Genomic DNA, 72089 nt, shown 5'->3' with positions numbered 1-72089 from the left:
CCAAGACCTGGCTCCACCCAACAGCTTGTAGGCTCTAGTGCCAGGATGGCTCAGGCCAGACAACTAACTGGGTGGGAACACATCTCCAAGCATCAGCAGACAGGTTGCCTAAAGACTTCTTGAGCCCACAGCTGTCTCTAAACCCACCCTTTGACATGGCCCTGTCCACCAGAGGACAAGCACAGGCCTCTCCCACCAAGAAGCCTGCACAAGCCTCTAGGCTAGCCTCACCCATGAGGGGGCAGACACCAGAAGCAAGAAAACTACAGTCCCGCAGGCTGCAGATGGTATCCACAAATGCAGGCCAGACACTACCCTGGGACCAGCTGGACACTGGCTCTTGGATGACAAGAGGGTAGTGCACTACTGGGATGCATATTACATCTCCTACAGCGGACCACTTCTCCAGAGTCAAGAGACATAACTAACCTGTCACATATATAAAAATACAAATAGCAATTTAGACAAAATGGGTGATGGAAATATGTTTCGGATGAAGGAACAAGACAAAACGCCAGAAAAAGAACTAAGTGACGTGGAATTAGGCAATCTACCCAAGCAGGAGTTCAGAGTAATGATCGTAAAGATGATCAAAGAACTTGGGGTGAGAATGGATGCACAGAGCAAGAAATTAGAAGTTTGTTTGTTTGTTTGTTTTTTAACAAAGAATTAGAAAATATAAAGAACAACCAAACATAATTGAAGACTGCAATAACTGAAATGAAAAATACTCTAGAAAGAATCAATAGGAGACTAAATGAGACAGAGAAATCAGTGAGCTGGAGGACAGAGTAGTGGAAATCACTTCCATCAAACAGAAAAAAAGAATGAAAAGAAATGAGGACAGTTTAAGAGACATCAGGTGTACTGATATTCACATTATAGGGGTTCCAGAAGAAGAAGAGACAGAGAAAGGGCCTGAGAAAATATTTGAAGAGATAATAGCTGAAAACTTCCCTAACCTGGGAAAGAAAATATTCACCCAAGTCCAGGAAGCATACAGAGTCCTGTACAGGATTAACCCACAGAAGAACACACCAAGACACATGGTAATGAACCTCTTCAAATTTTCACCTGGAGCAGAGACTAAAACCTGTACATCAAAGATTCATCTCCACCTACTTTTCTCATGGACATGTTCCTGAGAAGCATCTACCCAGACTGGGGCTATGTTTATACTATACTTAGAGGATGTCTTTGAGCTGATTTTCTCCCCAAACATTGTGAGCTAATATGATGTGTGAATTTTTTTATGGACTGGAATGATTAAGAAGTAGTTGTGCTTCTCTGTCACCTTCTCTTTCCCTTTCCATTGCTGCCTAGAAACTACCTGTTGAAAGTAGCAGAACCCCATTGTGCAAGTACCTGGATCCTTGAATGATGTAGAATGTCATCTGGCACTCCCCAACATCTTGCAGTTGTGTAAAGGGGGAGATAAAGTTTTATTGTATTAAATCTATGGAGATCTTTGGATATGTCTGACTTACCATAACATACAACTTCAGACCTTTTTGTGAAAACATCCACAAATTCATGAATTTGAGTCTAAGGATCCCCTCTCTAGGCAGTAGAGTTGATGTTGATATTTCTATCTCAATTGACCAAAATAACAGAACCAATAGCTCTTTGATTAATTATTGAATCACTCTTCAAATGTATAAGCCAACAAAATCTATGCAATCTTAGATATTTGGGCAGTTAAATGGAGCAATCCTGATTTCTCTCAATTTTTTTCCTAGGAAATAGTGAACTCATATTTTGTCTAAACAAGGGCAGTGTTAAGTAGCAGAAACTGAGTGTTGCTTTTAGAAGAACAAATATGTTTTTTGAAGCAGGAAATTGAAATAGTAGAAATATGTTAGTTTATTGAGAAATCATCTGAATTGACAAGAAGTGCAGTGAGCATAAAGCAGCAGACCTTACAGTGGTTTATCAGCTTCTGCTTTCCCCAGTATATTCCTACTGGTTATAGAAAGATGGTGTAAGTGCCTTTTTAAAATAATGAGAAAAATGCAAATGAATATCATTTTCAAAATAAACGAATGCAAAATATAAGCTATGAGAATGTATTTTTTGTAGATTTATTGAGTTTTTATGTTTGGGTATACAATCAGGTATATAAAATTTTTTTCTGAAGTTGGGAGAATGGCATAGGACTCATAGTTCCATTTGTCATGTTGTTTTTCCTCTTTTTAATGTAGAAAAGTTCATTTAATTAAACTTTGTCAATTTTCTTTGGGTGTCCCAAATTTACTGGACGATTATTATTCTGAAAAACAATGAAGGGCTCTATGTTTGCTTTATAGTTCTGGGTTTTCTACAAACTACTTTCTAGAATGGAAAGAAACAAATAGATGAGAACAAAATAAAACTCATTTTGTCCATAATTCTTTTGTTCACAGACTCTGCTCCTAGGAATAGAGGCTCTCCTATGTTCCATCTGCTTAATGCATTCATGTGTCCTTTTCACTACCATTTTGAGTGTATATCTCTATACTCATCATGTGACAATTACTCTGTTTGCTAATTTTGAATTTTGCATGGTTGGCAAAATTTTTACAGTAACTGTCTGTGTATATGGCTGCTTTTCATATCTCAAAGACAGAAAGTTAAGAATATGTCTGCAAATCAAATAGAATGTTTTGTTTATTTAGACACAGTCTTAATGGGTGATATTTTGAAAAAGCCAATACATTTATACAAATAAAATATTACCAGGCAAGGAATAGAGAGTTCGCTTTGCTACAGTTTGTATTATTATAGAACTTACGATTGGTGAAGATACCAAAAACAAACTAAGGCAAAATAACATAAAGTATACTAGAAAAAAATAAAGTGATGAAGCAAACAGCCATCACATTGATCAGATATGGAAACTGATGTATATCTAGTGGTGTATTTCTATAAAATTTTTTAAAAATCATTATTTTTTAATTTTAAATATTATTATTTAAAGTCAGTTCAGTTATATTTCACAACCAATGCTATTGTCTTATTTTATTATTATTATCATTATCATTATTACCAGCGTATGTTTATTTATAAAGACACAAGAAATAGTCCCTGGGAAATTGCAATTCTGTTTTATTGACATGGAAAGCAATGCTATATTTAAAACCCAATTTTTAATGCTAAAAAGAAAGTGAAAATTTAAGTTTGATTTGCTTTTATTAAACTTAATTGAATATTTCAAAAAACCTCATTAACTCATCTATTATTTTGTTTGGCCTAAAAGTAAGCTCTATATCTTGTGGTCAATAATTTCTCAAGCACTTTGACTGAATGATTGGCTGATTCATTTATGTATTGAAGTCTACAATGTAGTTTTTGATCTAGACTTCTGTTTAGAGAAAATACAGAAGAAAGAACAAGTCAACACCTTCAAAACTCAATGAGGCAATTACAGAATATGAGACATTCTGTAAGACAATTGTATGATCCCTGAAAGAAGTCAGTCAGTTTTAAAAGTGGGAACTGTTATATAGTAAGAAACCAAAAAAAAAAATATATTTTTGAGTATCCTGATTAGATAATGCTGGAAAAGAAAAGAAAAACTTTACCAAAGATACTTGGGACATGATTACAAAAGATATTTCGGAATATTTACATATCAATTCTACAATAGAGGGCATTAGGGAATTATTGTTTATATTCTTCATTTTGATAATGTTATTTTGTTTATGTAAAATAATATTTTTATTTTTCAAAGACATATGGTGAATTATTCAGGAAAGCAGTGCTGTGTCCACAACTTACTTTGAAGTGTCTCAGCAAAATACACACACACACACACACACACACACACAAAATGGAAGAAATGATAGCAAGGTATGAAGTATTTTATTGCTGAAACTAGAAAGTGGAAATGTGGGTATATTATTCTACTATCCTTTTTTTTCTGTATTTTAAAAAATTTTCATAAAAGCTTGAAAAAGGATAAAGCAACTGCTTAAGAGTTGAAACTGGAAAAGACTCTGTATCAAGTAAGTCAGGTAGCATATACCCAATTTACACTCAGAGTGTTTGCAGCAGCCTTTGTTAAAGTTTTAAGATCAGTTCAGAAGCTCTACGCTAGTAAAATCATACGTGGACCTTCCAGGCTGCCTCCTTGCACACTGTCCAATGATGAGCTAATCCATGCAACTGCCATTAACCTTTCTAAAGGTCAAGAGCTCCCCAGACCCTTATATTTTTAATGGTTGGTCCCATTTTTGGGTTTAGATAAAACTATCAGAAGACATAGCTTTATGAACTTTTTAGAACATGAACATAGTAACTCTTAAATCTCCCTTAATTGGGGATATCTTATTTACATCCTCATCACTTTCCTCTCTGTCTATGGATCTCTAGATGCATTCTACAACAGAAGTAAAATACTTTAGTGTAGGGAAATATAAATGTGATGGAAGGTTTCTTTTCTTTTTTCTTTGCAAAGTTATTGTTTATATGCTCTCTGAAGAGATTTATATCTCTATGTTGTTAGGTAAGTTCTATATAGTGCAAGTGTTAGAAAGAAGATTGAAGATCAGGCAAGGTATTGAAAAGTAATCAACACTGAAGATGTAAAATCTAAAATAACAGTGAACTAAAGAGAAAATCATTATTGTCTCTTATGAAATTAATTATAAAGAAATAAAATATACATTTAAATACAAATATATTAAAAGTACAACTTCATTGGTTAATGGTCAGGGATGGATATTACTAGTATTTTTTTATGCTTATGATAAAAACAAAAATAAATACAAAAGTATGTAATATATGAAGTAATAAATGGAAAAGTAAATAAAACACATCCTCCAATAGCCGTAACTACCAAAATAATCATGCCACTCAGTTATGGATAAATTCCAAGATTTAATTTGTTTTTCTTTGCAATATTTCAAAGCCTGACTGTAATCAAATAGCTAATTGAGTTTAAAGACAATTTTTCTTCATTTTTTACATTATGTCATCAATACTAAATGATTCAATTAATATTTTAAAATCCTTGCCTCATGTAAAATATATAGGAAGGAGAGTGTGAGCTTAACCCATTTTCTATTAGAGGATTTTGTTGGAAAAACGTCACTTATTTTCAGTCACATTTTCAAAATGGAAATTGGTTCCTGTCCCTAATCTGACTTAATGGAAAGGAAGATCAAGTTCTTGACGTATCTGATAGGATATCAACACAATTTTCTGGAACACTTGCCACTTGATGATAACACTGTCAGAACTGAACTAATGAGAAAGGGATGCTTTGATTAAATGCCTTGTTGAATGTTAATTATGAAGTTAGGAAAATAGTTTATATTCTGACATGAAGTTCCTAGTAGGATAAAATGGATTCATAAAGGGTCAGGAAGTTGAGCTAAAACAAAGTACCATTTCTGATATGTTGGCCAAATAAATACCTTCAGGCTGACCTTGAAAATTCATGTAACTTGCTGGTATCAAAGATAGTGTCCATTTAGATTCCAAACTCTAATGCTCAGAAGGATAAGTTTTAGTAACGCTGGTTCCATATTCTAAGAATAAGAGTTGCAAGTTAGTGTGGAGTTAGAGTTAAGCAATTAAGATGAAAAATCTAGCAAAGATGTTACATAAGAAATACATAATGTGATACTGTGATATATGTTTAACTTGGGTACACAAATATATGTTAGGCATCTTCAAATATTTGAAACTCTATCATGTAGAAGAGAGACCTGGCCTATTCACTGTTTAAATTTGCAAACAGTACTGGTATTGCAAATGCAGCTGTCCAACCATGGAAAGAATAGTGCCTGCTATTCTATGTTAGATTCTATGTTAGGACAGCCTCCACTAAGTGGGTCTATGATATCTTTGAATTTGATTTTCTATGATTTGCTGAAGTTAATAATCATGTTTTCTGTAAGTTACAACAATATTAACATAAATTATTAAAGTACGTCAGAAGAAGTAAGTGAGTTGACTGTTAGCTTCAAGAGACTATTATATAATTACCAGAAAATTTGCATTTTGTTCCATTCAGAAATTTCTCTTTGACCGATTACAACCATTTTATCTTTTAAAAAGTAATCCAGTTTCCTACCAGTTGCAGGATGATAAAGTAAGAAATAATAATAAGACCATTTTTTAATTTCATAATCATTCAGGGAAAACAATAAGATTGTATCTATGGAAAAGATGAGGCAATTTTCTAGTTAATTTAATTTGCAAACCACTTTTACTTGACATTTCAGGTAACCTAGGAAGAAACTATTTTATTTTCAATTTTACTTGTAGAAACACAAAGTCACTTGAATATTGCACTCCTGCTTTGCAACTGAAGCTTTAATCAACTTGGATAATTTGATAATATTGTGCCTACAAAGGAACATTGTTGCATACAAGCCTGTAAATGTTTTATGCTTGTTACTATTGATAATGTCTGAAATCTGAAGGACTATGCAGTAATCCCCATATAATATCGTCATGTACACCTACTGCAGCAGTTTCATTTACATATTTGAAAAATACTAATTATTTTCATTGAATGTACTTAATTAACTCTATCCCACTGCAGAAATCTCATCTAGAGGAGATGATGAAACAGTTAACTGCAATCTGGGAGAGCATGTGCCTTAAACAGGTGCAACCTCCTGTATCTACTTTGTGACTCTGTTTATGAATAAACATAAATTTTAGGTTATCATGTTTAGTCTTGTTCTATACACAAATGATAATTTATGGGTGTTTCCATCCACGCCTTTGGTTACTGGATTAAGGTTATTAGAAAATAAGTAAAATTAAATCACATTACATAACCTATAAGGGGTATTTATAGGTATTTTAATTTAAGCAAATTTCCTATCAGTGTCTGCTTTTAACTTAGAGTGAAAATAATCAAATTGGTCTACTTTAAAGTCATAGCTGGTGAATTGTTATTGCTCAATACATTTGACAAATGCCTCTAAATTCTTTGCAGTAGAGAACATTAGAAGAAATTGAAATCATTCTTCTAAAGGCAGTTGGAAGTATTTTGAATGCTTTTCAACATCTATAAACCTTATCAATTTTATAGTATATTTAATATTTTGACCTTATAACGTGTGTCTTCTAGAGCAGGGCATATCAACAACATTATGTACTTTTGTGCATAAGTGAAAAAAAGAAATAAAATTCTACATAATATATTTTGTAAGGTTATGAATAAGTAACTTACCTACTGGCCCTCCAATGGTTTCAGAAATTACAATATTTCTTGGTTCCTCTCTATGAAATTTTAAAAATAAGCAAATAACTAAAGCAAAGGCAAAACAAATGAAAACAAAAGCAAAGCAAACCAACACACGCACACAATTATAAAATAAGTACAGCAAAGTCCAATAAAATCTTAGTATTTTCTCTGAAGATAAATTAAAATATTTTTGAAATTTTAGATTACTTCCAAATTATTTGTATTGATACCACTGCTTTGTAACTCCATGGCCTGTATTAGCTTGAGAAATGAGAAATAGAATTATAAAATAGCTCCCAAGTTTCCCTGCCTTTTGGTGTCCATGCCACACAAATCTCTAGGAGGGTAAATATGGGGGATTTTATTTCCATGATTAGATTATGTTATGTGAAGCAGTTGACTTAAAAGAAGATGATCAAGGTGGGCCTAACTTAATCACAAGCCCTTTAAAGAGCAGGAAGTTTTCTCTGGTGGGTAGAAGCAGTAAAGGAAGTCAGAGATTCAATGCATGAGAAGGATTCAATATACCATTGCTGGCTGGAGATGTAGGGGTCACGTGAGAAGGAATGTGGGTGCCCTCTAGGAGCTGAGAGCAACCCCAGGCCAACAGCCATTAATTAAATGGAGGGCTCAGTCCTATAACTGCAAAGAACTGAATTTGCTTAACATCAAGAATGAGGTTGGGAGCAGATTTTCCTCCAGAGCATCTATATGAGAATTCAGCCTGGCCAACACCTTGATCTGAACCTGAGATGCTAAACATTGAACCCAGTGGAGCCCATTATACTTTTGACCTAAAGAACTGTGAGCCCAAATACAGATTTTATAAAAAAGGCTGAAGTTTGTGCCAGCACAAAAGAAAATAATAGCTATAAAAATCACAATTAAAAAAAAAGCTAATACAGCTAATACTATAATACTTCAGAGTATCTGATGCTATAGGCCAAGGTATTAGTTTTCCAATTTATTTTAACAGCATTATTCACTTTTGAGATGAAAACTGATATGTACTCTCAATACCTATAATAAACAAATGTGCACCACTATAATAGAATTGAGACAAGCCTGTCTGGATTAAGGCAGGTTCTGTTCAATATTAATTTAACAAAATATTAATTTCACTAATATTACATCACAAGTCATACTTTATTCCATATTCTTAATACTTACCTGGTATTTATACAGCACTCCCAAAAGTTCAGATGATAAATGTTATTAGAAAACAACAGGATAAAGAATAATTAGCATTTAGGGAGACCACTTTTGTTGAGATAGTTAGGGAAGGCCTGGGTGGGAATGTAATATTTAAGCTGAAATCTAAATGTCAAGATGAAGCATACCAGGTAAACTGGTGATAGAGCATTACAGATAATCTTCCACTCATCACTATGAGATGCCTACTACAAATTCTCATTGCTTAAAGTAAGTTGGAAAACCATTGGCTTAAGACAATAAGTCATTATAGGAAATAGTTATAAACTATGTGTTTTTTTCCCAGAACCCAACAAAATTAAGGTCACAGAATGATTAATCATTGACTATTAAGTTAACCTCATGAACCCATGAATACTGTCACTCTCTCAGTGTCATTGACTCAGCTGGAAAGGAGTGTAAAGGACAGTTTACAACCAGAAGCATAGTTACTTCCAGCATTTAATATTCCATGGCTCCATATGGAGCATGAGCAAGTAGGGCTATACTGAGGAACTATAAATTGGGTGATACAGAAAAAATGCCAGCTCTGATAGGACTAATCTTACACACAAAAAAGGAGTAATATCTTGTGGAACACACCATAAAAATGTATTTTTCTATGCCCCCTATTCCACTTGAGAAAAAAGTAGATCATGCTTATCATTGTGAGATTTAGTGTAATTTAATCGGTTTTGAGGAGACTTGGGGACGAGGCTCATTTCCTATTCACTTAGCCACTTCAATCTAGGTATGACCCATTTCATTCTAGAGGAGAAATCTTTTTCCCTTTAGCAAATTCCATAACATACGCTAACAGGGAGGAAAAGAAGGATCCAATGTAATTCCCCCTTTGACTTTCCTTTGCAGAGTTTACTCTCTGTGGCTGTTTGTACAAATGCATATCACATAATTTTTTATTATAATTACTGGTTTATACAACTGAATCCCTCCCGCACATGACTGTGCATGTTGCCAAGGCAAAGAGAATATCAGTTGGATATGTTCCAGGATCCAGGATAGCAATTTAACAATACATGTTTGTTAAATGAATAAACCTAATTTGCTCTGTAATGTTATTAGCTGATGAGAGTTCCTTATGTTAATGCTTTCAGAGCAATGGGGGTTGACATAAAGTTGGCCCTTAATACAAGTGGGTAGACTGAATGAAGATAATGTAGACAAATATGAATCTTTTGGGGTTTTTTTCCCTATCGAGTAGGTATAATAAATATAAATATTTCTTTCTATGTGTGTAAGTAGGGAAGAATGATATGAGAAATTATGAGTAAGCCAGAAATGAGAACAGGAAATACTCATCATTGGGTATTTGACTCACAAAAATACTATACACACAATTATGTATACATGTCTATACATAAATAAACGTGTCTCTGTGTATATGTGTAGCAAGGAGTACAATATTTTGTTTTTAGTCCCAAAGGATATGCACTGTGCTGCATTTAATTTAGTTCTTAATGGAGCCTATTATAATTAATCTCTGATTAGAGCTGGGGTGGAGCAATTCAGGAATAGAGAACTATTTGAAGTTTATTTAGAACAATGTAAATGCAGACATATTGGAAAGTGGTCAGGGATTTTTTTTTTTTTTTGTCTTACTTTTAGGCAAAACAGGGCAGATCTCAGAGCCCTCACTGGGAAAGAAAAAAGAGGAAGCTGAATGCTTTCTAAAGGTCAGATGTAAATCATAAACTCTGAAATGTTGGCTGTCAAAGCACTGATTCTCTCTAAAAATAAGGCATTGTGCATTTCTTTCTTGTTTTTCATTTTCATTTGAAGTGGCTCTGATTTTTACTATTTGCCAAATGTTAGCCTCTCAAAACTGTAGTGCTTGATAGCCTCTCAAAGGGAATGTCTTATAGAATAATCCACTGATATTAATGCCGAGGGAAAAGTAATGCCCATGTCAAAACTATAGAGCAGAATACAATTAAGTGAGACAGCCTGTATATTATAAAATGAGAAATAGATTCTTTCATTATTTTAAACCTTCTCTATCTCAAGGCAGGATTTATTAGCCACTCTTTTATTTTCTGTGAGATCTACAAAGTGTCATGGATCAATGAGAAAACAGACATTGGCTTCTGTGTCATTGATTTTGCCCACATGTTAGTATTCCAAAATTCCCATTGCTAATAAATTGTTCTTTGTTTTAAATTAAAAAACGAGAAATCAGGGCATCTCATGTAATTTGTACACATTCGGATTTTTCTCATAGAAGTATTTTTTAGAATCTCAATAATGTTATACACACATACTAGAAAATGTAGAACATATAGAAAAGTGTGACATATAGAAAAGCCAGACAACAGGTGAATAAGCATCAATACACAGACGTGGGCAAGAAATATTCTATTTCTTTAGGTATTGGAAAGCAACATCTAGCTCCACAACTGAGCACACCGATGGAAAACTTTCCACTGACTTACTTTATCTTCTTGTCCCATAGAGTTATTTGTATCTGTGATTCCTATTATTCACAGGTTTCTATAAAAGAAGTATCCTTCATGACAATAATGTATAATGTACAATAATGTCTCAAACCAATCTATATATAAAGCTATGGTTTTCAATGTGGGTTGGGGAATTTGCCTTGCTAGGGAACATATTGCAATGTCTGGAGACATTATTGTTTGTACACTGTGAGAGGATTGGTGGATGATTATATTAGAATCTAGCAGATAGAAGCCAGAGATGCTGCTGAATATTATACAAAGTATGAGAAAGCCCCCACAAGGAATATTCCAGCTCAAACAACAATTATGCTGATATTGAAAATGCTTGATGTGGATGATACATATAGTGATTAACTCTTAAATAATAAAGTAGATTCCTATAAAGGAGATCAAAGGATAATGGTAGATTTTATATAATTGGTGGCCATTGTCAAATTTCTCTCAAGAAAGGCTTTTCCAACAGATGCTGTTTTAATTTCTTATTTATTTAATACAAATATTCATAAATAAATAAATACAAGATAGACTGTGAACGAATTTGAGAAAAAAAATCCTGGATACATAATCTTGCCTTGATGTACTTCTGAGGTCAAGAATCTCTTTGAAGTATAAACTTCTCCTGTATCTTCTTTACAGTGTTGAGGACACACCTCAAGTTCAATAAATATTTAATCACGATAATGGGACATTTTGAGGTTGCCTACTAGAAAAACATTGTAGTAAGCAGTTCAGTGTTAATTAGCATTCGTGGACATTAACAATGCTTGGGGACTACACAGAAGCTGAGAAGTTATGACATATTTTTTAAAGTAATTTCAAAATAAGTAAAAGACTTCTCTTTCCTTTAGTTTTTATTTACTTTCCTCTTAAAAAATACTGTATTTTTTTCCCCTTAATGATGAGGTTCTGAATGTTCTGAAACTAGATTCAGGAATTAACCAGAGATAAAATTTCAAGAATATCTAGTTTATACAAATAAGGAAATTGAGGGCTAGAGAGAGCATTTTCAGCTTGACCCAAACTCTGATGTGGACTCAAATGACTCAAATGAAATCAAATTGACTGAGGTGTATGCCAGTGTAGAGGCCATTGGATGCAGCAATAGCCTAGTACAGGGACTCAGAGAGCAAACAGAGTGAGGAGGGTGTAGGGAAGTGGGGAGGGAAGTGGGGAGAGCAGTGGCATTGCATGGTATTCTGAAGCCAAAAGAGGTTAAAGAGAATGGGTCTCAGGGAAGCGAGTAGGGTTAAGGCATCCATGGAATTGTGACACAATGGTGGTGGTGGCCTGGTGTCATGTGTCATGGGCTGAAGTGGGATGAGATGGGTACTATGCCTGGGGCATTGTAATAGCTTCCTGGCTGAGAATTGCAGTTCAGTCAGAGCTGGGGGCATACATATTTGAGTGAGTAGCAGTAGTAGCAGCAATCCAGCATAATGTGTCATGGTGGATGTGGAATGTGGGAGCTTGAGCAGGTACAGAGGGCTCACCTCTGGTGAAGCAAATGATAGATGGTCAGAAGGTCACAGTGATGGTAGATTGTTTACATATAGGGGGATAATCACATAAGTAAATATACTAAGGAAAACAGAGGCCAATTTTCTGGCTGTCTTGAAAGGAATTTGCAAAGGGAGAAAATTACAATGAATCCTGTATGGAAGATTGAAATAGAAAGCATCAGTGTTCAAAGTTTGTAGTATATATAGATCTATATTAAAATTCAGATGCATGTGTGTGAATGCATGTTTACTGTGAGAGCTTTAGGGTAACAACACCTCAGTAGCTGTGAACGAACATATCACCCAGAAATCAGTTTCTAAATTTGATGTTCCACTGAAATTAAAGAAACTATTTGAAGATATGGTAAATTCCAGGGCTGGGGTACAAAATATACAAGATGATCCATGAATACCATGTCATGCCTAAGAGTAAGGAAATGCTGAAGGAATGATGGCTACAGGTGAAAAAGACACCTGACCAACTTGAAGACTTATTCACTGGCCAAATTGGAGACAATCTTAGATGCTATTAAATAATAATAATAACTGATTATAAACCATTGAATAAAATAGGAATCCACATGTTCATGATGATAAAAATATATAAATGAATAAAAGAAAAGACATGGAGAGATAAATTTCTTTTCTTAGAGTAAAATGCCACTTAATAAAAGTGGAAAAATGATTGAGTTATGATCAGATTTTGACAATTATGAAAGTAATAACTAATTCAGCCAGGTAATTTCAATGAATGCTAAAATAAGCGGGTGGAAATTTGATCAGATATTGGATATTTATATAGTCATAAAACACCTCCCCACAAAACAGTTGTTAATTATAATAGTAAAAAATGTAATTTTTTAAAGGAGAAACATTGAAAGGGTTTTTTAATTAAATAATCAAAGTTAACATGGGAAAAAACAAATGGAACTTGGGATAAATCAAAATTATACACCACGTGGCAAAATACAGTGTTGCTAGCTCGAATATCATCATGCAGAAACATTAGAAAAACTAGTTTAGGGATGTTCTACAAAATAATTGGTCTACAATTCTTAAAACAATATCAGTCCTGAAAAATCAAAGGAAGATTAAGGTGTTCCAAACTGAAATAGAGCAAAAGGATATGACAACTAAATGTGACACATTTTGGAATAGATTATTTTGTTATAATGGAGATTATTGAGATAATGGGTAAACTTGAAATAATTATGTGAATTATCTGATAATTTTAGTTTCATTATATTGATGATACATTGTAGTTATATAAGAGATATTCTTGATAATATGGCATCATGTTGGCTACTTATATTCAAATAGTTCATGGCAAATAATTAATTACCTTGCAACTTTTTTGTAGGTTTGAAATTATTTCAATATATACAAAAAATAATATTTACTTTTAAACTAAATTTTAAATTTCTTCAGTGTATTATGCTAAGAAAAGAAATGTGACTGTCAGAAATAATGCCTTTTGTTATTATCTTCTTTCACTTCATAATGTGCATTTAAGGCTCCTTACTGTCTTTTCATGGCTTGACAGCTCATTTCTTTTTAGTCTTGAATAATATTTTGTTGTCTGGATGTACCACAGTCTATTTATCTATTCACTTACTGAAGGACATCTTGGTTACTTCCAAGTTTGGGCAATAGTTAGTAAAGCTGCTATGAACATTCATATGCAGATTTTTGTGTGGATATAAATTTTTAGCTACTTTGGGTAAATACCAAGGAGCACAATTGCAGGATCATATACTAAGATATGTTCGTAAGAAACTGCCATTCTGTTTTCCAAGTTGGCTGTACCAGTTTGCTTTTTCACCAGTTCCACATCTTGTCAGAATTTGGTGTTGTCAGTTTTCTGAATTTTAGCTATTATAATGGGTGTGTTATGGTATATCATTGTATTTCTTGTTTTAAAGAACATAATCGACACTCAACATACCATAAGTGATGTACAATGTTTTCTAAGGAAAAACAGAATCCAAGTCAAAAGTGATTAATCGTAAATGTAAAAACATAGTGTCATAAAGAGACACTAGTTATAGACTTAATATTTTTAACCAAAATATATGAATTCTTTTTTAATAATAGATGAATAAAATAGAGGATTTAAACACAAATGTATATGTTGTAATCATGCTGAAAAAATGGGATGGATCCCTACCCAAAATTTGTTTCAGATATTGAGACTAATTGTTAAGTAATTAAAAAGGGCAACTCTCATTGAACTCCATTCTATGTGATGGTGACAAAGCCTTCTATAAAGTAGATGAACTCAACTGCCATTGACTCACTTCATTCTAAGGGGCTCCCAAGTAACCAGTGGGTTTGGAAGAAGGCTGACCCACTCCAGGACCAAGGTATCTGGCAAGGGAGTAAGGATACGAGAAGCCTCTCCCTTTTACAAGTGGGCTATACCAGAGGGTTTATCTTTCACTCCATCTTATAGCAAGTAAATCTTGGTAGTCTTACTGAATCTGTGGGGTGCTGCTTTCATGATCAAAGGAATATTAGGCAGCGGGGTACAGAGAGTCACAGGTTCAGGGCCTGTGAGATACAGGAGAACCTTCTTATTTGGTTAGCAATTGCTGCATTAATGGTGTATATAGCACAGGGCTGAGGAGGGCAGTTTCTCGTATCAGAAGTCAGTAGGCAACTTATGGCCCTCATGGATTGTCTAGAGATTCCAGGAATCATGAGAGGATGTTGCTAAAGCACCTACAGATAGCAGTCTCTGGGACCATTAATGGAATGCTTTTTGTATTGCAATTTGGACAGATTCTAGAGACTTTTGTTGGAAGGAGACCCATTTAGAATGGGCCACTTTGCAAGTAACAGTGCAAATAGGCTAAAGTCAAATTCATAAATGAGAAATATGTTGCCTCTCAAGACAGAAAGAGTTTAAAACAAGTTGTGGATGCTGAAAGAGTCAATAGAGAGTCAATGCTATTTCTTGGCAGTGTTGGGGTACAGCTCTCAGTTTACCAACTAATTTCCAGAAATTTAACTGAGGTGGTGGGGTCTTGCATTATGTGTAGGGCAGTGGCTTATCCTCTTTCTGTGAGCTCCTTTGTCAGTATTTGTTGGTTTATGATTGAATGGGGGTCAGTAATTTCAGTAATATTGTCTAAGGAGGTTTTAATGGGTAATACCACAGCATTAATATTGCTAAAATGTACCAATTGACAACATTCATGGTCCTAATTAATCCTGGGGATCAAATTACAGTTATAAATTGGGATTCCACTAAGTTTTTCTGTGGTTTGAAATTTTCTTACTGCTTTCACAAATTTTAAGTATAAAACTAAAAGTGTTGTTAACCTAATCACACTCAGAAAAATAAGTCCTAATTTGATTTTCTTTTGATTTATCCCCATGAGATTTAGTTTCAATTCCAAGGCTGATGACACCACACATATAACCAAGAAGATACAGGAAAGTTTGTAACTTACATAATGGAGGGTTTCTGGGGAGAGCAAGGCAGGTTTCCAAAGATGGGCAAAACTGACTTGAGAGAACAGGGAAGGGAGGCTGACTTGGAGCTTTAATGGTGCTTACTGGGTGGAGCTCATGAAGATTTTCACATAAGCTGGGACTTGAAGTTTGAATCTCTTGCCAGTGTCAAAGGGGGGAGCATCCAGGCTTTCTTGTCAGCTTGCCTAGATGTGGGACAAAAGGGGTAAGAAAGAGTGGTTTGGATAAAAACTGTCAGCAGTCAAATATCAAAAAATGGAGTCTAGCTGTTTAATACAGTATAATTAATTTCCTGCTTAATACATTCTTTTAGAATACAGTTCATAATTTTTGTTATGAATTCATTGTATCTCAAGAATAATATAATAAGTTAATTGTAAGGTTATAGCAAAAAGCAGAGCTCTCTGAACCATTTGGAAGAAACTCCTAATTTTATACTGAGAAAAAGGCCCCTGGGGTTTACTGTTTTTTTCAAAGGGCAAATTCAGTGAATATTTCACAAAGAGTTCTGGTCAACATATTTAGGCAGGAGACTAGATGCTTTTGTCAAACGTAATTCTTGCCCTCAGGTTCTTGTAGTCTAGTAGAGGAGACAGACCAAAAATAAAACAAAACGAGTTCCAACAGAAAGATATGTAAGGAAGTCACATACACATTATATTTGAGCAAAGAAGAGAGAATTCTGTATTAGCACACATGGTCAGGATATGTTTCACAGGGAAGAAAACATCTAGGAGGTAACTTTCATAATAAGTAGAAGATTTTGAGCCAAGATTTCTACCTTTGGTAGAGGAGCCATTACATATAAATAGTCCTTCACCCTCAATATGAGAGAAAGCAGGGGGTAATAAAATATATCTCGGGCACACGATTTATAAGAAAAAAAAACACAAAATATTGTCACTCTACTCACTTTTCCTAGTATAACAAAGTATATGTTTATTTTCTTGTATTTGCATAGTAGATATCCTAAATTTAATATAATTTAAGATTTTTAAATGGTGTATGTATGTTTCTGTGCACAAGAGTTTAAACACTTAAGAAAAAAATTTTATCTGATTCATAAACCAGCAAAATATTCATAAAGTCAAAAAGATGTTGAATTTATTTGTTTTGCCCATAGGGGGAGTACACAGTGAGATTTCAATCTGAAATCATGAGCTATCTCTACTAATTCCTGCCAAGTTATTGAGAAAAAGTTCTCAATGTTAAAATTTTACCAGGTCTCTTTCTACATTTTTCTTTGTTAATCAATTCACTAATCAAACAATGATAATAGCAGGTATAGAAATTAATTCAAAGACATTTATTTATCACTTTGTATGTGCACAATAATGTACTACAAAGTGAAAACAAATGGAAGAACAAGACATGGTGGTCCCTTTTTCTTATGAAACTTCCATAGCATACAAAACCAAAAAATCTTACAAAGGTATACAAAGAAACAAAATAAAAGTTATGTTTCATTATGAATCAAAATAGACCCAAATCAGTACTTTAGTTTTCTAAGTAAAACTAACATTATTTTAGGGTTTTTTAGTTTTTTAGATCTATACTTAAAATTTATGAAATGATAAAATTTCCAACCACGGAAAACTTAATTGAGGGATATATTATTTTTAATCCAAAAGAGAATTTTCAGAGCAAAACTACCAATTCAGTTAGCTATAAGTCAATTACTTATTCCTCAGTAAGGATTTTCTAAGCACTCCCTCATCTACCTTGGCACATTTTTTTTCCAGACTGCATGTCTGTACTTCAGTATGCAGCCAGGAAAGGGAGTTAATGTTTTCTATGGCTCCATTAAAAAAAAAAAAAAAAAAAAACAATACCCCAAAATTTATTGGCTTAAAACAAACGTTTATTATCCCACAGTTTTTGTGGGTTTGGAATCCAGGTGTCCCTTACCGGGTGTACAGTGCTTAAGTCTCTATTGAAATTATAGGCAATTTGTTGGCTGGGATATTAGTCATCTCAGGACTCAACTGGGGATAAAAAATATGCTTCCAAGCTCCTTCACATATTTGTTGGCAAACATCAGAAGATCTGCTTCCAAACTCATTAACTTCACGTTTCCACAGGGCTGTCTCACAGCATGGCAGCCAGTTTCCTGCAGTCAGTGATCCAAGAGAGAGTGAGATAGTGGCCAAAAAGGAAGTCACAGTCTTTTTATAGCCTAACCTCAGAAGTAGCATCCTTTTACATCCCCCATATTCTGTTCATCAGAAGCAAGTCAATAGGTCAAATGTATGTTGGAATTCCATCTTCTAGATCAGGTTTAGCTGTGGAGGAGGTTACTTGGTGATTGTTCCTTAAGTACAGCTCCTCATGTGAAATCTCATTTTAAATGTATATCAGAGATAATAAATAGACAATTATCAACTCCATAAATACCCAATCTTGGGTCAAATGGCATAAGACAACTATTATAGATAATCCTGTACAAAAGGAGTTAAATGGAACTGTTTTGAGGATGCCTAAGGTTTGATTTAATCAGGTATGGTAAGACACACAAAAATGGAAATGACTGTCATAGAGAAATAAGTTAATACACACAGTTGCCTAGAAACAGGGGGCACAGCACATGACACCAGAAAGCACTGGAGCCAGTCAAAAGGCAGAGGGAACAAGGGTACTAGTGAGCTATAGCTTTAATTGTGGTTTCTGTGGGAAGGAGGGGGTAGAGTAGGGCAAGTAGACTTAGTGGTTAGTTTGAATAATTTCAGTGGGCTCTAGTTGTATGGGCTGTGTTTAGTTGTGTGGTGTCTGGCCTGGAGTAACTAGGGCAGGGGTTAGTTGCCCGGAGTATAAAAGTCTATAATGGGGGCTTCCCTGGTGGCGCAGTGGTTGGGAGTCCGCCTGCCAATGCAGGGGATCCGGGTTCGTGCCCCGGTCTGGGAGGATCCCACAGGCCGTGGAGCGGCTGGGCCCGTGGGCCATGGCCGCTGAGCCTGCTCATCTGGAGCCTGTGCTCCGCAGTGGGAGAGGCCACAGCGGTGGGAGGCCCACCTAACACACACACACACACACACACACACAAGTCTATAATGGAAATGCTAGGGTTGTGAGCTCTGGATCTGTTGGTTTGCATTTGAATGGTACATTTAAGAATGTTATTCATCCACCTCTCTACAAATGACCCAGTTTTGTTCCTTTTTAGGGCTGGCTAATATTCCATTGTCTATATACAGAGTGAAGTATGCCAGAAAGAGAAAAACAAATATCATATATTAATGCATGTATGTGGAATCTAGAAAAATGATACAGATGAACCTAGTTCCAGGGCAGGAATAGAGACGTAGACATAGAGAATGGATGTGTGGACACATGGAGGGAAAGGGAGGGTGGGATGAACTGGGAGATTATGTTTGACGTAAGTACACTACCATGTGTAAAATAAATAGCTAGTGGGAACCTGCGGTATAGCACAGAGAGCTCAGCTGGGTGCTCTGTGATGACCTAGATGAGTGGGATGTGGGGGATGGGAGGGAGGCCCAAGAGAGGGAATATATGTATACACTTATAGCTGATTCACTTCGTTGTACAGAAGAAACTAACACAACATTGTAAAGCAATTATACTCCAATTAAAAAAAAATGTTCATTGTCTCTAGTAATTGACTAACCCAGGGGGAATAATTGGCAGTCCCCCAAGATGAGCGCAAGGGCCCAGATGTCAAAGCATCAGAATTAAACAAAAAAATTAAAAGACACGGTTAATTTAAGGAAAAGTGGGGTCATTGATCCACAGCAATTCTGAAATCCAGTTTGGTGATCATAGGAACTAATTTGATTAATTATATGCCTGAGAATAATACTTCATGGCACTCAGCTTTGCCCTCCGTGGTCTTGGTTTTGACCTTTGAGTCAACTTTCCTTTTTCATGAAAATAAACATGTTTGCAGCTGAACAATTCTCTTGGCCTCAATTCTGCCAGTAGTACTCAGGGGTCCAAATGCTTCTCAATTGGTATCACCTCTATGCCCCTTAGTCAAAGCATGTGATGCTTCTGCATTAGACAAAAGCCACACCCCTAACTCTCTGAAAGAGAAGCACTCCTCTCTTTTGGGATCCTGCTGGGAGAGCCTAGGAACAATATCCTTAAGCTTCCTGATTCTCATTTGTTTGATAAGAGGATCTTGGAGGCACACATTTTTAATCTTTTTAAGGGTCTTTTGTGTGACTGAATATTTGAGACACCACCTTTGATCTTTCTGAGGTCTTAAAATATTTTACAGTCATGCCTTTGGCTTCATCTTTTGACCAAGTTTTCCTGGCAGTGGACTAGATTCTATGTTTGCTTAAAAGCTATTCCTTAATTTTAGTACTTCTGGTTATCTGGAAAGGTTGAGAGTTTATAAAACTATTGAATCTTGGCTCCTTTTAGTTTAACAATCCTCCTTTCCATTTATCTGTCACCTCTTGCATTTTACTATAGTAGCTAGAAGAAATAAGGGGGCACCTTTAACATTTTGCTTAGAAATCTCCTTAGCTAGATCAGCCCGTTCATTCGGCATATGGTCTACTTTCTGCATAACTACAGGCAAGAATATTGCTAAATTTCTGCCTTTATAAAACAGTCACCTACTCCTCACTTGCTTTTGAGCCTTCACATTTAGCATACTTAAGGTCCAGATTTCTGCCAAAAAATCTGCTTAATGCAATTTTAGATTTGTCTAACAAGTTAATCAAAATCCTTCCAGCCTCCTTCTACTTCCTGGTTTCAAAATTATTCCTACATTTTTAGGTATTTGTTATAATGGCACACCTCTCCTGGAACCAACGTCTGTATTATCTATTTCTGTGTAACAAATTTCTTCCATATTTAGTGGCTTAAAATAGCAAATAGTTATTATCTCATAGTTTCTGTGCCTGACGGATATGGATCTAGGTTTCTGGATACCTGTGCCTGAAGGGTCTGGGTCTAGGTTTCTGGATGTCTGTTCTTGAAGGATCTGGGTCTAGGTTTCCAGATATCTGTGCCTGAAGGATCTGGGTCTAAGTTTCTGGATATCTGTGCCTGAAGGGTCTGGGTCTAGGTTTCTGGATATCTGTGACTGAAACTTTCTTCTGTGGTCAGAGTAAAGCTATTAGCTGAGGAATAGTCACCTCAAGACACAACTGGGGCTGAAGGATCTGTCTCCAAATCTCCCACTGGGTTACTGGCAGTCTTCACAAAGTCTGCTTCCAAGCTCACTCATGTGGATCTCTACACAGGGCTGCCTCATCACATGACAGCTGGCTTCCCCAGAACAGGTAACAAAGGAGAGACTTAAAGAGTGTTCAAGAAGAAAGCCATTGTCATTTTTTTTTGTTTTAAAGATTTTTATTTTATTTATTTTTTGGCTGTGTTGGGTCTTCGTTGCTGCGCATGGGCTTTCTCTAGTTGTGGCGAGCAGGGGCTACTCTTTGTTGTGGTGCGCTGGCTTCTCAAAGCCGTGGCTTCTCTTATTGCAGAGCATGGGCTCTAGGCATTCGGGCTTCAGTAGTTGTGGCATACAGGCTCAGTAGTTGTGGCTCCCAGGCTCTAGAGTGCAGGCTCAGTAGTTGTGGCACAGGGGCTTAGTTGCTCCACGGCACGTGGGATCTTCCTGGAGCAGGGCTTGAACCTGTATCCCCTGCATTGGCAGGCAGATTCTTAACCACTGCACCACCAGGGAAGCCTGCCATTGTCTTTTATAACTGAATATCAGCAGAGGCATCCCAGCACTTCTTCCCTAGTCTGTTTGTCAGATGTGAGTAAAGAAGTCCAACCAAGGGAAGATCATTACAAACGCACATGAATACCAGGAAGCAGGGGTCTCAGTGACCCACCATAACGGTTCCCGGTGAATGCTAATTTTGCTAATGAGATATATGCAGATCTAGGTCCTATCCCAAACAATTCTACCAATCTATTGTTATTTGTGGGAATCAGGTTTAGAATTTCTGCAGATCTGGGAGGACTGTCACTCAGCGTGGATATTTGCATTTTCAGTATGAGCACTGTGAGGTAATTGTTTCTCCAATGATCTCCCAATGAGAAAGAGGGGTCAAAAAGAAAGACTAGGATTTGCTCCTGCTCTCACCACTTCAATTGGTGTCAAAAGCAGTATTCAAATAAACAATGTGATATCTCAGGCCTAACTAAAAGAATAGTGTAGGACTTCCCTGGTGGCGCAGTGGTTAAGAATCTGCCTGCCCGTGTGCCACAACTACTGATCCTGCGCTCTAGAGCATGCAAGCCACAACGCGTGCTGCAACTACTGAAGCCTGAGCACCTAGAGCCCGTGCTCTGCAAGAAGAGAAGCCACCACAATGAGAAGCCCGCAGACCACAAAAAAGAGTAACCCCTCTCGCCGCAACTAGAGAAAGCCCGCATGCAGCAACAAAGACACAATGCAACCAAAAATAAATAAATAAATTTATAAAATAAATACATAAATAAAATAAAATAATAGTGTAGGAAAGCCAGATATCCTATCTTTAATTCTTTGTAGAGCATCCTCTCATCATCTCTTTTATGCTAGAGAATGGATGCATTTAATATAGGAAGGAGACGGATGGTAAATCATGCAGGGCATTCAGATGGACAGTTGCCAAATAAATATGTGGGTCATGCTGGGGTGATGGGAGACAAAACAACTGAAGCAGGGTTTCCGGCTGCTATAATGTTGCACAAAGTATATCAGTTAAGAATTATTTTCCACTACAACCTATGGAGGGATATAAAAGCAACCATTTCTGTTCTCAAATATGTTCTGGTGTTCAGTACACTTAAAAATGATTTTCCAGGGCTTCCCTGGTGGCGCAGTGGTTGAGAGTCCGCCTGCCGATGCAAGGGACGCAGGTTCGTGCCCCGGTCCGGGAAGATCCCACATGCTGCAGAGCGGCTGGGCCCGTGAGCCATGGCCGCTGAACCTGCGCATCTGGAGCCTGTGCTCCGCAACGGGAGAGGCCACAACAGTGAGAGGCCCGCGTACCGCAAAAAAAAAAAAAAAAAAAAAAGATTTTCCAAACCACAACTACAAACATATTAACATGTTACAATGTGCATAGGACACTTTGGAATATGCTCAACACAGATTTTTGAGGGGTTGGTGTGGTACTTTGGTAAGAGCCATATCATTTTTACAAGATAGATAATGGTTTAAATACTGACTTTGTCATTTATTTTAAGTAATGAATACTAATCTTGTGTTATAGAATGTTTTTGAGGATTAAAGTGGAAAATAATATTAAAGTTTCAAATAGAACCTGTTTCGTAGAAAACCCTTAAAAAAATACCAATTTGACTACCCTGCCCCTTGTTAGTAAAGCATTAAGAAAAGCTGCTTGCCTTATGTTCCCTCTCTAGTTGCCAGATTTTTATTTTTTAATTCAATCATTTTAAACATATTTAATAATCCCTGAGTGAGATTTACCACATATTTCATTTCTGCACAAAACACAACATAAAGGCTAAATAATTCTGAGTAAGTTGGAGTTAACCATGTTTTAATTTCTTGACAAAAGAGCAAGTTGGTAGTTTTGATTGGTGTGCATTGCCAGGACTGAAAAAATTGAAATCTTGGAATGTGGGGCAAGTCACTTTCAAAATAACAAGGGAGTACAGGTATGTCTAAGCATGTAGAACATACTTATATGTATACTTATTGATTGAATTAAATTTGAACTTGGATTTAATATAACTTTAAGTTTTAGTCTACTTTAGGTCTTGAATAGGTAAATGCCAACATGGAAAATGTAATTCAAAGGTTTTTTTCTAGTAGTTTTGAGTACATTGAATTTGATAAAGAAAAAAAGGCAAGACAAAACTGGAAAGCTGACATATCAGTAATGGAAAACAGGAATAGATATAACAAACACCCTTTAAAGTGCTTAAATCAATGAGTGATTCATAAGCCTATTTTATATCATGTAAGTTACAGTTGGCTGAAAGAATAACTCATATAAAGCATGTGTCTAAATTAGTAAAAACTGTATTTATATGTGTCATTTTAATAGGTATATATCTTTTTGTGATATCATACAATAAGGTATTTTGTTGGAAATTCAATTATGACATCTAAATGCCTTATTCAGGGAACTCTGACAGTAATTTTTTATCTGAGAAATTCTAAGGATTAAGTAGATGATTCACATAGTGCACGATATATGTAATTGTTTTTCAATAAACAAACTGAGCCATTATTTCCATAGACTTCTCTGAAAGAAATTGTTGACACTGTAAAACCTCATTTACTATTAATAGGCTGCTCTACTAGAATTGCCTACCAGCTTAACCTGTTGAGCAGACCAACAGAAAAATACACAATGGGAGTGGATATTGCAGATGACCATGCTGTTCAAAAAACATATGACATTTTATATCTCATCCTCTTAGAGTGCTTAAAATCATCTATTTCTAGAACCACATAGGCCTAATATTCTTGGGTTGAAACTCGGCTTGAAGTATATTTTTTAAGTCATTATGACTCTGCTGGACATATTCTTTTATGCCAACATAATGCTTGGGAAATAATCTTTCCCCACTCCAGTTGAATTTTTCCATCTCTGTTTTTCAACTCCATCACTTCTTGTGGATAGTCACAAAATTCTCTTCCAATGTTTTTTGGACAATGACCAACAGCTCTTCCAAAGTATTTTCTCCTGCACTTGCTCTTGGCTCAAAATAAAATGCCTGGGAGTCCCTGATGGCTTTAGTGCTCAAAGAAGTCTTTATTTTCTCTACCAGTTTTGACTGTAATTTATATCAGTACCGCCATCCTTCAAAATTTCTCAGAGTTATTTTTAACTGGATTTCCCCCCTGTTTCTTTATAAAGGTGAGTGGTGGAACTCAGCCCTTCTCATGCAAGCCATTAGAGTAAAAGAAGCTTACTCGTTTCCACAGCCCCATTTATTGTACTGTAATTACCTGGGGAAACATGAAGCCAGATCTAGATTTAACATATCAAGAACAAAATTCTAACTTTTGAAGAGTGCTGTCTCATGTGTTTGAATTTAAACAACTCAAACGTGATTCACAATCCTAATCAAGAAACTAACATTTTGGTTATAATAAGGGCCAGTATGTTCTACTTTATATTATTGCCTTAAGAAATGTTTCCATCAATGGTAGGTTATTCTGGGAAAACTCCAGTAAAGAAGGTAGAAATTGTTATTGATTTATTTTGACATGAGATCTTTCTTATCATAATTGAAGATTGGGAGATTATACATTTTAAAGGAGAAATGAATCTATAATTTTAGACATGAAAGGGACTTGCTAAACAGTTAATCTGATATGTCAGCTTATTTTACAAAGAGAAAGTCTACTCCACTGAGGTTAAGTGATGGTCAAAGACTGCAACTATTACTGAGTAACACAGGAGAATCCATAACCTTCTGTGATTTTTCCTCCGGGGCTTTTTGCCATGAAATTTTTACTGAGATACTCACAGTGTTGGATATTAAGCCATTTTGGATGTTTATCTGTGTTTCAGTCATCCAGCAAGCCTAACTCTTTCTGTTTGTATGAAGCAAAGACAGAAACCTGAAAAATGGCAGCAGAATTTGCTTCTTTATATATATCATAACACCAGATGGACCTCTTTACTAGCCAACTGTTTATGCATTAACTCTTATTTCAATAGAAATAAGACTGCTTTCAGCGCAGTGAAAATTTTGAAATATTCCTAGAGGTAGGAATATTTCTAAAAGCTCCCCTTTAACACTGCTACTTCAAAGTATGATCCTTTGCACGGCATCTCTTTGTGAACTTCATGTTGCTGGTTTATACAAAACAAGTACAGAAATTGGAAGAATGTATATAGAAAATGTATAACAATTTGTATTTGTTGCAACTTCCAAGTGTATGATCAGAATATACTTTTATTGTAGAGCAGAGTATAGAATAATTTAATTGCTGTTGAACTCCCCTGATGAGGCATATGTGGTAGTCATGTGCTGGAGGACTGTTCTTTGGTCCATTAAAGGTAGAATATATTTTTTAAATGGTCCTTTACTGCATAGTTTGAGCAGCACTGGTCTAGAGAATTGAGAAGTCCAGGCCTGGTAGCTTCTTGCCACTGACTGCTTAAATATTTGTTCGGTTTCAATTCCCCACAGCCTTGTCTTCTCAAGGTAGCACACAGTTCAGCTCCAAGAGACTTGTTTAGATTTTCTTCCAGACTGGAGGAGAGGAAACAATGGGAAAATATTGTATTCATTTGCTAATTCCTAGGGGAAAACATACACTTTTCCTGGGAGGTGAGACATATTAAAGCATTTGCAGCTTCTCAGCAATGTAGTTTTTCCCAGGGGAGAAAAAAATACAGAGAGAAAGGCAGAAAGGATTTCCCTCAGGGACAACACTAAATGCCTTTTGAGATGACCCTGGAAATCAGGGGGGTTGAAATATGCAAGCCACTTCTCATCCATCTCTAGAAATGAGCTCTAGGGATTTTGTTAAGATTTCAAAATATGCTCTTGAAAAGAATAGGAAAATAAATAAATAATATCTTTCATCACCAGAGAAATATTCTATAATCACTGTAAAAGTCAGCAGGGACGGTCAAAGAAAGTGATGGAACATTTGTGTTAGAGCTGAGAGGGTTGGAAACATGTTTTGCTTGGGCAGCAGGTGCTTTTAGGGAAGTTGTTAAGGCTGTTTGAGCTCATTGTTCACATAATACTCTAAGAAAGAGACCTCAGGATGGAAAATTCAGGGTAAGGATGTAAGAGAGACTTTATGTAAGATCTAAAGTTTTCCTAAGCTCTGTAAGAAGAAATGCAAAATTTATAATAATAAATTTCATTTGTATGCCTCATTACAGTTTGGAAGAGTGTTCAAGTTGATTTTTCTCATTTCCTACAAAAACAAGTAAATAAGAGAGTTATTTCCATTTCACCGATGAGGAAACTGGATTAACAATATGAATCAAAGAAGCAGGACTCCACATACCAAATTTTTTTGTGTTTTTTTTTTTTCCTGTAATAATCTGCAAGGGGACATAGACTATGTTCTACTTTCCTTAGCCCCCTCTCCTTCTTCCAAATTCAGGACACATGGCAGGTGTTGGTGAATAACTGTTCCACTATTAAAAAATATGTAGACTAACCTTGACCATTATTTTTTGAATTCTTATAACTTTAGTCAAGGTGTCCTGCTTTTAGTCACAAAGCATTCCTTCTAAAGACATTCTAAATATATTCAGTCAACTATAGATATTCAGTCAATTTGGTGACAGACCAAATTACATGTCATGTTTCACTTTTTAGGTTGCCTTTATTGTTTTGATGTCTTTACTTCACAAGTTAGAAAATGGTAACCTGAATAAGTTCAGGGATGTTTCCCAAGATTATTTGAAAAATCAAAGGAATATCAGTATGGAGATACCTGGGAATTTATCAGAACATAAGTAGAGGAATAAAATCTAGCAGTTCTACCAAGTTAAATGATAATAGGATATAATAACTGTTATGTTTAAAGGTTAATTGGGAAGTCATAAAAATTACACAATAGAATTTAGAAATATTTCATTACAAAGGAATACACAAAACTCTGGCTTATTTTTGCTTTCATTTTTGAGTGACTCTTGAAATAAGTATTACATGTGTTCAGAAAGTAACTCAGAAGCGTACATGATTTGATTGAAGTCAATAAAATCTAAATGGTGTTTTTGAAATTCTATAGGGGGATTTTTGCTTTAGTTTATCTCATGATTTATGATATTTTTGATAGTCATTGATTGTGTTACATTTAAAAAATTTTGCTGTTAGCCCTAATCATTTTCCTTGCCTGCTAAATGTACTACTTCCATGTCATTCTTTCTCCCCTAACTATACCAGTTTGGTGAAATGCTTTGAAATCAACGTTACCAACATGCTAGCTATCCACAGCTATAAAAAACTATTGCATATTTTATGATTAATATATATACCCTCAAGATACATTTTCAACAGGTAGAAAATATATTATGGGATGTTTCATGTGTAAAGTCAGTGAGTATCTTTTCCCAATGAGGTAAGATTTATTCAGATCCTTGCTCTCATCCCTTTCACGTGGAAAGTCGTGGTTAAGGACATTCTATAATCCCCAAGGAATGTTTATGAAGTCTTTTTTTCTTTTTTTTTACAGATACTTGCTTTTGATAGTGACCCATATGGACTGTATAGAGTCAAAAGCAAAACCCTGGTGTAAAAAGAGCAGGGAAAGAGAGAAAAAATAATATGTTAATAGGAAGTGAAACCCAAAGAAGAATAGACAGAAACCTGTGAATGGGGAAGAGTTGCTAGAAATGTTCTGTCTTCCATTTGGAAATCACAATTCATTCTTCCTGCAAAATATACTGACAACCTATTCTGTGGTAAGCACTGTGTTGGATAATAGAGGTCCACATTCAACACAGTGCCTTTCCTCAGCCCTTATATCTAGTCAGGCGGGCATTCATAGCCATCCTACTTTTATCCATCACTATTATTTCATCTACTGTCCAATCCTTCATTTTCTCTTGAATAGATCATTATTACTCCCTATTTTTTAATTCTCCACCATCCTCCCAATTTTAATCTTCCCATCCATGATAATTTTTCTAAAAGGCAGATATAATCTATATTTAGGAATATAACCTAGTGTTCAGATGAACACATCTTTTTATAAGATCCAGGTCACACTCCTCAGTATTGCATCTGAGGGCTTTTAAACCCTATCCTACATATTTTTTGATACCTCTGCCACCTCATTTCCACATATTTGTCTGCTGCTGCTCTCATGCATTGGCCATAGGTAGATTGCTGTCAGTGCCTTAGGAGCCATGTATACATTTTTTTTTTTTCTGTTCTCATGACCTTAATAATATTGCTCTCTTTGCCTGAAATATTTCCCCCCCATCAGGCTTTCAAACGTGTCCTCTTTTCTGTGAATCTTTCCTGACTTCCTTACACAGAGTTAATTGCTCTCTTTTATGGACTCCATCATAATTTTGTTTATCTCCACTATAGCAAAATATATTGTGTTGCAATTATACTGCCTGGCTTCTGTGAATTTTTGTAAGTTGAAAACTCTGTGTTTTCTTTTAGATTGCATATATCTAACTTAGTGATTGGCCTGTATCAGATACTTAATAAATATAAAATAAATGAATGAACCTATCTTAACAGTAGCTTTAGCTTTTATGTCTGCATATGTCAGTATACCATAAAGAAAGTATATTAATCTTTATGGGTTTTATAAAGCATGTAATTGAGTTTAAGATACAGCTTTTATTCTGTGTAGAGAGGAAAACAAAACAATACAAAACCAGTAAATCTTTCTGCATGTCTTACCCTAACCACAGACACAGACACCCATGCACACACACACACACACACACACACACGTACACACACACACACACATGCTCATAAGAAGCACCTTTTGGAGGAGGCAATCTCCCCAGGTTAAACTATCAATCCCAAAGTCTTGGACGGTGAGAGGGTAGAGAATTGTCTGTGTTGGGGAGAGCAGTCAGCCCACAACAGTCTTCATTTCTTTCTCCAGCAAGCCTTTTATGTTGCCCTGACAACATTATGCCCTTGCCAGAAAAGCAACTGGGCTGTTGCTGGTGATTTCCTTGATGAAGAAGCATGCAGTGATTGTCTCAAAGTAGGAGAGGTGAGAGGCAAGAGAACAGAATACAATAATTTTCTTTCAATTCATCTATTTTCCCTTCATCTTCCATCTGTTCCAAGTAGCAGGCACCACCCACCTGTCCCCACGAACCCAAGACACACATCAAATTCAAGTTGGATTTCAATTTGTTCAATCTCTTAGGTCCATAATTGTGGACCTAAGGGACCCATAATTGTGTTTCACTTCTCTGATTTCTGCAGGGATGCATTTGACGGGGGAAGATGACAGCCCATGCTAGATTGCCAGTCTTGAAAGAAACAAACCAAAATGTTAATTATGAGGTAGGCGTGGAAGGATCTTAACGAAATTCACATATTTGATTTTTTTAAAACAATTTGATATTATGATGAATCATTATTTCTAATTTTCATATTGTGTGCTAAAATATTCTTTAGGGCTTATGGAGTTGAGCATTTCATTTTGTCTATAACTAAGCTAAGGAGCAAAGGGATAACATTATTTGAAAAAGGTCATGGAACTAGTTGATGGCAGGGCTTGAGCTTGATTTGAGTTTTCTCCAGCTGGCCAAGAATACTTTCTACTGCATCATATTGCTTTCATTAAAATGAGATGAATTCTTGGAAGAACTCATTTAACTTAGGTGAATAGGTGAAGTATGAATTAAACAACATGAAGCTATATGATATCCTTAGACAAACAGGCCCTATGTGATCCAGGTCAGGAAACTTTTAGCTGTCTTGGACTGTGCTTTAATGAAATCTTTAGGCCAAAAGGGACCTCTTAATTTCAACCATTTCAAATACATAAGATCATTTATTTTGTTCAACCTATAGGATATGAACAGTATAAAATTAGAGCCACTCAAAAATTATGATAAAAACAGCTTTGTTCTTGCAAATTTAACAGTTTAAAGTGACAGTATCATCATATGATGAATTGAATAAGCATATGTTGTTCAGTGCAATTACCATCTATTTTATATGATAAAGTGTTTATATGGGTTTCATTGTGGGGTGAAGCACAATTAGAAATCCTGAACTAGGTTATTCCTGTTCATTCCACTGGTGTCTTTTTTTCTTACGGGGTGTGGTGGGGAGGTGAGGGTAACAGGAAATTATCAACTAGATCTTTTTTAGGTGCACAGACCTCCAGCTTTTGGTTCATTGGCACTGATTATATTTTATACAAATTACTATGGAAAATGATTCTTTGATAGGTGATTGCAATCAGGATGATAATATATAATTTGGATTAATCAAAGAAGTTTGATTAATTTCAGTGTTGATCGTAGCATAATCCCATGCTAGAATGAAATGCTGTTTACTGTCATTTGAGATGAGTAATATCCCACGGTGAATTGAGCCCTTTAAGTTCTCCAAACTTTGAACTGAAGTTATCTAACATTTCTAGTTATTTCTATTGATGATTATAAAAAATGTTTTAGTGCTTTCAAAAGTCTAAATCCTCAAACTCATTATAATATATAATAGCTCTCTAAGAAGGATATCTCCAAAAAGTACTATTAAAGACGATTGTTTCCTTCTTTCCTTCCACCAAAACGTTGCATATCCACAGTGTTATTCACTTCCTCTTGATATAATTGGATTTTTACTCTATTGTGTTTAATTAATTCATTATTTTTATTTACAATCACATTGCAGTTTTTATTTCACTGGTGTTCACATGTGACTTTCATCTTTTGAGGCTTAAAAGTTAGATGTCGTTAACCCTAACCATTAATAATCAACAGATCAACTTTGCTTTTGGTTGACCCTCATCTGTGCTAGACAATCTTTTTATTGATTTTTGGATATAACCTGGGTCAGATACCACTATATCTATTTGAGCATTGCTTATATTTTTATTTTTATCAGTCACCAGATTCTCAACTAATGACCCAGTTTCCTACCTTATTCAAAGTGGTTATGCCCTGGATGATCCCAAGGCCAGATCTTTTTCAGGGTAAAAAAAACTTATTGTGTTGCTTATAGTAAATGCTTAATTCATCCTATCAGCACTCTAGCACAAATTTTCCTGAAAGGGAGGTAGAGTCAAACTACTTCCCTTTCATGAGGTGAAATGAGGTGATGCATGAGGTGTGTGGGTTACTGAGGAGGCCCCCAAAGTCACTAACACCACTTTATATACTCAGTGACTCAGTAGAATGAGGACTGGGCTGATAGAATGTGAAGAGAGAGAAAAGGAATGTCGGGTGAGGAAAATACAGGCCCTGGCTAGTACCTTTGACTGCAGGATGGAGGAAAGAGGGCAGGAGATTCACCCTGCACAGAAGGGCTGGAACTACACACTCAAGCTCTGAACCTCATTGTGTAGAGAGAATCAAATGAGCCTCTCTCCATCTGTCTTATCCTCCCCAAGTGTTCCTTTGTCACCTCTGTTCTTTTTTTCCCAAATCTGTATTCCAGATTTTGAAATTTGAATCCAAGTTCAGTCTTCCATCATTATTTATCTAAAGCATTGCTTCTCTTCCAGTTATCAACACTGTAACACACTGTTGAATTGTTGTTTCAGCGCTTACCATTTTCCATAATTAGTGCTTTTATTAATTTTGCATTTGTTTGTATTTGACTTCTCCATCTACGTATCAACACTATGAGTGCAGAAAGCTTTCCTATACTGTTTACTGCTCTATTTCCAGGGTCAAGGAGATTTCATCTATAATGGATATTAAAAAAGAAAGGTGTTGAATGAATGAATAAATGTTCTAATGTTCCCTTATTGACCCTTACTTTTATTTCTATGATTCTATCAAAGATTATCTGCTTTTTACTTCTAATAGGATCTACAGATTTATTCAGTCTAAGTTCAATGTACATGATAAATCCCAGGCTCCTAAAGATAATGACCTTCATATGATATTTCCTTTTTTAAAATGTTCTTAAAGCTCTCCCTCTCAATTTTTAAAATAGAGTTTACGACATGGACACTGAAATCTTACTGCTTGGTATAGTCCCTACAATTACACGACTTCCTAGCTGGGGCACTTGGACACATTCCTCAGGCTTCTCGCATCTCAGTTTCTCATCTTCTTTGTTGATGTTAACAAAGTTACCAAATAGGTTTATTCTGGGAATTAAGAGTTCAGTCATGATGGTTCTCAGAAAACCACCTGACTCATAATAAATTCACATTAAATGTGAGCATTTTTATCATAAGAAACTAATTCTTATTTTACTTTAAAATTTTTCAATAGAGAGAAGGTAAGAGAATTTGAGAAAATATTTAGATGACTTTCTTTTCCATAGTATTAGTATTTCCTATGACCTATCTTTATTCCTCCCTTTTGGATACATGAAATAACCCTGTATGATCATAATATTCTCTTATTTTTATGCCAGAATAGTTATGATTTTTTTTCAGTTGCAACTACAAGCATCTAACTAAACTATAGCAACTGGACTTTGTTTAAGGCCCTATCCTTTCAGTTTATCATTCCAACAATCTACATTACCAGCTCTATGCCTTATCTTTTTACCCTTACTCCTCACATCTAACTTCTACATCCATCAAATTAATTTTTCTAGTAAGAGTGTCATAAAAGTCTTCCCTGAAAACCCACAGACAACATCCTTCTTTGTCCTATCAGAAGGATAATGAGTACCGGTTAATGCATGAAATAACTGGAGAAGAAGTAACTCTTGTAGCTCCAAGGCCAGGAAAGAAACCACAGGGCAAGGCAAAACAAACCTGAGGCCCAGATATAGAAGAAATTTTGAATTAAACATACTAGATTCTATCCGTATGATTTCTTACTCCACAGGCATATGAAAGATGAATTCCTAGAAACAAATGCGATGAATTAAGAGTCAAGTTAAAGAGCTGCATTGTCTCCATACAGGATTACTGAACTAATTAATTAAAAGGCAAAAGAAAAAAGAAAAATCTTGGAGTGCAAAACAACACTATTCAGAGACCAAGTTGTAGAGTAGAATACAGATACAAGTGAGACTGATCCTCCAATTCAGCATGAAGATTTTAGCTAACTCATACAGAAAAGTGGCAAAGAATATTATATAAGGAAGATGGAATTGATGGTAGAACCAACTCCACTGTTGCCTGAGAGATAGGACAGCATCAGCATTTGCTCTCAGAAGTCAATGAATTGGGTTCAGAGCAAAAGGTAAGCAAGCGTGCAAGAGGAAAAATTGCACACAAGAGAAACACTGCTGACCATTTCAAAACAAAATCAATACATTGAGTAGCAACATTAATTTCAGAGAGAGGATTGGGATCAGTGAGTATTTGGACTTGGTTGATAGAGCCTGAGCTAAATGTTACATTTTATTGTTTTAACTGTAACTCTTTTTTTTCTCATACTTTCTCCTTCATCCTGGTGCAGCCTAACAGTCAGTTAGCAGCCTAACAGTTGCTATTTGTCTCTCTTCCCTTCTGCCTAATAATAATTTGTGGACTTTTTCTTTGTCTTCATTTTTTTTCCCTCTACTAGAATGGGAAATGTCTGAGACCCAGGCCATAGTAATTTACTCTTCTTTCTCTTATGAAAATTAGCCTTCTCTTGCTTCAATCATCATCCCTGAAGAATGGCTACCAAACTTAAATTTCTGAGTCCGATCAAGTCAATGATTTCTAATTGTGTTTGGTCTATTGTCAAGAATCTATTTCTTGCACAATGAAATATGTCTAATCGTTTCCTCTCTTAAAATCATTCTCTGTTTTCCCATTTCTGCTAATTGCTATACTATACTCTTTTCTTTCTTCGAAATCAGAATCCCTTGACTCAAATGCCTTCCCATTTTTTTCTCTTTAACTTGCTACTCATCAGCAATCTCATCAAATCATCTTCTAGATGATTTCTCAAATTTGTCTTTTCCATTCCATTTTGCTGTTTCATGAGCTGTTTTCAAATCTGAAATGTCCTCCCCTCTTCTAATATATCCAATAATTTCAATTATTGAAAATTTTGTCTATGCTCCATTCTTCTTAAATATTTTTCTAACCTGCCTCCTAATCTAGCTTCATTTTCTCTAATTCCTTTTGACTTATTGATCTCATTATTAACATGTTATTTATATGTGTGATCTTATTGCTGTCCATGTCAAAGACAGTAAAATTTCTTTGTGGGTAGATCCTTTACTTAATTTTTTTTTAAATCTTTCTCTTTATATTGGCTAAAATCTGTTAAGAGAGTTACAGTAGTTCAAGGATTTTAAAATGAGAAAACAGGCAAAGATGTACTTAATGGTGGTAATCTCAGTATAAAACTATTTATTCAAGCCCATTCATGCAATCAATCATTAGTTAATATAAATACACCCATTTAAAGATTCATTCATTTATTTTTGAAAAAGATGTTTATGTTTATGTTGAGCATGTGTTATGTGTCATGCACTGATGCTGGCACTTTGGGTATTAAGAAAAGAAAGACATAGTCCCTGACCATATGATCCCCAATATCTAGTAAGGAAAAGAGTAAAAAAGATTTTATACTGTCATCATAATTGATATGATACAGTTAACACATGTTCTATGAATAATACATAGGAAAAATATAGAAACTTCAGATAAACATATTATTTACAAACCTTTTAAACATTACTTTATCAAACTTTTGATGATCTCTAATTAAAATAACATTAGTAAAGAAGTCATCACTATTTTTATCTTAGAAAATACATGTACAACTATGGATATAGTTTCTGGCAATAATTGATATCAGTACATATTGTTTTAATATTATATGTTTATAATATTATCATAGGTGAAATGAGGTAATTAATGAATTAACTAAAAAATTAAAACATAAAAATAGTATCATGGTAAGCTTGATAATACTATTTGAAAGCTTTACTTCTGTTTGAAATACTTATAAATAATCAAACAAATATAAATCAGAGACTTGTAAAATCTACTTTCCTATAATTATTTAATAAGAATTTTGCTATTATTACTTTTAAAAGTTTTTATTGAACTGCTTGTAATAAATGTAATAATTGATTTTTTCCAGTAGAGAATCTGGCTAATAAATTATATAAATTTGTGTGATTAAAAACAATGACTTGAATATTAAATTATCTTTATTTCTTTCTAAATAACATATTATAATTGTACTGTCTCAGATTTTACACTTATCTGTATGTTGACTTTTACTAAGTAAGCTAAAGAAAATTGAGGCATGTATTATGTTTTGACTCCAATAATGATGCAGTTCCAAGAATTTCTAAATAAATGGACTTGTATCCTTTTTTGCAATTTTGATAGAACCAATTTGCAGAACATTTTTCCCCATCATTTATCTTTTTAGACTCTTATTCTTGTTTTAAAATTGTTTAAACTTATGGTTTCTAGCATCTCCATCATGTTAATTTCTGAAGATTTATCCTCTTAAAAAGTATCACTAAAAAAATTCTCTTTGACTTATTTATATTCATTATGTGTGGTTCTAAATCAAATGAAGAATAATGCTAAGTAAAACAAATGGGATCTTTTGATCTTCATCAGCTTTTTCATGCTAAAGGCTATGTTAAACAAAGTGAAATTGTATCCTATACAAAAGTTATTTGTATAATGTCTCATTAAAGATGAAAAAAATAAAGATTTGTCAAGAAAATAACTCATTATAAACAGAGAAATTACTTAGAAAAATACTCTTAAAATATAAAAGTTATTTTCTTGGACATCTAGATATAAACTTTTCAAGGTAAAAGTGATTCAACCTGGTTCTCTTGGGTATTTTATACTAAATTTAACTACTGTCATTCTCCATCTTCAAAGTTTCTCTCTTTTTCTTCTACTGCAACTAATTAATGAGTATTGATTAGTCAGATTATGATATTATGAACATAAAGCAACTATCTTCACCTCAAATCCAGGTTTTCACTATTCAACAAATCCTGATGATGTTGAGTTTCATTTTATTTGTTGGTGAAACTGTTGCATTCATCAATAGAGACCATCTAACTAGTATTATCCTTATATCTAAGAATGGTTTATAGAAATACCATAAAGATCCTTCCTTTGAGCAAAATTTTATAGAAGTTAAGTGTACATTGAATCCATTAATAGGCATGGCGTTTGTTTTCTAAAATATCAGATGAACTTATTATGGGCTACTTTTATTTTTAGCATGTTCCACAGATCAATAGTACAGTAAATTCTTACTTTATTCTTAAAAGTGAGAATCCAGCAGAATAAAAGTGTTTTGTTAAATGTCATTTAATTATATCTTCAAGGAGATGAAATGCTAGTTTAGAAGCTTGGTTTTTGATATAAGAAAAAGGGAAAGGTCTTCCCTGGTGGCACAGTGGTTGGGAATCCGCCTGCTGATGCAGGGGACACGGGTTCGTGCCCCGGTCCAGGAGGATCCCACATGCCGTGGAGCGGCTGGGCCCATGAGCCATGGCCGCTGAGCCTGCGTATCCAGAGCCTGTGCTCCGCAATGGGAGAGGCCACAACAGTGAGAGACCTGTGTACCGCAAAAAAAAGAAAGGGAAAAAGACATAATATCACTATTAAAAAAACTAAAATAAGAAACTTAGGATTTCACACACAAATGGATATGTCTTTTTTCCACATGTTTTATTTTAGTTTGGAGCTCCTGTTTCCTTGAACAGGTGCTTGTCAAGAAAAAAAAATGATTTAAATGGATATTTTACAATTTAAAAAACAAATTTAATTGCATTCTCAGTGCAGTAGTTTTATGAATGCTGTATATATTATCTTAAAAGATAAAATATAATTGAACACAGAAAAAAGTCTTTATGACTAAATTATAACTAGAAAAATGGCATAAAATTATATTAAAACATTTAGAACTGTTTTTCACCCTCCACACCACGAAATTCATAATTTTAGCTGAAAGTACAATGTCCTTTACTTCAGAGAATCTTCCACCTCTTAATTTGCAGACAATTTCACTAGAAAAATGTAAAGAACAATGAACTAGAATTAAAAGTTTAAGAAAGTACCTCTATTCACATGATGTGTCAATAGAATCATTTTCAACATTACAGTAAATACTCCTTTAAAGGAAGAATATTTGATGATATCTTTAGAAACCAAATCTATTATCTTAGTTAATATATTGGGTTTCCTATTGTTGCTGTAACAAATTAATACAAATTTAGTTTCTTAAAACAAAGCAAATGTATTATCTTATAGTCATGGAGGTCAGTAGTATGAATTGGGTTTCACAAGGCTAAAATCAAGGTGTTGCAGGCTGTGTTCCTTCCATAGGTTCTAAAGGAGTGTCCATTCTCCTGCCTTTTTGAAGGTTCTAGAGGCCGCCCATATTCCTTGGTTAGTGGGTCTCCTTCTTAACCTTCAAAGCCAACAGTGTAACACCTTCACATCTTCAAACCTCTCTCTGACCCTCCTGCTGTTACCATACTTCCTTCTCTTATTCTGACTCCCCTGCCTCTCTCTTCCCTTATTAGGACCCCTGTGATTACATTATGCCCACCTGGATGATGGAGGCTAATCTGTTCATCTCAACATCCTTAATTTAACCACATATGCAAAGTCCCTTTGTCAGATAATATGGTTGCAGATTCTGGGGATAGGGAGGTGGACATCTTTGTTGGGGAGTCATTATTCTACTTACTGCAGTTCCATATGTGGAAAGGTTATTTAAGAATCCCAATCTGTTTCATTTACTTAATTTTCTTTTCTGGTAATACAGTGACAATGATGAAAAGGAATATTGTCATTTAGATTGTTGTCCTTATATTCCCCAGCTTGTGACCTCAAGAGAATTATGAATTTTAGTGGCTATATCAATGTCCTAGTAAATTGCAGACAAACTAAGTCAATGGAGCCTTTTTGAGGAAAGGAGATAAAATATTATTAATAGCAATTAATTGTTGACACTAGGATTATTTTAAATATTTTTAAAAATTGGCAAGGATTGTTCTAAATATTTTAACATTTTACCATTATTCTCCCCCATATTACAGATGACAAAATTGAGGCTTTGAGAGATTAAGGAACTTGCTCATCAAACTTATATTTAATAAGTGTCAGGCCTCTGTCTACTGAACCTGAGTTTTGAACAACTGCAGCATATTCTTTGTTAATTTGCTGCTCATCTTCCTTTTGAATTTATTACGTGAGTGAGAAATCTTAATCACTTTTGTAATTTTTCAGTCTATACTCAATACATTTGCTGATCTTTTTTTTTTTTTTTTTTTTTCGGTACACAGGTCTCTCACTGCTGTGGCCTCTCCCGTTGCGAAGCACAGGCTCCGGACGCGCAGGCTCAGCAGCCCCAGCTAACAATCCCAGACGCTCTGCGGCACGCGGAATCCCCCCAGACTGGGGCATGAACCCGCGTCCCCTGCATCGGCAGGCGGACTCTCAACCACTGTGCCACCAGGGAAACCCCACTTGCTGATCTTATTCATTTTGAAATGTCAAGTAAATGCCTTTAAGTCCTTTTATATTTGAATACTTATGTTTCTCCAAAAGTGATCTTGAATTAAATGCGGAGGAGTTACTGTTTTTGATTTTATGATTATGATTATTTTCCTAACAAACTTTATCCTACCTGATGAGGCAGAAGAGTATAAAATATGTCAGTTTTAGAGTTAGGAAAGATGTGCTTTCTTTTTTTTTTTTTTTTTTTTGTGGTACACGGGCCTCTCACTGTTGTGGCCTCTCCCATTGTGGAGCACAGGCTCCGGACGCGCAGGCCCAGCAGCCATGGCTCACGGGCCTAGCCACTCCGCGGCATGTAGGGTCCTCCCGTACCGGGGCACGAACCCGTGTCCCCTGCACCAGCAGGTGGACTCTCAACAACTGCGCCACCAGGGAAGCCCAAGATGTACTTTTGAATTTCACCATTTCCTGGTTGTCTGGTCTCAGGTAAATTATATATCTAGGCCTCAGTTTCCCCTTTGGCATATTGGTGATAAATAATACTTGTTTCAGAAATGGGTTGCTCTTTATAAACTACATAGTAGCAAGTAGTTTCCTGTTTTCAAGATGATGAGGTAGGCCACTAATTTTATCCATTCTCCATCTCTAAATACCATTGATAATGTAAAGGATAATTAAATACAGTAGAAAAGTTACTGTAGCAGTGCTGGGAAATAGAACAGTAAGATATATAAAGTAAAACCCACAAATAATTTAAAGATGACATTAAGGAGAGAGATCACTACCAACCAGTTAGGAAAATATTGATTGAACACTGACTGGTATTTGGCACGTTCTATGCTCTTTGCTTGTACTGTACTATCTCATTTAATCCTTCACACTCTCATGGATTAGGTACCAAAGGTAGCATCATCTTATATATGAGGAAATTAGGGCAGAAAAAATGAAGTAGCTTATGTAAGAACACACTGTTACTAAGTGTCAGTGCTGAGATTTTAACCCAGGAATTTGGCCTCAGAGGCCATGATTTTAACCACTACACTCCTGCTTCAGAGTTTCAGACCTCACACTCAGAGGAGCATGGGTGAGGAATAAGGGTGTGTCTCAGGGAAGTTGTGCAGATGGAGGATGTGTCAAATGCAAGGATTTGTAGACCATACCAGTGTCCAGCCCACAGTGAACATTCCTAAGGTAAGGGTTCAATTTGAAGATTCACTGGACTCACTTTTTGCTAAGTTAAGTAAGAAATTAGTTGGGAAGAATTGCCTCATGTAGCATATGTAGAAAGATAAGAGGAATAAGAATAGAAAAAAAATGTAAAGAAATAAACATTTCTCTCCTATTCAAAACACGTCTCACCACATAAACTCCTATCATTTTTTAATGTATAGCATGTGTTTTAATAGCATGGAAGGCATTCATGCAGGGCCAGCTTCATGGGCATGTGTCTTATGCAGTCTCATAACACCCTGCATTCAGAAGAGCCCCACACTTGGTTTAAGACTCTGGTGTCTCTATCATGAGTAAAGTCAGATGGGGCTATTGAGCATGCAAGTGAGCAGAAGGGATCTGTCCAATGCATGCCTGCTACCATTCCTGCCACCTTCTTCACGTAGAGTATTCGCAGTGCCCCAGGAGCAGAGAAATCTGGTGGACTCACAATGTGTAGGGGTCCATCAAGACTCAAACTGAGTACAGCGTCTGTTTGTATAACTCAGTGAGTAAGCTAATAGCCCCAAGAGGCTGTGTTTTCTGTTATAAACAGAACTTTCTTCAAATGCAGTAAGAAGGCAATGGGGCACTGAGAAACAGAAACAACAAAGGAAACTTGCCTTAGTCTTTCTTATTTTTCTTACTTTTCTGTGTTAGCCAATCATGTACACTGAGAATGATGATAAAAGAAAAGGAAAGATAGCACAACTGAAAGTTCCTTTTCCTTTAAGTCCTTCCTTACTCATCAGTAGGGCAAAGGTAGAGTGTGTTGATGGAATGTGTGTGTATTAATATAGACATGAAATAAAAACATTTGAGTTATTTCCATGCAGTGCTTTCATGGTTCTGGTAAGAACAAAATATGTGTGTTTGTTGGAACTACTATGTACAAATTGTACAATATTGGTGATTCCGCATATGAGTGAAATTCTCTAATATTTGCACTTAAAACTGACCTTACACGGTATAAAGATAAACAGTAAAATTCATGTTAATAATTTAAAATTTAATTTTTTCTTTACTTACAACGACATTAAATGAAAAATGGAAAATTCCATGGCAGTTAGAGAGAGGTCACAAAGAAAGGAAAAATCTTTATATTTTTGTACCTTTAACAGAAGGTTTTTTGTTTTTGTTTTTGATTTTGGGTTTTTTATTTGGTTGGTTGGTTGGTTTTCTGTTATTGTTGTTGTTTTGCATTTTGAACATCTTTATTTTGCACCAGGCCCCACAAATTATGTAGGTGGATTTGCATCCAGGGAATGCTGAGTGGGCCAACAATCTCGGGAGAATACCTACTCTAGTACGCCTTTCCATGGTCATGAGGAAACGGCAATGAGTATTCAGAAAAAGGAATTTTGAATGAAAGAATATTCTGCATTTTTAGCCACTCCCCCAGAGGACGCAAACCAGCAATTTGTAGGAATGGGGATTCACACAGCAGCAGAATTGGGAGGGCTTGATCAATGGGAAAGAAGGGGGGGAAGGAAGGGGTTTCCTAGCCACCTAGTAGGTTTAACAAGTTTTTTAATTCTTTGGTTAAGTTTATTAATATAATAATATTTTGCAAGTATATATATATGTATATATGATGGGAAAATATCACCAGCTTTAGTGATATGGAATTTCACTAAATTAATTCATTACACATAAATAGCTTGCCACAAAGTAAGTGCTTGATAAATTTCAGTTATCACATCATGGTCATTATTATTTAACTCTCAAAATAACTCTGAGGAAATTAAAATCATTATCTTTGTTTTATAAATGATAAAGCTGAAGATTAGAGAGATTAAGTACCCTATCTACAACTCCATGTCTAGTCATGGGCAGAACTGAACATGAAACCCATATTCATAAAGAAGACTCTTTTGTGTTCCTTAAATGCCTCATTTCTAATGACATCCTTCATGCCACCTTAGCCACTGACATCTACGTTCATATTGTAGATCTTAATAATAGCAGATTGCACCTCCTCCATAAGCAGGATTTTAAGTACCTCACTCTCTGACCACTAATTTCTAATTTCCTCCTCTTTCGCTCTAGATATTACTAAAATTTCTTTGTAACCACCCTACTTGATAAAATTTAGAGACAATTCTATAATCTTTTCCTGTTCATTCGCAGCCTCATGGTCTCACCTCTTTTTTGCATACAATTATAGTTCACTTACAACTTTCTCCCTCAATTACACTCAACCTCACAAAATTTCAACTACCTTTTAAACCTGAGTCATTGCTGCTACACACATGCAACATAACCCTAACCCTAACCCTAACCCTAACCCATCATGCTTTAAATTTGTTTTCTTGGATTTCAAATTTCCGCTCAGTGATTTCTGGCAACCTTAGTTTCCTTAGTTAATTCATTCTCCCACACTCCAGAGGTGATCAGTTCACACCTTGTGTTTACTCCTCAAAATTCCAAAGATACTCCCATTCCTGTCTTCCTTATTCTTGGTTGTTGACCTTGATTCTTGAAAGAAAATATGAGCAATGAGAAGAGCTGTTCCACATGCTGCCAGGACTATCTAACCTCCCTGCACCTAGTCTGTGCCCTGTGCCACACCTCCTGCTTCTGTGGGCTGCTGCTCCTCTTCTTCCCTCCATTTAAAAAGGGAGAAGCCCTTCCCTCCAGGGCTTTATTTTTGAAATAGTTGAATCTTTTTCTCTTATATTAACTTATTTTTCCCTTTCTACTGGATCGTTTCTATCACCAAAGCATTAATCTCTGTATTGTAAAAATAAAAACAAATTAAGAAAACAAAACAAACCCCTTATTTACATCACCTTCCAGTTACTACTGCATAACTCTTTTCTTGTCTACAGTATAAGACTTTGAGTTTAGAAGTACACTTTCACACCTCCAGGTCGATCATTTTTTTTTTTTTTTTTTTTTTTTTTTGCAGTACGTGGGCCTCTCACCACTGTGGCCTCTCTCATTGTGCAGCACAGGCTCCGGACATGCAGGCTCAGTGGCCATGGCCCACGGGCCCAGCCGCTCCGCGGCACGTGGTATCCTCCCAGACCGGGGCACAAACCCGTGTCCCCTGCATCGGCAGGTGGACTCTCAACCACTGCACCACCAGGGAAGCCCTCCAGGTCGATCTTGAATCCACTATGATCCAATTCTTATCTCCAACATTCTACTAAAAGAGCTTTCATAAGAGTTATTGGTAATCTCCACGTTAGTAAATCCAAGGTACATTTTGTCTTCATTTTTCTAAACTTCTCATCAGCAATGGAGAGAGCTGATCATTTTCTCATGTGATATTCTCTCTTCCCTTGAATTCTGGGTTCTCTTCCTACCTCTCTGGCTTGTCTTTCTCAGCCTACTTTCTTGGTTCAAATATCAAATTGCTGGAGGGTCAGAGAGCTCATTCTTCAGAACACTTTTTCTATGTATCACTTCCTGCCTAGACAATCTGATCCAGTCTGCTTATTGTCTTTAAAGATTATCTTTATGTTGATGACTCCAAATTTGCATCTACAGTCTCCTGCTTTACCCTGACCTACAGAAAAACATATCCATTGCTGACATGACCTTGTATTTAGATGTCCACACAGACCCTGTGAGTGCGACCTCATTTGGAAATAAAGTTTTGCAGTTGTAATTAGATAAAATAAAATGAGATTATACTGGATTAGGGTAGTGTCAAAATCTGATGTAACTGATGTTTTTGTAATGGGAAATTTGAACACAGAAACACAGACTGTCAGGGGAGAAAAGCATGTGAAGAGAATGGTTGGACTGATGCATTTACAAGCCAAAGATTGCCAGCAAACACCAAAAGCTAGAAAAGGCAAGGAAGAATTTTTTCCTGGAGGTTTTAGAGGAAATATGGCCCTGCTGACACCTTGATTTTAGACTTTCAGCCTCCAGAATTTGAAAAATACCTTTTCTGTTGTTTTAAGCCTTTCAAGGTTGTAGTAATTGTTATGGCAGATCTTGGAAAGTCATTACATCTAGATATAGACATAGATATAGATATAGATAAACTAATTATATATATGTGTATAAACTAGTTATATGGATAGACAGATAATCTCCTATATATTTCAGGTTTAACCTTCTGTGACTTTTTGAACATTAGTTTTTAAAAATTGTTAATAATAGTAATTAGCAATAGCAATTAATAGTTAATAAATATTAAACATACCAGGTTTTTTGATAAGTTCTTTTACATGTGAATGTTACTTAAGGGTAACATTGTCAGCTAGAGAAGAAGCTATTACTTTCACTTTTTAATTAACCAAATTGAGATTTAAAGTAGTTAAAATAATTTCAGAAAACCAGCAAGTGGCAGAGCATAGACTCATATTCTGGTCTCTGTTGTTCCAAAACTCAGGTTCCCTATAGTAACACTCCATTTGAAGTAAGATTTTCAAGGTACAGTTAAATATTCATTTTAACTGCAGCATGTTTAAATATATTGCCACACTTAACTTTTAACAAAAGTTAGGCACATTTAGGCAGTCTATAAATATTTATTGAATGAAAAAATACACCCAGCATTGCAGGATTTTTTATATGATAATATTTCTTTAAAAAAATTGTTTTGGCTGCGATGTGTAAAAGTATATTTTAAAGTGGGAAGAAAAACTGATTTTATGTCATTGTATTTGTTACCCCAAAACCAGACTTTTTTCCTAATGAAAGCAGCTGCTTCCAAAAAGTACAGAAATCAACACAAACGTTTATAGGGGCCTCTAAGACCCATAAACTACTCACCAAGCACGAAGAGCTTTTCTTCTAAGAATGCTCAAAGGGATTATAAAACAATACATTACTTTTATGTTCTCAGGGCCCATTAAATCTCCTTTAATGCAGTATTCTTTTGAATCAGTAAGTTTTGAGTATGCAAAAGCAGTGGCACTCGCTCTGGTTTTCATTTCAGTGGAGGGTTATTGCTCATTTGCTTCTATCTTTGATTGTTACCTCCATAAACAGTATTAATTCCTCAGTTTATAAACATTGAAATAAGAATATCTTTTTTTTTTTTTTTTTTTACTAAAGCAAGGAAAGAGTTTTTGTCTTGTTCCCTTGAAAAAAAATTGAACTCTGACTCTATGCTAAAGCCTACGGTCAGAAGAAGTAGCATGCAACTGATCAAATGCTTGACTTCCTGAATATCATGGATTCAAGAATTTGAAAGTATCTCACTTTGGAATTTAACATATAAAGGAAATGTCTGATGTGAGGTGAATTATATCCCCACAAAATATATATTGAAGTCCTAAGTCCCAGTATCTATGATTGTGACTTTATTCGGAAATGGAGGTTTGTTGATGTAATTAAGATAAAATTATACTCCACTAGGATGGGCTCTAAACCAAAATGACTAGTATTCTTATAAGAAGAGAAAACAGAGACCGAGGTGAGTGCCATGTGAAGACATAGAGACATAGAGGGAAGATGCTTATGTGGATACGGAGGCAGGCATGGAAGTTATGCTGCCACAGACCAAGGAATGCTTGAGGCTCCAGAAAATGGAAGACGCAAGGAGGGATCTGCCTGTAGAAGCTTCAAAAGGAGGAGGGGTCCTGCCAAGACCTTGAAATTGAACTTCTTGCCTCCAGAATTTTGAGAGAATAAATCTCTGTTGTTTTAAGCCACTCAGTTTGTGGTACTTCGTTATGGCAGCCCTAGGAAACTAAAACAGCATCTAAATTTTTGCCAGTATTTCCAGGCTGAAGTGATTATACACGTTAAGAATCTTAGTGTGTATGTTTCCTATCATTCTAAGGAATGTGGGGCCTTAAATCTAACTAAAAGAGTTTGTAGTTGCTGAAGAATTCTTCATTTTTAATAAATGAGTAGATACTTATTACATAATATTGAGGCCTCTGGATTGACTTAGCTGCTGTGAGGGAGCAAATATAAACCATGGATCACATTCCTCAGAAAAATCATGAGAGGCATACATGAAACACTTGAAACATGGTAATTTTAAAAAAATCAATTCCCTTAGGTAGTTGTTATTCTGACATATTGCATGTGGCACACTGCCCTCTTCCTGCAATCTGGGCACCATCTGCAATCTAATATATTGAACATGTGGTATTACTTCCAATACAGTTAGTAGAAGATACCTATTGCTATTAATATCAATCATATTATTTGAATGTTGCAGTAGACCCCTAAAGAAGATGTCAAGGTGATTGTGGCTTGGTAATGCTAGCTACTGATGTCCAAGGAAGACAAACTATATATAAATTTCAATCTTTGACTAAGCTAGACACATCTTCCAATCTTCCAAACAATGTGTTTCCTACTTCTGATCTTCATATGGCATCTAAGAAGGAGGCAAAGTCAGCCCTAAGTCTTAAACAAATGGGTCACAGTTCTTAGTAAATCTGCAGGACCTTAGCAAAGGCACATGGACCTCAGCAAAATCAAGGGCAGAGGCACTCTTTGAAGGTGGGGCTGAGCAAAAGTAAAGGATAACTTAACTGTACACTACAGTGTAGAAAAAAGGCATACTTTTTGCTGTTGTTTTTAATGTAGTTGACCACCATGGAAGTTATCTTTGCAGAAACAGGACTTGGAAACAATAATTACTAAAGCAATTCTTTCCACGGTTAACATGCAAGGCAGCTGAGTCTCATGTGCTCAGTCTATAGAACACACTTTGTTTTAGCAAAGTTTTAGGTTTGAATTTTATGACTATTCAAGATAAATAGCAATACCTCAGCTGATCCAAACTTAATTCTTTATTTAGGATCCTAGTGGAAACTTTCTAGAGATGAATTTTGCATTCAGGTTGAAGAACCAACCTCACAACCTGGTTTTAAGATAGCTCTTGATTTAAGTTAGCTTGGATGGAAAAATCACCCTTAAGATGTAAGTTTCTTAGGACTAAAGAACTGCATAGCAAGAAGTAATAGAAACACTCTGTGGCATGGGATGGAAAATAGCCCCTCACAATCTAGTCATAGTGCAAAGCAGAAGAATTGAGGAATTTGACTCACAAGACAAATATGGGGGAAAAGCATTCAGTCTTTGACCGTTAAATATGATGTTGGTCCTGTAATTTCATAACATGATGCATGCTTATTTCATTGTTGTTGTTTTTGTTTTGTTTATGAAAGGGTTTTAGATTTTGTCAAATGTTTTTTTTTCTGTATCTGTGGAGATGATCATGTGGGTTTTGTTCTTTTTTTCTTATTAATATGATGATGTCTTACATTAATTGCTTTTTTGTAATTTAAGCCAACTTTGCATTCTAGGGATAAATGTTTTGAATCCAGGATAAAAGATGACTTAACTGATTGATGTACAACCCTTTCTATACGTTGCTGAATTTGATTAGCTGGTATATGGAGGATTTTGCATCCATATCCATTACTTTTCTTGCTATGTCTTTGTCTGGTTTTACTAAGGTAATACTGGCCTTATATGATGAATTGGAAGTACTCTAGTTTTTGTAAGGATTTTGAAGGATTGGTAAAATTTTGTTTTAAACATTTGGTAAAATTTATCAATGAAGCCATAAGGACCAAGATTTTTTTTTTTTCAAGAATACTGCAGAGTAAATTGAAACACCACAACTTCCTATATCAGTGGGAAGTATTTTATTTATTACTTCAATTTCTTTATTTTTATAGGCCAATTTAGATTTTCTATTTCTTCTTCAGTTAATTTAAGTAGATTGTTTCTTTCAAGGAAACAATTTTTCAATTTTATTGCCTTGAGTTTTTTTCTATTGTTTTTCTATTCTCATTTCACTATTTTCACTCTAGTCTTTAATTTTTCTTTAGTTCTGCTTGCTCTGGGTTTAGTATTCTCTTTCTTTTTTAGTTTCTTAAGATGGAAGTGTAGGTTATTGATTTTAAACCTTCCTAATTTGCTAATAGAGACATTTACATTAATGAATTTCCTTCTAGACACTGTTTTAACTACTTAAGTTATATAATTATCATTTTCACTCATATCAAAGTAATTTCCATTTACCCTTGTGATTTCTTTCTTGATCCATTTGCTATTAAGAAGTTGCAACAATTTCACTGTTAAGTATTGTGCTGTTAGATTTGAACATATTTGTGAATCTCCTAAATTTCCTTCTATTAACCACTTCCATTGTGATGAGAGAATACACATTTTGTAATTTCAATACTTTTTAGATTAATGGAGGCTTGTTTTAAGACCTAGCATATAACATGTCCTAGAAAAAGTTTATGTACCTTTGAGAAGAATTTATATTCTGCTGTCATTGAGTGATGTGTTCTGCAGATATTTGTTAGGTCTAGGTGGTTTATAGTGTTAAGTCTTTTATTTCTTTATTGCTCTTCTGCCCAGTTGTTTTATCCATTGAAAGAAGAGTATCAATGTCTCTATTATTTTTAATTATTTATTTCTCTCTTCAGTTCTTTGTTTATGCTTTATGTATTTTTGAGGTTTTTTTTTTTTTTTTTTTTTTTTCCGGTACGCGGGCCTCTCACTGTTGTGGCCTCTCCCGTTGTGGAGCACATGCTCCGGACGTGCAGGCTCAGTGACCATGGCTCATGGGCTTAACTGCTCCACGGCATGTGGGATCTTCCTGGACCGGGGCATGAACCCATGTCCCCTGCATCAGCAGGTGGACTCTCAACCACTGCACCACCAGGGAAGCCCTGAGCCCTGTTTTATATGTGCATAAATGATTACAGTTGCTATGTCTACCTGATGGATTGATCCTTTAACATAAAAAAAAAAACCTCTTCTTTATCTCTAGTAACAATATGTCTTAAAATCTATTTTGTTAGTTTTAGTTATTTGATTTATCTTTTTTTATTTGTCTTTCTGTATTAATACAGTGACTATTTCTTTGGTTTGCTATTTGCATGGTATACATTTTTAAAATTTTTGTTTTACTTTAAATCAATTTGTCTTTGAATATGAAGTGTGTTTCTTGTAGACACTATATAGTTGGACCATTTTTAAAGTCTGCTGTGTAAATTTGTCTGTTGGAGTATGTAAGCCACTCCATTTACATTTAATGTATAATAGTTACTGATATGATTCACATTTACCATGGCTATTTGTTTTCTATAGCTCTTATATCCTTATTGTTCCCTTATTACTTATTTTCTGTGTTTTTATATTAAATGCATATAACATATTTCTAGTGTACTATATATATTAATTTTCTTCTCATTTTATTTATTATATTTTATGAATTATTTTCTTTTTCAGTGCCCTGGGGCCACAATTAACACTTAAATTTAATATAATTTAGCTCAATTTAACAACAAATTCAATACTATATAAAATTTTACTTCATTGTAACTCCATCCCACCATTTATAATGTAACTGTCAAACAGATTACATCTTTATAAATTATAAGACCATCAACATATTTTTATAGTTAATTTGTTATGAAGCTATGTTCATATCATATAGGAGAAGAAAATAGTAACAAACAAAATACATGTGTACCACCCATCCTTTATATTCTTTATATTTACAAATGTAGTTAACTTTACCACAACTTTCTATTTCTTCTTGTGGACTCAGATTACAATCTGGTGTTATTTCAGTTAGCTTGAACTACTTATTTTAGTATTTCTGGTAGGCAGACCAACTGGTTTCTCTCAGTTTTTGTTTGTCTGGGGATTTCTTAATTTCTCCTTCCTTTTTGAAAGGTTGTTGTGCTGGATATGGAAATCATTATTGATGGTCTTTTTTTTCTTTTAATTTTTATTCAGTTTATTTAAAAATTTTTAAAAGTTCACCCATTTCACCCCACCACCCCCCATACCTTGTTCCAATAATATTTTGAATAAAATTAGTGAGAGTAAACCTCCTTGTCTTGTTCCTGATTTTAGAGGAAAAGCTCTCAGATTTCACCATTGAGTACGTCAGCTGTGAGCTTGTCATATATTGCCTTTATTATTTTCAGTTATTTCCCTCTATACTCATTTTGTTGAGAGTTTTTATCATAAATGGATGTTGAATTTTTTCAGAAGTTTTTTCTGCATCTACTGAGATGATCATATTTTTATCCTTCATTTTGTTAATGTGGTGTATCACATTCTGATTTGAAGATGGTGAACAAGCTTTGCATCCCTGGAATAAATTCCACTTAGCGTTGTATATGAGCCTTTAAATATATTGTTAGATTCAGTTTGCTAATAGTTTGTTGAGGACTTTTGCATTTATGATCATCATGGACATTGGCCTGTAATTTTCTTTTTTGTGGCACCCTTATCTGGTTTTGGTATGAAGTTAATACTGCCTTCTAAACTGTGTTTGGAGAAAGGACAGTCCCTTCAATAAGTGGCACTGGGAAAACTGGACAGCTACATGTAAAAAAATGAATTTAGGACCCTCCCTAACACCATACACAAAATAAACTCAAAATGGATTAAAGACCTAAATGTAAGGCTAAACACTATAAAACTCTTAGAGGAAATAAACATAGGCAGAACACTCTTTGACATAAATGGCAGCAAGATCTTTTTTGATCCACCTCCTAGAGTAATGAGAATAAAAACAAAAATATACAAATGGAATCTAATTAAACTTAAAAGCTTTTGCATAGAAAATAAAACCAAAAACAAAGCAAAAAGAGAACTCTCAGAAAATATTTGTAAGTGAAGCAACTGACAAGAGATTAATCTCCAAAATATACAAACAGCTTATGCATCTTAGTATCAAAAAAACAAATAACCCAATCAAAAAAATGGGCAAAAGACCTAAATAGACATTTCTCCAAAGAAGACATACAGATGGCCAAAAAGCACATGAAAAGATGCTCAACATCACTAATTATAGAGAAATACAAATCAAAACTACAATGAGGTAGCACCTCATACCAGTTAGAATGGCCGTCATCAAAAAAATCTACAAACGATAAATGCTGGAAAGGGTGTGGAAAAAAGGGAACCCTCCTACACTTTTGGTGGGAATGTAAATTGTTACAGCCACTATGGACTGTAGTGGAGTGTGGAGGTTCCCTATAAAACTAAAAATAGAACTACTGTAAGACCCAGCAATCCCACTACTAGGCATATACCTGGAGAAAACCATAATTTTAAAAGATACATGCACCCGAATGTTCATTGCAACACTGTTTACAATAGCCAGGACATGGAAGCAACCTAAATGTCCATCAACAGAGGAATGGATAAAGAATATGTGGTACATGTGTACAATGGAATATTACTCAGCCATAGAAAAGATCAAAATAATGCCATTTGTAGCAACATGGATAGACCTAGAGATTGTCATACTGGGCGAAGTAAGTCAGACACAAAAAGACAAATATCATATGATATCACTTAATATGTGGAACCTAAAAAAAAAGGGTACAAATGAACTTATTTACAAAACAGAAGTAGAGTCACAGATGTAGAAAACAAACTTATGTTACCAGGGGATAAGGTCAGGGGAGGAATAAATTGGGAGATTGAGATTGACATATACACACTACTGTATATAAAGTAAATAGCTAATATGAACCAACTGTGTAGCACAGGGAACTCTACTCAGTACTCTGTAATGGCTTATATGGGACAAGAATCTAAAAAAATGATTGGATATATGTATATGTATATGTATAACTGATTCACTTTGCTGTACACCTGAAACTTACACAACATTGTAAATCAACTCTACTGAAATAAAAATTAAAAATATAAATAAATAAAATTGTGTTTGGAAGAGTTCCCCCCATTCTGGTTTTTTTTTTTTTTTTTTTTGGACAAGTTTGAGAAGTAGTGGTATTAATCCTTCTTTTAATATTTGGTAGAATTCACCAATGAAGCTGTCTGGTCCTAGATTTTTGTTTGTTGGAAGGTTATTGAGTAATAATTCAATCTCTGCTAGTAACTGGTCTGTGACAGTCATCTTTTTTCTATCACTTTCTGTATGCCTTCCCACTGGAAGGAGCTCTCTTGTCTCCATGAATTTTGAGGAGAAAATATATGTTAATCTTATTGAGGATCCCTTATATACAATGAGTCATTTTTCTTTTGCTGCTTTCAACATTCTCTCTTTTTTTGGCCTTTGACAGTTTGACTGAAATGTGTCTAGGTATAGATCTCCTTGACTTAAACGTACAATTTATGTACTTTTGGGTCAGAATTTCCTATTTCTTTGTGTGTCTCATGTATGCTTTTTGGTGAAACTGGATATTTTAAATAACACAATATAGTAATTCACATTTCAGCACCCACTCTTCCCAGGTTTTTTTGTTATTGTTCCAGTTTACAGTTGTTTCTCTTTGTTTAATGACTTTAATAGGCGAATTCTATTAAGTCTAAACTCTTTGCCATATGTGGACACTGGAGTCTTTGCTTATTTAGCTTATTGGTCAGCTAATTATTGGACAGAACTTCCCTTTACTATTTTAAACCAATACACCTCCCATCCTTTGCCAAGGGACACTCAGTATATGCACACACAGGTGCATGCCAATACCCCTGAGATCTGTGCAGCCTTCTTGTACACCAGGAACACTTCAGAGCTTTTCAAAGCCTGCTATGAACAGGTCGTTTCCCAGATTTTCCTTTTAAGTTTTTTGGCTAGCCTTTTGTTTGCCACGGCTTCTATCACTCCCTTAGTAGCTGCAATCTTAAACAATTTCTGCTCATTGTTTTTGACAAACACCCTGGAAATATGGTTTTTCTCACTGATCTATCTCTGAATTAGATCAAATCAAGACAAGATTCATCAAGGTGTCATGTCAAAGGACTAGTCTGAAAAGTTAAATCATTATAATCTCTGAGAATAAAACTTGCTGGGGCCCTCTTGACCTCTTTGGCTCCTAAAAATAGCTTCGAGGCTGTTCTTTTCACGGATAACCTGGTCTGATGCTCCTGTTTTTCAAGACTACTGCAGAGCAAGTGGAAATACCACAAAACTCACTACTTTTACTGCAATTCAACCAGTTTTTTTCTTGAACAAACATTTTCTGGTTTATTATATCTTTTGGCTAATTTCTGAAAAATCTGATTTTGACAATTCTTCCAGTGTCCTCATTACTTTTATGAAGCAGCAGATTTTTTAAATGTAAATTCTGCCATTCTAGAAGTGCTTCTGACCAGTGTTGCTAGAATTTTAATATTGAGTTTGTTTTTACATGCGTTATTTTTTTGTGAAACTTTATGATGTCTTTTGAGCCCACTGCAGTGCACCTCTGATAAGAAATATTGAACTTGTGGCCAAACATAAGATGCTGTGTAATATCAAAATCAGAGTAAATATTTCAGATCTAGGTATAGAATGGCCTTAAAACTGATATCATTTTCAAACTCATTTGATAAATTTTGGAGTTTTCTGAGAGAAAAATATATATGAATCAACATTAGACAAAGGAAAATAGCTTAAATAATGGTTAATATTAGGGATTAAACATATACAGATGTCAGCAGGACTCTCATACATACCTGCCCGTATCCTCCCTTGAGAGAGTGACCATTTATCTGGCCAACAATTGCCTTGAGGTTACCAACACTGGATTAAGAGAGCCTAATCTTGAGAATGTTATTTGGGATTATTTCTTCCCAACTCATGATATTTTCTTCTATGTGAAAGTATTTCTATTTATGGAACACATCTGGCCCTTTTTTTAACCAATTTCCTAATCATTACATCTGAGAAGATGAGTAACTTAGCTGATTATTGGGTTTGGAAGGAGAAACTATGCATAGCAGCCCATGCCTCTTTTTTATCCTTCCTTTTAGAAACAGTTCTGCTTCTAGGAATCAAGATCTGTTCTCTTCCTCCAAGCTGTGAGTTTTATTAGAAAGTTACTCCTTGGGAAAGCCTTTCAGGAGTGAAAAAATGGTTGCCTCATTATTACTTGTTTCTGTATTAATAAGTCTAGTTGGCTTTAGACAAAACATTACATTCTTATATATCACTGTTAGTTTTCAGTTTACTCAGAACTTGTGCAAGAAAGTGGGCCATTTGTTTTGGACCTCTTCAAAGTCCCACTGTTAGAGGCTGTAGTCAATTTGAAAAATAAAAATACAGAACCACAACCAACCAATGTTATCAGACTTCATAAAAATAATAATCTTGGAAATCTTCTGTTCACAAAGATACAAGCTTGAGAACAAATTCTGCATCTTACTAATCATGTGACTGAGCAGTTCATAGGAACCCTTCAAGTCTCCAGTTTCATCATCTTTCACATAAGAATATAGTGACACTGACTTTACCACATTTGGGGGTTATTAAAATGAGATAATGGTTCTAAAAATATGTTTTGATATTTAACAAACACCGTAAACAAACATATTGGCTCTGAGAGTTGGTGGATCGAATATATCTTGCCAGAAATGAATGAAATGGAGAGTAGTCAACAAAAACATTGATTATGCATGAACAGAGGATATGAAATGGGAATGGTAAATCTAGGTAAGTTGGAAAAGAGGCATAGGTCTTAAGGAGTTATTGTCCCATTGAACTTTAATCCTTTTTTTAATGTTTCTCTTTCCTACTAGACTATGAGCACGAATATCTTATTTATCATTATTTTCCCAGAGCATGGCACAGAATAGACACTCGGTAAATTTGGCTTCATTGAATTGACTGACTGAAGGTAAATAATCTGACTAATGAATGCATGCCAGATCCTCTTTACCTGTAGGTTAAGCCAGGTAGAGAATCAATTATGAAAGAGACTAGAAATAATGCCAAGCTTCAATAAAACAGGTAGGAGAGGACTTGTTTATCCTGTGATCTTATGCTGCCTATTCTCCGGTTTTAATTTATTTTAATTATCTATTATATTTTAGATACTGTGTCAGGCACTGAACATACAGAGAAGATTAAAAGGCATCTTTTGACCTTAAAAAGCTTAGATTCTTGTGATATAGAAATTGTACTAAATGAAATATCCAAAATATGCATGAGAACAGCAATTTGCCAAGCAGTTTTTGTGTGCCACACCTGTACATGGACATTTAAAGGATTATCTCTTTAAATTCACACAATAAGCCCATGTGATTGGTAGTTAATACACTATTTTACAGATGAGGAAACTGAGGTTTAAAGAAGTTATTTAATTTTCACCTAGGGTATGAAGTTTTGGAAATAGCTTTGCCAACATTTGAAAGTAGGTTTGTTGAACTCTAAATTTGAGTGCTCCTTCTAATGCTACATACTATTTCCCATGAAGAAATCATGAAGTGCCTTGGGAACACAGAGATGAAAATGGGAAAATATAGGTTGATAAAGTCAATGATAGGAAAAAATAACATGATTATATGTAATCATCCTCAAGGAATATGCATTTTAAAACAGTATCATGGAGAAATGTCAATAAATATGATAATTATAGATATATTTGTGATAGAGCTTCCTTGATGAGGCTGTCAAACCATTTCATATGTAACCAGGCCCTATCATAGATCAGCCCTCTGGGAAGCAGTGGTGGTGAAGAGCATGAGGGGAAGTTACATTGCCTCCTACATGTTTCCGTGCCATAGAGGTGGCTCATAATCCCTCCTGGGAAATATTGGTAATCAGAGAACAGTGCCAGAGGCAAGAAAATTCTCTTTCTGAGCCCTGTATAGAGGATTCCTTCCTGGATTTCCTATGACCATAGCTGCCGCATGGGATAAATTGCCCATGGGGTCAAAGAACCATGACCATCTTGTCACATGACTTCTGCTTCTAGACTTTTAGGGGACACCCAGAATTCCCAGCCTGAAGAATACTTAGCTCACTGCCCCAGAGCCTCTTCTGAGAAAGTAGGCCATCAAGCACATCTCTAGGCATAAGAAATGGCCAAGGAGCTGTTAGTTATTTGTGGAGTATGTGAGCTTGGATGAGTGGGCTGTGGTATCCATGCATGTACCTGAATTCCCTTGCAGTATTGAGTACAGTTCATGAATAGAAAGAGAAGGGGGCAGTTGAGTCAGGGGCTAAATTAGCTGTCCTTGTGTTACCTACAGAAGACTTTGAGAATTCTAATCTTGGCCTTTCAAGTTATTTTTAAGATGTGTTTTAAAAATATTTTAAGATTATTGAGATAAGATTACATTAAGAGAGAAGAACATTTTATTAGAACATTTCTGAACATTTTATGTATATTTTATATACATCAATTTTGTATAAGTATACGTAAGTATATGTAGATAGTTATATGTATATATACACACACTAGTTCCATGTTGTCCTACAAATGTAAGGAGCAGAACTATTAGAAAGGATTCTGTGGAGTCCATTAAGGAAATCTTACCCTGAGCCCTAGAATTTGAACGGGAGAGCCACTGTATTGAAATGTTAAATGCCTGAAGGGAGACTTTCTTAATTCTTCCCTCCCTCTAGGGCCTAAAATTTAAACCTATACCGGGGCAGAATTTCTTGCAATTTAGGTTGTACCATTTTACATTTATTTCACTTCTACATTCTAAATTACTCTTTCCTCTGATTAATTTTTAATATGTTATTTACTTGAAAATTAAGTGCAGTGTAATGTAGTTGCCAAGAAGTAGGCCAAGGGATTGAGTGAGTAGTAGATTTTCTGTTAACAATTCTGCATGATATGTAGCATGGAAAAATAATCAATTTTGATTGGAGATATTGTCTCCAGGGAAGCTAGTAAAAATGAGCTTTCTTTGCTTCTTGAAGCAATATTCTTGAAGCTACTGAGATTGAGATCATAAGAGGTTGTTAGTTATACTTTGGGGGCTTCCTCCTCATTACATCTAACTCTACATATCTTTTCCAAATGTGTACTTACTGCATTGTTTCAGAGGACTTCAACATGTCTCAAACAGAATATGAAAGAGCTTGTGCCTTTTGTTTTTATTTCCCCTTACATATCAGAGGCAAGGACATATCAAAATGGAAGTATTTACTGTAACATAATTTGTGACTAATGCTTGAGTTATCACTGTTAGAGTACAAAGATTTTACAAACGTGAAATTCATAACATCTAACATTAAACACAACCATAAAAATAAGTGAATAGTTACATTCGTTCCAATTATCTGTCTGGTTAGTGATTATCCATTTAGGCAGGGTCTGTACACTGAATCTTGCACTTCTGTGGAGACTTGGTCAGCATCAGCTTCACCTCATATTATACTAAAAGGAGGCTCTTTCTTTGCTTATGTAGCGTCACATATCTTCCAGTTTTCTTTACGTCATAAGACCTAAGATACAAAGATTTGTCTGAAATATGTAAAAGACCTAGGCTTTGTCTCTGACTATAGTGCGAGCAGTTTGGGGGACCAGGTTTTTACTTCACTGTACTCCCCATCTCCAATAGTAAAATAAGGGAATTCTATAATATTACCTTTTAAGTCTCATCTAGGTAGAAATATCTGATACCAATATTTTTTTCTCTCTAGATTAAGTAACAGATCTTGAGATGAACTTATACATACCTACGCATACCTTGAGAGTATATTTTAAGAAGCCTTCTGTTATACAATTTTAAAACATGTAAAAATGTTTGGTTTGCATTCAATTGATGTAGGATATAGTCTTGCAATCCTTATTAGGCAGGAATTAAGTAAGTTATACTTGCTTAGGGCTTTAAAGGCTCTTGATCTGGTTTAACCTAAATTCCTATTCCAGTACTGATAGTATTGGTGTGAGGGGCAGAAGTATTGTGGATATTACGATCATGGTTGGTAGCAGGGTTATTTGTTTTGTAGAGTTAAACTGCCATTTTATTTTCATGTTGTTTGTGGAGAGGAACATGGTCAGTGCTGTGGAGTATGTGAGTCGCATGTAGAAGTACAGGTTAAGTAGTGCTGTGATGGCTATAAGTGTGGGTAGAATAATATTGTTTTTTTTGTTATTTCTTGAATAACTATTCATTTAGGCATGAATCTTGATAGTGGTGGGAGTCCCCCTATTGATAGTAGAGTGGCTATGGTAAAGGTTGTGATAATAGGTATTTTGTTTCATGTGCGTGATAGTGACAATGTAGTGGTGACCGAGCTGTGAATGTATAATATGAATATAGTGAGGGTTATTATAATGTAGATTACTAGGTTTAGGGTTGTTATAGTTGGGTTGTATAGTAAGACAGCTGTTATTCATCCTATGTGGGCGATTGATGAGTAAGCCATGATTTTTCAGAGTTTGGTTTGATTTAACCCACCTGACCCCCAGATTAAGATGGACAGTATGGATAATGGATAGTATTAGGCTTAGGTTGATTGATGGTGAGATTTGATAAAGGACTGATAGAGACACAGATTTTTGTCACGTCAACAGGATTAGGCCTGCCGTTAATGGGATGCCTTGTGTTACCTCGGGCACTCAAAAGTGAAAGGGGGATAGTCCTAGTTTTATGTCTAGGGCTAATACTTTTGTAATGGTTCATTGGCTGGAATATAGTAAGTTAATGATGACTGCTATTATAAGTAATATGGATGCGGTGGCTTGTATTAAGAAATACTTAGTGGAGGCTTCTATGGCTCATAGGTTAAAGATTTTTATTATAATGGGGATAATGGCTAGTATATTTATTTCAAATCCAATTAAGGTCAGCAATCAGTGGGAGCTGGTTATTACACTCATAGTCCCTAAAATGACAGTTGTTAAAATAATGACAGAGATAATGGGGTTTATTAGTACGGGAAGTGTATAAACCATCATTTTCAGGGTATGGGCCCTATAGCTTATTTAGCTGACCTTACTACAGAATGGGGCATAATATGGTAGCATGGAGAATTTTGAATTCTCAAGGGTAGCTTCGATTCCTATAATTCCAGAAATAAGAGGGCTTGAACTTCTATTATTTATTCTATCAAAGTAACTCTTTAATCAGACATGTTTCTTATGTTTGTGGGGAGATGCTTGCTATTATGATGGGTAGTGATACATGTCATATGCACAGGGCTAGTGTTAAAGGCAGGACATTTTTTCAGAGTAAGTGTTTTAACTGGTCATACCGGAATCAAGGGTAGGATGCTCGAATTCATAGGAAGGATATTGTTAATAATAGTGTTTTGATGGTGAAGTTGACTATATACAGCTCTGGTGTGTGTGGGTTGTGAAATGCTCCTAGGAACAGGATTGTTGTGAACAATTTATTATAATGATGTTAGCATATTCTGCTAGGAAAAATATACCAAAAGGGCCTGCTACGTATTCTACATTAAAGATGGATAAGAGTTCGGATTGTCCTTCTGTCAGGTCAAATGGGGCTGGGTTAGTTTCTGCCAGGGTAGAAATAAAGCATATCTTGGCTAGTGGCCATGTTGGGAAGATCAACCATACTTGTATTGTAGTGAGGGTTGATAGGATGAAAGACCCATTTATTAAGAGCACAGATAAGATAATAATTGCTAGTGTTACTTCGTATGAGACTGTTTGTGCTCCTGTTCATAGGGCTCCGATTAGTGCATATTTTGAATTGGAGGCTCATCCGGATCATAAGATAGAGTGTATGGCTAAACATGATATGGCTAGTGTGAATAATACCCTTAGGTTTATATTAATAAGCAGATATAGCATGGGTAGAGGGATTCATATTGTTAGGGCTAGAGTCAAAGCTAGGATTGGTGCAATAACAAATATGGAGGTGGAGGATGTAGCTGGTCGTAGTGGTTCTTTAATGAATAGTTTGATTTCATTGGAAATGGGTTGAAGTAGACCATGTGGTCCTACAATATTTGGTCCTTTTCAGAGTTTTTGCTCTACTAATGTTAAAAATGCTACAGCTAAAAGAATAGGAATAACGAGCATTAGGATATTGATAATAAACATTTTGTTAGGGAGAGGGTTTGAACCTCTGAGTATAAAGACTTAAGTTTTATGCAATTACCGGGTTCTGCCACCCTAACTAAACCCTGGTCTCACGTGGTTATTTTGTGTTTGCTTATGAAATTGAGATTACATCATAAATTGTTTTGAAGGCACTTATTCAAAGTGGGCCTTATTTCTCTTGTCCTTTCATACTGGGAGAAATACATAATAGATAGAAACCAACGTGGATTGCTCTGGTCTGAACTCAGATTATGTAGGACTTTAATTGTTGAGCAAATGAAGCTTTAATAGCGGTTACACCATTGGAGTGTCCTGATCCAGCATCGAGGTTATAAACCCTATTGTCAATATGGACTCTAGAATAGGATTGCACTGTTATCTCTAGGGTAACTTGTTCCGTTGATCAATATTTTGGATCAATAAGTAATATTATGCCTTGACTAGTGGATCTAAGCTTTAATCACTTGGAAGTTTTTTTGTGGTCTGAGGTCACCCCAAACAAAATTGTCAATCCATGTGAAATTTTGTTATCTCTTGGTGGTTTAACTATGTTTTTTTGGATTGATTAATTGAAGCTCCATAGGGTCTTCTCATCTTATTTCGTCATCTCCACCTCTTCACGGGGAGGTCAATTTCACTGATTAAAAGTAAGAGAAGTGGGCTTCCCTAGTGGCTCAGTGGTTGAGAGTCCACCTGCCATTGCAGGGGACATGGGTTCGTGCCCCGGTCCGGAAAGATCCCACATGCCGCGGAGCGGCTGGGCCCATGAGCCATGGCTGCTGAGCGTGCGTGTCCAGAGCCTAGGGGTTCTTAGTATTATTTAATGTTGAACTGAAATTCTTTTCCTGGACAACCAGCTATCACCAGACCTGTTAGGCTTGTCACCTTTACTTATAAATCTTCTCACTATTTTGCCACATAGATGAGTTTTTTCTAGTAACTGTTCATAAGTAGCTCATCTGGTTTCAGGTAGTTTAAATTAAGTTCTCTTTTTAAAAATTTTGCTAGTTAAATCATTATGCAAAATGTGCAAGGGGTAAGCTTTGCTTTTTGTTACTTTTAATGTTTCTTTCATCATTCCCTTATGGTACTTTCTCTATGGCTCCATTAGTATTTAAATTTCTATCTCCTATACTTTAGATGTTAGGTGAATATTTTATTTGATTGGTTCGTGCTAGTATGATGGAGGGTTGTGGGCTAGATTTAGTTCAAGGTATTCATAGGCTATGAAATCTTCTAGGTGTAAACTCGGTGCTTTATTTAAGCTATGCTTTGGTTTATCCAAGCACACCTTCCAGTATGCTTACCTTGTTATGACTTATCTCCTCTCATATAATCGACTAGCATCTGTTAATAAGTTGTGGTTTTGTCATAATACTTGAGGGAGGGTGACAGGCGGTGTGTGCGTCTTCATGGCCTTATTCAATTAAGCACTCTATTCTTAATTTACTACTAAATGCTCCTTTGGTTTTTAAGGATTCATAAAAACTTTTGTGCAGATAAGAGAGTGTTCTTTCTGTAGAAAATGTAGCCCATTTCTTCCCACCCCATGGGTTACTTATTCATTTGTAAGTCATTAAATAATCATTTATTGATCATGTCTTAGTCATTACACTAGACAATGGGGATACAGTGAGGTAAGAAATTAAAAATAAAATCTGTCGTTCATGACCATTATTGTTCTATAGAGTAGACAGATAGTCTAACAAACAATTATCATATAATATGTTCATTCTATAGTAGAACTTGATATAGGGTATTATGAGAACATTCAGATGAGGGGAGCTGATTTTGTTTAGTGTTTGTACTAGGTTGCATAGTGCCCCTTCCCTGCCCCCCAACTCATGTCCATCTGGAAACTCAGAATGTGACCTTATTTGGAAACAGTCTCTGCAAATATAATTAGTTAAGATGAGGTCATACTGGATTAGGATAGGCTCTAAATCCAGTGACTTATGCCCTGATTATGAAGGGGGAAATTTGAATACAGAGACACAAAGAGGGAAGATAGCCTTTAAAGAAGGATATAGAAATTGGAGTTATGCTGTCCCAAGTCAAGGAATGCCTGAGGCCTTTGGAAACTGGAAGAGGCAAGAAAGGTTTCTTCCTTAGAGCTTTCAGACAGAACCTGGACTTGCTTATATCTTCTAGCCTCCAGAACTGTGAGAGAATAAATTTCTCTTGTGGTAAGTCTCCTAATTTTTGGTAATTCCTACAGTGAACCTCAGAAACGAATACAGATCTTGGTAACAGAAGTTGTATAGCTATTTAACAAACACCTAAAAATGTGGAAGTAGCTAGGAATTGGGTAATGGCTAGAAAGGCTGGAAAAATTTTGAGGAGCATGATTAAAAAATCTTAGATTGCCTTGAGAAGGTGGTTTATAGAAATATGAATGTTAGAGGCAAATCTGGTGGGAGATCAAAAAGAGTAAAGAATAAACAGTAAGTTAGAGAAATCTTCTGTGGTTTTAAAGAATTACATATATCATCATTCACAGAATCAACAGGTAGAAATATGAACATTAAAGATGTTTCTAGTGAAGTCTCAGAAGGAAAGAAGAAACTTATTACTGGACATTAGATGGCAAGTGATCTTTGGTATAGTGGCAGAAAACTTGACTGAATCGAGTTCTAGTATTGTGTGGAAAGTATAACTTGTAAGCTATGAACTTGGTTATTTAGCTAAGGAGATTCCCACCAAGCTCTGGAATAGGTGGCCTGTTTGCTAATTTAGTTTATAGCAAAAAGATAAATTGAGAAAAGAACTGTTAAGCAAAAATGAACCAGTACTTCATGATTTGGAAATGTTTCACCCTATTGAGATAGAATGCTTGGGAAACATGTCCACGGTTGTGCCTTAATAACTTTTGCTGAGGAGATTATGTGCGTGACACATGGATACAGTCACCCAGATCACGGGTGGTGGGTTATGGAATAGAGATGGGTTATGCAGGCACGATCTTTAAAGAACCTTCTTGTATAATGGTATGGATTCCTTAATGGTATGGATTCCTTCAACATACATGGAAAACTGACAAGTTTTGTTTTTTCACGTTCTCATCAATTCATGGAGGGGGTGGAATGAAAATACAAAGAGATAAAGGAAACATGCAAACTGTCTATTAAAGAAGAGCTTGTTCTTGTATTTTTAAATGCATCCTAGTATCAAATCATGGCTGTGTTAATACTTCCTGCATTATATTTAAAATATGATGTGACCTGTTTTGTTTTAACACGTTACTATTTACAATATGCCAACCCCTGTAATGATTGCATAATGGCGACGGTGTTAGATGCCCACTTGAAAACATGTGAGGGTTACCTCGCTTTCCAGAAATTCTCTGAGAGGCACTCAAACAAAACGGCCCAGGGCTTCTCTGGTGGCGCAGTGGTTAAGAATCTGCCTGCCAATGCAGGGGACACGGGTTCGAGCCCTGGTCCGGGAAGATCCCACATGCAATGGAGCAACTAAGGCTGTTCATCACCTGACAAGATATTTGAGAATGTTTCATCAACAGAAACACTGTCAGCTTGAAATGAAGGGGATGGAAACAGCATGAAATGAAGGAAGGCTGTTGGTCTTCTAGGATTCTATAGGCAGGAAGCAAGTTGAAAAAACTATTCAGGTACAATCATGAGCTACCCTTCAAGCAAAAGCAAAATTACTTTGAGGGAAGAAGCAGAAGCCAGATAGGTCGACCCAGAGGCACAAATAATGGACTTAGATCTGTAGGTCCAGAGGATGAGCTGTTGAGGCCTCCTTGAACCCAAAAAAAGACCTTCCATAAATCCAAAGGGAGAACGAACCAGAGAATTATTCTCAAATTGTGAAACCTAATGGAATTTACTTTGCTGGATTCCAAAAATGCTTTGGGTCAGTAACTCCATTATTCTTTTCATGTTCTCCAGTTCAAAATACAAATGTCTATCCCATGCCAGTTCTATAACTTGTACTTTGGAATTAGATAATTTTTCCAGTTTCACAGGTACAAAGATGTTGAGAAACTTTTCCCCAGGATTGATCATATCCAGAATCTCACCTGTAGATGATTTAGATTATTATTAACTTTTTAAATTTAGATTACTTAGATAATGAAATTTGAAAAATTTTAACTTGATATGTATGTGAGATTTTGGTATAGAGTTAATGCTCAAAGAGATTAAGACTTTTGGGATATTGGGATTGAATGAATGTATATTGCATGTAGGATGGATGTGAATTTTTGGTGGCCATAGGGCAGACTCTACTGGGTTGAATAGCATCTCCTAAAAATTCATGTCCACCCAGATTCTCAGAATGTGACCTTATTTGGAAATAGGGTCTTTGCAGATTTAATTAGTTAAGATAAAGTTAAACTGGTTAAAGTGACTCTAATTTCAGTATGACTGGTGTTCTTTTAAGAAGAAAGTTTGGTTACAGAGAAAGAGACACACATAGGGAGAAGACAGCCATGTGAAGACAGAGGTTGAGATTGGAGTTCTGCTGCCCCAAAGTAAGGAATGCCTGAGACCACCAGAAACTGGAAGAGGCAAAGAGGGAGTCTTTAAAACCTTCACAAAGGACAGGTCCCTGCCAACACCTTGATTTCAAAGGTATAGCTTCCAGAACTGTGAGATAATACATTTCTCTTGTTGTAAGACAACAAGTTTGTGGTCATTTGTTTTAACAGTCTGAGTAAACTAATACCGTGTAGAATAGATCAGGGAAGGCTTCACAGAGAAGGAATATTCAAATTGGCTTTTGAAGAATAATTATGTATTTTTACAGGCAGAAAAAACTAAGATGTTTAAGAAATGGATGCCCAAGTCTTAAAAAAATAATAGAGATGTTTAATTTTTAAAGCAAATGGTGGCTTCAGGAGTTTCACAAGAGTAATACAAAAGTAATAACATGTCAACTATCAGATTTATAAGATTGAATACCATTGGGGCAAATTTGTCATGAAACACCCAGCGATATGACCTCTGTATGTTGTAACATTTTAAGAAACTGCCAAACAGTTTTCCAAAGTGGTGATATAATTTGAAATCCCCACCTGCAGTATATAATAGTTCCAATTTTTCCACATCCTTGACAATTCATGATATGGATATTCTTTTCAATTTTAACCATGAAGGTAAAGTGGTATTTTATTGTGATATTAATTTGCATTTTCCTAATGACTAATGATGTTAAACATCTTTTTATTTTTGCTATTTAAAAACTAAATAAAGTAAGTCAAATTCAAAGACTCACTTTAAGTAAGGATGGTCTTAAGGTAAGACTCTGACCTCATTAGAAATAAAGGGAGACAAATTCATCTTTCACAAACTACTGCATTACTGCATTTTTTTTGTTTGAATCCCTCTACTCCTGATCTAAACTGTCCCTAGAGTTTAGTAAAAAAAAAAAAAAAAATGAAAACACGTGCAAATATTTTTACAAATATTTTTAATCTTAAAGACTTGCTCTCCTTGATACTCACTAAAGGATCTTATACTTAAATTCTCAATTTGGGCCCTTTCTGCAAGGTTTTCTTTTTTTTTTTTCTTCCTTAGTTGCTTCCAAACTTATTCAAAGCATTCTTTTTCTCCTTTAATTTTTATTTTTTATTCATTTATATATTTTTAATAAATTTATTTATTTATTTATTTATTTATTTATTTATTTATTTATTTATGGCTGTGTTGGGTCTTCATGCTGTGCACGGGCTTCTCATTTCAGTGGATTCTCTTGTTGCGGAGCACAGGCTCTAGGTGCATGGGCTTCAGTAGTTGTGGCTCTCAGGCTCTAGAGCACAGGCTCAGTAGTTGTGGCACACAGGCTTAGTTGCTCCATGGCACATAGGATCTTCCTGGACCAGTGCTAGAATCTGTGTCACCTGTGTTGGATGGGTGATTCTTAACCACTGTGCCGCCAAGGAAGGCCCAATTTTATTTTTATATTTTTATTTTTTTGTCCGTGACACACCTCTGGCGGGATCTTAGTTCCCAGACCCAAGACTGAATGTGCGCCCTAGGCAATGAAAGCATGGAATCCTAACCACTGGACTGTCAGAGAATTCCTCTTTTTTTTTTTTTTTAATCTTTGAATTTTATTTTACTTATTTTTTTATACAGCAGGTTCTCATTAGTTATCCATTTTATACATATTAGTGTATATATGTAAATCCCAATTTCCCAATTAATCACACCACCACCACCACCCCTGGCCACTTTCCCCCCGTGGTGTCCATACATTTGTTGTCTACATCTGAGTCTCAATTTCTGCCCTGCAAACTGGTTCATCTGTACCATTTTTCTAGGTTCCACATATATGCGTTAATATACAATATTTGTTTTTCTCTTTCTGACTTACTTCACTCTGTATGACAGTCTCTAGATCCATCCATGTCTCTACAAATGACTCAATTTCATTCCTTTTTATGGCTGAGTAATATTCCATTGTATATATATACTGCATCTTCTTTATCCATTCATCTGTTGATGGGCGTTGAGGTTGCTTCCATGTCCTGACTATAGTAAATAATGCTGCAGTGAACATTGGGGTGCTTTTGTCTTTTTTAATTATGGTTTTCTCTGGGTATATGCCCAGTAGTGGGATTGCTGGGTCATATGGTAATTCTATTTTTTGTTTTTTAAGGAAACTCCATACTGTTCGCATTAGTGGTTATATCAATTTATATTCCCACCAACAGTGCAAGAGTGTTCCCTTTTCTCCACACCCTCTCCAGTACTTGTTGTTTCTGGATTTTCTGATGATGCCCATTCTGACTGGTGTGAGGTGATACATCACTGAAGTTTTGATTTGCATTGCTCTAATAATTAGTGATGTTGAACAGCTTTTCATGTGCTTCTTGGCCATCTGTATGTCTTATTTGGAGAAATGTCTATCTAAGTCTTCTACCCATTTTGGGATTGGGTTTTTTTTTTTTTTTTTTAATATTGAGCTGCATGAGCTGTTTATATATTTTGGAGATTAATCCTTTGTTGATTCATTTGCAAATATTTTCTCCCATTCTGAGGGTTGTCTTTTCATCTTATTTGTAGTGTCCTTTGCTGTGCAAAGGCTTTTAAGTTTCATTAGGTCCCATTTGTTTATTTTTGTTTTTATTTCCATTACTCTAGGAGGTGGATCACAAAAGAGCTTGCTGTGATTTATGTCAAAGAGTGTTCTTCCTATGTTTTCCCCTAAGAGTTTTATAGTGTCTGGTCTTACATTTAGGTCTCTAATCCATTTTAAGTTTATTTTTGTGTATGGTGTTAGGGAGTGAATTCACCTGTGAAGCCATCTGGTCCTGGACTTCTTTCTATTGGAAGACTTTTAATCACAGTTTCAATTTCATTACTTGTGATTGGTCTGTTCATATTTTCTGTCTCTTCCTGGTTCTGTCTTGGAAGGTTATACCTTTCTAAGAATTTTTCCATTTCTGCCAGGTTGTCCATTTTATTGGCATAGAGTTGCTTGTAATAGCCTCTCAGGATGCTGTGTATTTCTGCGGTGTCTGTTGTATTTTCTCCTTTTTCATTTCTAATTTTATTGATTTGAGTCCTCTCCCTCTTCTTCTTGTTGAGTCTGGCTAAAGGTTTATCAATTTTATCTTCTCAAAGAACCAGCTTTTAGTTTTATTGATCTTTGCTATTGTTTTCTTTGTTTCTATTTCATTTATTTCTGCTCTGATATTTATGATTTCTTTCCTTCTGCTAACATTGGGTTTTGTTTGTTCTTCTTTGTCTAGGTCCTGTAGGTGTAACGTTAGATTGTTTATTTGAGATTTTGCTTGTTTCTTGAGGTAGGCTTGTATAGTTATAAACTTCCCTCTTAGAACTGCTTTTGCTGCATCCCATAGGTTTTGGATCATTTTGTTTTCATTGTCATTTGTCTCTATGTATTTTTTGATTTCCTCTTTGATTTCTTCAGTGACCTCTTGGCTATTTAATAACATATTGTTTAGCCTCAATGTTTTTGTGTTTTTCCCCATAATTGATGTCTAATCTCATAGCGTTGTGGTCAGAACAGATGCTTGACATGATTTCAATTTTCTCAAAATTACTGAGGCTTGATTTGTGACCCAAGATATGATCTATCCTGGAGAATGTTCCATGCACAGTTGAGAAGAAAGTGTAATCTGCTGTTTTTGGATGGAGTGTCCTATAAATATCAATTAAATCTATCTGGTCTATTGTTTCATTTAAAGCTTCTGTTTCCTTATTTATTTTCATTTTGGATGATCTGTCCATTGGTGTAAGTGAGGTGTTAAAGTCTCCTACTATTATTGTGTTACTGTTGATTTCCTCTTTTATAGCTGTTAGCAGTTGCCTTATGTATTGAGGTTCTCCTATGTTGGGTGCATATGTATTTATAATTGTTATATCTTCTTCTTGGATTGATCTCTTGATCATTATGTAGTGTCCTTCATTGTCTCTTGTAACATTCTTTATTTTAAAGTCTATTTTACCTGAAGTGAGTACTGCTACTCCAGCTTTCTTTTGGTTTCCATTTTCATGGAATATCTTTTTCCATCCCCTCATTTTCAGTCTGTATGGGTCCCTAGGTCTGAAGTGGGTCTCTTGTAGACAGCATATATTTGGGTCTTGTTTTTGTATCCATTCAGCAAGCCTGTGTCTTTTGGTTGGAGCATTAAATCCATTCACGTTCAAGGTAATTATCTATATGTATGTTCCTATGACCATTTTCTTAATTGTTTTGGTTTTTTTCTGGATGTCCTTGTCTTCTCTTGTGTTTCCCACTTAGAGAAGTTCCTTTAGCATTTGTTGTAGAGCTGGTTTGTTGGCGCTGAGTTCTCTTAGCTTTTGCTTGTCTTTAAAGCTTTTGATTTTCCAATCAAATCTGCATGAGATCCTTGCCAGGTAGAGTAATCTTGGTTGTAGGTTTTTCATTTCATCACTTTAAATATGTCATGCCTGTCCTTTCTGGCTTGTAGAGTTTCTTCTGAGAAATCAGCTGTTAATCTTATGGGAGTTCCCTTGTATATTGTTTGTTGTTTTTCCCTTGCTGCTTTCAATGATTTTTCTTTGTCTTTAAGTTTTGCCAGTTTTATTAGTATGTTTCTCAGCATGTTTCTCCTTGGATTTATCCTATATGGGACTCTCTGCATTTCCTGGACTTGGGTGGCTATTTCTTTTCCCATGTTAGGGAAGTTTTAGACTATAATCTCTTCAAATGTTTTCTCAGGTCCTTCCTCTCTCTCATCTCCTTCTGGGACCCCTATAATATGAATGTTGTTGTGTTTAATGTTGTCCCAGAGGTCTCTTAGGCTGTCTTCATTTCTTTTCATTCTTTTTTTCTTTATTCTGTTCCGCAGGAGTGAATTCCACCATTCTGTCTTCCAGGTCACTTATCCGTTCTTCTCATCAGTTATTCTGCTATTGATTCCTTCTAGTATATTTTTCATTTCGGTTGTTGTATTGTTCATCTCTGTTTCTTTGTTCTTTCATTCTTCTAGGTCTTCATTAAACATTTCTTGCATCTTCTTGATCTTTGCCTCCATTCTTTTTCCAAAGTCCTGGATCATATTCACTATCATTTTTCTTAATTCTTTTTCTGGAAGGTTGCCTATCTCCACTTCATTTAGTTGTTTTTCTGGGGTTTTAGCTTCTTTCTTCATCTGGTCCATAGCCCTCTCCCTTTTCATCTTGTCTATCTTTCTTAGAATGTGGTTTTTGTTCCACAGGCTGCAGGATTGTAGTTCTTCTTGCTTCTGCTGTCTGCCCTCTGATGGATGAGGCTATCTTAGAGGCTTCTTCAAATTTCCTGAACCCATCTTTTCATTTGGGAATGTTCATATTATGATCTTGTGTCTAGGGAAGGCTGTTACCCATTCACAACTTGCCTGAGAAGACTGGTACTAGAAGACAATAGACATGTACGACCTCATGCTGCCCTCTGCTGGTTTTCTGCACAACTGCACGTCTTGGATGCGAACTATTTCCATTCAACACAAATGGTAACTCTCCTGTTTCCAGCCCTGCTAGTGTTTTAGGTCTCCTGCAGAAGCGGGGGAGTGGCTGTGGCTCACCGCAGGGACAAGGACACTGGCAGCAGAAGTTCTGGGAAGTACTCCTTGGTTTGAGTCCTCCTGGAGTCCACAATTATCTCCACACCCCCTAGGTTTTTTTGTTTTGTTTTTGTTTTTTGTATTGCATCTTGATTACATGCTAGGTTTAGATTACATTAAGAAGTAGAGAAGTTATCCTGAAGTATTTGGTGTCACAGCTCTTCCAGCATTAGACGATGCTACAGCTCCCTACAGTTCTGTATTAACAATACTGTGGTTCCCTAGTATACATTTGAATAGAACCACTAGGTGATATTATCTTGGCGTTTTTAAAATGCCTCTATTGCATTTTTGGTAACTTTGATTGACTAAAGCAGGAGTGACCTAAGTGTTATCACTTTGTGACTAAATATGGGAATGCTGATCAAGATTCCCTGGTTTCAAATTCCATCTCTACCATTTACTAGATGTATGACTTTGGGTAATTTGCATAACCCCTCTGTGCCTGGGGGTCCTCATTTATAAAATGGAGATTATAATGGTATCTTCCTCCTATGATAATTAAGCATGCTATAAATAAATAATATATGTAAGTCACTTAGGATATTTAATATGTACCAAGTACATGGTATAATGAGTCTCTGTTATAGAAAATACAGTTAATGATTTTACCTTCTGGACACCAGTGTAGGATTTAATAAAATGATATAAACAAAAGTACCTGGTCCATGGTGTTCCCAATAAGTGAAGCATCCTTTTCCTTTAATACACCATTTCCAATGCAGTAAATTCCAAGAGGATCTCAAATTATGTTTTTGTGGCTGGTTATTGAAAATATTATCAATATGAAGAAATGGTGATACACAATGATCTATATATTTTTTTTATTATAAAGGTTACTCAAATTATAATAAGGCAATCTTGGTAAATTTTCGTTATTCTCTTAACAAAATTTCAGTTCAGCCATAAGGGGCCAAGTGCCAATTCCAAAGTATTTCCTAGAATGTCAGATCAATCAAAATGCCTAGTGTTCTCTCAACTTTTTTGATTCATATATATGGACACTAGAAACAAAATAAATGAATAAATGAATGAAGTTTCTTGATTGCTGAAGGAGTTGTAGCTTTGCATTTCTTAATTTCCATACAATTTTAAAGGTTAGCCACAACATATGAAAGATGAATACACACACTAAAATGATCTGTGGTTAATTAAAATTAATTAAAATTTAATTAATTAAAATTAAATTTAATTAAATTTAATTTAAATGTAATTAAAATTAAAAGGGATGAGAAATTGAAAGTTTTACTTTTTAACTGCCTAGAGTGTTCTCATCTTTTAATACGTGGTTGGGACAAATGCTTATTGATGCTGGTTGATGAAGGCATTGAAAGAGAGAATGAACTTTATTTGAGGGAAAAAACATTTCTGATGGAAATACCTCATATTGTTTCCCCACAGGTAATTTTTACTTACAAAGAGCTCTGTAAAAATGTATTTTCCCAATTTTAATTATATGACCATTAAGAAGAATGGCTTTCTTTTGCAGGCAGCTAAGAGAATTTCTAGTGCTTTAGTGTATTTGGAGAACCCAAAACGAGTTATTTTATTTTTATTTCAAACTTGGCTTTAATTTGGTCCTCTAGGACACATACTGGAAGGCATTTGGTTTTGAAAAAATAATAATAACAATATTAAGGGTTTATGTTGTCCACTACTTGTTTTTTTTCCCATCACCTAATGGCTGAAGAGACCTCTTGGTGAATTTTCCAAATCTCTACTGGTGCCAAATATGTCAAATTTGCACATGCAGAGTTGCATGATTGTGCTTCTGTAAGCTTCATGCTGAACAGTATATGGTGAATGCAGTAGAAACAGAGGGACCGAGGGACAGCTGGAGTTTGTGAAGAAAAATGAAAATAACAACAGAAGTAACAACAACAAAAATCTGGCAAATATATCAATGTATTTCTCATCTTTCACTGGATTAGGGAATGCAGTAGGTATTTTTAAACATAGAATCAGCAGCAGTTGAATTATAACTAGGAGAGAAATTGCACAGACTCCTCAAATCAATAATATAACTAAAGTAACCTGGAATAATGATGTATAATCCCAGGTGCCTCTACAATAAACTAGGCACAAGTCTCCCAGGGTCAGCCCTCAAACTCCACCATCAGTCTTGCCTTCTAAATTCATTATCTGTTGTATACTTTCATCAAGTTCTATAGATTCTCCCTTCAACTTGATCTGCTAATTACAGAAAGTTCCCATTCCCATAGCCAGCAATTAACCTCCTCATTATTTTAAACCTGAGTTATTGCACAGATGTCCTGCCACTAGCAAGGCAAGATGGTGTAATGGAAATCATACATATTTTTAAAATATAGTTCTGATTGTAACTCTATCACTTATTTGTTTAACCCCTCCAA

This window comes from Hyperoodon ampullatus, assembly GCF_949752795.1.
Source record: "Hyperoodon ampullatus genome assembly, chromosome: 7".
In the NCBI taxonomy this organism is placed as follows: Eukaryota; Metazoa; Chordata; class Mammalia; order Artiodactyla; family Ziphiidae; genus Hyperoodon; species Hyperoodon ampullatus.
Note: the sequence above shows the minus strand (reverse complement) of the source record.